Source organism: Chlamydotis macqueenii, chromosome Z (genome assembly GCF_036417535.1).
Source record: "Chlamydotis macqueenii isolate bChlMac1 chromosome Z, bChlMac1.mat, whole genome shotgun sequence".
Classification (NCBI taxonomy): Eukaryota; Metazoa; Chordata; class Aves; order Otidiformes; family Otididae; genus Chlamydotis; species Chlamydotis macqueenii.
In genome coordinates, this window is record NC_141593.1 from 71,058,180 (window position 1) to 71,130,268 (window position 72,089).

Below are 72,089 nucleotides of genomic sequence, written 5' to 3' on the forward strand. Positions count from 1 at the left end.
ACCAAAGGAAAAAAAAAAAAAGAAAAAATAATAATGCCATAATCCTTTCCTTAATTTTTTTTTGAAGCTTGGATTATAATGAAAAAAATCTAAAGAAATAATCCACAGAAAATCAATCCTTTTTTTATAGTATGTAGCAGATGACTGGATTTTATTAATACTTACATGTGTGCAATTTTTAAGGCATATCTAGAATGTATTTTAAAGCTATGCAGTCATAACGGGTGTTTTAGAGAAATATGATCCATAAAGGGAAATTCTCTGCTACTTCTATCTGAATTGTGGGGTACTCCATTTTTCCTGTTACATAGTGGTTATAGGTAGTACTCCTATATGTGCTCAAAGATTCAAATTTTTCTAAAGAAATTATTTTTTTATATTACTTTAAAATATACTCAATATTGTTATATTATCCCAGAGCAGTATTAATATCTTTCACTGACCTTAGCTACTAGTTTAAACAAAATACAGTATTATAAGCAACGTTTCTACATACTTAATCATTCCAGTTTTGGTTGCTGAAACATGGTTGACAGACTTTATATATGCAACTCAGCAGGTAGCAGACTGCAGTGTCTTGATGTTTATTTTCTTATTTTTCTTAATTATTTTTTTAATTATTGTTATGATCCACAGGCTAGAAAACATACTGTTTGTTTTCAAAATCCATTTCAATCGGAAAAGTTTGAAGAATACATGAAAATAGTTTTAGCTGTGTGTACCAGTCTTGAAAACACTCATAAAAACAAGAAACACACAACAACAACAAAAAGGAACTTTTCTTAAATGCAATCAGTTGTGCAGTTCTGCTGGTACAGTCCGGTGTGTGATATCTGACACACTAGGAGTACATTTGGATTGAAGAGCTTATTTTCCATTCCCATGTATAATTAATAGTGTGCTTTTATTGCTACAGCTTTATGTTGCTGAGCACAGTAGCTCATAAAAATATAATTGTTCAGTAATCAGAGTTAATGCATATAAAAAGTCAATATTTTCTTGTCACTGTGTACTACGGTTTTTCTTTCATTGCCAATATTTCTCAATTAATTATCCTTTCCAAATATTCTGGAGGAAAACATCTTAAGGCAGTTTTAAAGCATATGAGTGTACAGATAAAATGCATTTTGCACATGTTGATGAAGAAATTGTGTTGAAATTATGTTTACTTGTAAGCAGGTGGAACTAGCAGTTTTAAACGGAGGATATTTCCACGCTAAGCTGAGGCACAGCTACGCACAGGTTTTATTGTTCCATGTTGGCCTAAGACCCATGCCTTTTTGAATATGGCCAACATGGTACACATGATGCAGCCAGAATGTTGAAAATGTTTCACTGCTGATCTGTAATTTATTATGTCTATCACGTGAGTCAAAGTAAATAAGGCAAAAGCATTACATGGATAAAATAGTCGAGACACTTAATCATAAATCAAAAGCCACAGATCTGTACAAAACCAGAAAGTGGCACTCTGGTAGTGGTAAGTACAATGGAGGAATGGCTACTATTATGTTAGTCCACTGTGACCTAAAGAACAAGCAAAAGGTTTGCTACAGAAAATTTTTATAAACAGGAACTACAGGCGCAATGGATTATTACTTGAATTTCAATATGGTAATGTTCTTATTAGCAAGCAATGAATTAGTGTGATGTACATAATATTAGGGAAGATATTTACTCTCCAGAAGTTGCAAACAAATATTTTTTAAAGAAGCAAATTCAGAAAACTGAAGTTTACCTTGTGTTTAGAAGTACTTGAAAGGCTGTGACTGGGGGAAAAAAAAAATAAAATAGAAACAACCAAAAAAACCCAACAAACAAACAAGAGAATGATCTGGGGCAGAAATACCAAAACAGACATTCCACAGTTTTTCCTTAAGAAACAGAGAAATTCTGTTGCCAATTCAGAGATGTGGAATTGCAAGATGATGTAGATTGTATGGGTTGTCATTCACTATAAATAAAATCTATAGCTTCGTGGGAAAGGCTTCCCTCTCTCGTTGTATAGCATAAATCTCTATCACCTTTACTTTGTCTCCAGTGTCCTAAAACTGTTGGAAGATGAAAAAATTGGACTTGTGTGGGAACACATGCAAGATCATTAAAAAGTTTACCATGGGAAACTTAACACATCAAGTTTTCTCTGGGCTATTGTGCTAGTTATATCATAAAATTTATCCCTCTCATAAGAAATAGCTTTTCAACTGATCTGAGTTATAAACAAAGGACTATACTAGAACTTCATCTTAAACTTCATTTCAATTACGTAACCACATCATTCTATAGAGATAATTCCTTCTTTTATCAAGAAAGAAAGAAGCTGAATAATTAATCTACACTTAATTACTAGTAAACTTGTCACGGCTAGTTCTTAGGACAGCACTTTCAGAGCCATCATAAACACATCATTTTGTTAATAATTATAGTTATGTAACCTTAAGATTTCCACAATTAATCTATGGAAGTAGGCTTATGTGGTCACATTATCCACATATTTCATAAAATTTAAAGTGTTTCTCCCTTTAACATTCCAGCAGTTTAAAAACTATGGCAGGTGAAGGGACTCCTTCTTCTGAACTTCCCTGTCTTCCAAAATTTGCAAGTTTATGTAGCTTTTTTTTTTTCTTGTTTTTTTTTGTGGAAACATACAGGTGTTAAATGGCAACATTTATGCCTCTGCATTCTATACTGAGCCTCAGTGTGGGAGTGTTTTGCTCAAGGTTCTCTGGAGACGAAGATTCTCCATCTCTACAGTCCCCCCTCCCCAAAAAAATTTGGTCCTTTCAGAATAAGCCATATTAAAAGTTACGTTACTCAATATAGGAGTAAGATTTAAAAAAATGTGAATAGTTTTCTACTGATGGTTACTTTATGTTAAGAAGTTGAGATGCGGTAAGAAGACTTTAGACTCTAGATTTTCTCAGATAATTATTCTGAACAATTTTCTTTTAGAAAGCAATTTTATTTTGCAAAGGAATCAAGATTTCACTCACATGTTGTATCAAGTGACTATCTTCTTGAGTAAGTATCTCACATCAGAACAGTAATTACAAGAGTTACTCTGGAATTGCTTGGTGAAATAACTAGCCAAATTACACAAAAACTGAATTATTCCAAATATTTTGTTGGAGTACAGCAGAATAAATATTTGTGAATAATTTTAAGCAGGTATGGCTGCTATTTCATGCTTGTCTCATGATTCCTCTGATAGCTGTAAACAGTCTTATGAAGAAAAAACTCAAGCAGCACATAGCTGTATAAAATTAATCAGTTCAAGATTAACATGTAAATTCTGAATTATTAATTTGCCTGCTTATTCTTTCCACATGTAGTCTAATTGTCAATAACTGATATCTATTAAATACTTTTTAAACAGACAATGTAGAAACTTTGAGATAGATGTTGAGTATATGTAATTAAGAATAACTCCACTGAATTACCCCTCACTGAGTCACACTTTCTTAGAAAAAAACTGAATTTAATCAAGTAATTTAAGATTTCATAGTTTTGAGCTCAATGTGTCATCTTAGTTATTCATGCACTAGCCTGTACCTATTCAAAACTCATATTAAGTGTTCTCAAAACGTTTTTGAACCCTCTATGAATCTCATTTTTTAAGTACCATCCACATAATTTTGAATAGAATAAGCAGTAAGATAAGCAGAAGACAGTTCACTAAACCATGATTAATTTTAAGAGGAAATTTTGAAAGTTATTTAAGGTAAGTTTGAATTTAAAAAATGTTCTGTTATTCTCCTATCAATTTTAATCTAAATGTAGTGGTTAAACTTTATTGTCATATGTTCCACATGGATTTCTGTTCTTTTTCTTGCAGAGGGCTGCTCTCATTATGTACTTCTTATTAGCAAAATCACACTTAGTTAAGTTTCTGGTCAAACTGGCATACTTAAATAGTTGATTATGCATTTCTTAAGATGTAAACCAGCTCTTTTATATGCAGAAAGTGCAGTGTGAGTAACAAACGTCCAGTAAATTAATTTAAAGATAATATGAAACCAGAAGTATTGTCTAGTTTAAATTGGGTACTTTCAAAGGCAGGAAACAGACTCTCTGAAGTTGTCCGTACAAATAAAAACACTACATCTTTTTTATACAACAGATTTGGAACAGATATTAAATTATTTTAAAAAAAATTTTTTTTTTTTTTTTACTTTTGCATTGGGAATCTTCTGGGAGTGGAAGCAGACATGACAACTATTGCATCACCTGTGTCTCAGCTAGGATGTAGATGAAACCAGCTAGGCAACAAAGACCCTTGGACTTCAGTAGCCTCCTAGCTAGGAAGGCATGAAATCTTTACCTCAAAGATATGATGCTGAAGAGAATAATTTGAGTCTCTGTACTCGACATGATTGTTCATCAGTTTTAGAAGATGGCTTTTTTTCCCCTCCAATCTGATTGGAGTGTGCCTTTTTAAATTTCAGGAGGGAATTCAGAGAAGGCCCACAAAGATGATCAGAGGGCTGGAGCACCTCTCCTATGAGGACAGGCTGAGAGAGTTGGAGCTGTTCAGTTTGGACAAGAGAAGGCTATGCGGAGACCTTATAGCGGCCTTCCAGCGGCACCCCTCTAAAGGGGGATTATAGGAAAGATGGGGAGAAACTCTTTAGGAAGGCCTGTTGTGATAGGACGAGGGGTAATAATTTTAAAACAGAGGGACGTAGATTCAGACTTGATATAAGGAAAAACAATTTACAGTAAGGGTGGTGAAGCACTGGAGAAGTGTTGGATGCCCCATCCCTGGAATTCTTCAAGGTCAGGGTAGAAGAGGGTCTGAGCAACCTGATCTAGCTGAAGATGTCCCTGCTCCTTGCAAGGGTGTTGGACTACATGACCTTTAAAGGTCCCTTCCAACCCAAACTATTCTATGATTCTATGATTGTATGATCTTAGGGCTTAGTAAAAACCTCCTGTTTAAACAGTTACAAGACTTCTTCCTCCTCAAAGACAACATTTTCAGTCACCACAGCTGCAGCCAAAAGAATTTATTTACTTATATATTTATTTTAGAGCTACTGGAACAGAAGATATGATTTCCAGTAGACACAGTTTCCTTGATGGCTTTATACCATATGACACACTCTGGTCAGCCTGGCTTTGGGTTTGGCACCACTTGTTCCTTAGTGCTGCTACTAAGGCTATGTGCCAGTCAATCCTCATATGCAGCAGCAATAAATAACTTTTCCGTGGAAATGTGCCAGCTCATGGACCACACACCTGTCTGCGGACACTCATGACCATGTGGAAAGAGGACATTGTCATGAAAATTACCAACTCATCCTGTCACAGCTCCACAAACAGCATAGAATTGGCCCCTTTCAATGATTAGCTCTCATCTGTTGAGTTAGAGACACTCCCAGCAGATGAAGGGAGAAGTTTAGAATCTCCGACCTCATACTTGCAACCTTGTACAAATGCTCCCCTTGGAGATGTAACATAGCCACATCTTTTAATTGGTATCGAATCAAGGACCAGTGCTAGTAATTAAATATGGGTTCAAGCCATAGAATTTGAATACAGTTTTGGAATATGCTAAATGCCAGAGTTGTTTTAATTGGAAACCTCAGTTTAGATGCATTTGGACTTTTATACATTTCCTCAAGCATGGGCAATGCTAAATCTACTAGCCTGTAGGGTAAAGTATAAACCAAATTTCCTTTCTTCTCTTTTTGCATATATGTAGGCCAACACAGAGGGGAAAAAAAAAAAACCAAAATCAAACCAAACCAAACCAAACCACACCAAAAAAAACCCAACACTTTTCCTTCTTCTAATAATAGTTATAAAAAATGAACATCATGCCTGAACTCGAATGCACTGAAAGTAGGCTTATATTGCTTTGATTATAAAATAAATAATAAATTGAGAGAACAAAATCTTCAATAGCTGTGTTCTACCTCACAATATAAAATACAAAATACAGTGCAAGTATATTGCATTTTGGTCAACACAGGAGCTTTTGCTGTCTACACTCTATCAAGCAAAACTCTGACACCGGTGGGAGCAGTGGGACTAGAAACCAAACCCCGTCACAATAGAAAAGGAAAAGATCCCTCCAAGGCCAGAAAGATCAATGTTCATTACAGTCAGCAGCAGTGTGTAAGCCTTTCTCATGAAACTGATCTAAACCCACAATAGAAACTGATAAATTTCTTGGCTCAGTGATGTCTTATCCTGTGCTAGAAAAATCTGAATTAAAATTTTCCATTATTTTTAAATGAATGTTACTTTAATTTCCATCTTACATTGCTTTCCTACATCCTATCTTCTTGTGTAAAATGTCTTCCAGCCAAAACTTTTCTTCAACATCCATAGTGATAAGCCTTATTTTTGGTCATAGCCAGGGACAGCTTGGTATCAGGTAAATTTAACTTACATTTTAGAAAAAAAAAATAAACAAAACTACATTTGAAAGTCAAAAAGGCTTTAATACTCCATTATTGGCACCATTTGAGCATCCGTTGGATTACCATGTCTACCAACATCTTTACAGAGAGAAAAAAAAATAGTATTGTATTCCACACTATTTGTTGTTTCTCTCAATTGCACACAAACATTCATAGATATTGCTGTATTTTATGGAGATGTGAATCTCAGATTAAAAGATTTATCCAATAAGTGGAGTGACTCAAGGCTCCGGTAAGCTCAATGCTGCTTTACTGTGGCTTTTACTTTTAGTATCCCTTCACGCAACATTTCACAAGCAAGCTCAAAGTTCTCCCAGTTTTGAAGTACTTTCACCTGCAGCTACTCTTGTCATCCACAGATGTCAGGGCAGAGGGAACTTGCTAGTTTTAAAATTGCTCTGTAGCTGAAGCATCTGGAAAGGGATCTGCTTTGCCTTGGGGATTAAGTGTAACTGGAAAAACGCAAAGCAACTTAACTTAGAAGGTGTGGTATGTTACAGTGCAGCACGGTCTATGGAAATCAGAAAGGGTGGTGTGTACTGCCAATTTACTTAAATTCACATCAATTAACACATTTCTATGTGGTGTTTAGAACAAGATTATGTTACACTAGGTTCTAAATAGCTCCTAAAAGTACTTCAACTAAGATACAGTAGCTAACATTTTTTCATAACATTCTAATGTAACATCTTAAGACAGAGCTCAATAAATTAATTCTGTCTTGTCAGCTGTTGAATCTCACACATTTTCTGGTCTATCTATAGAAGCAAAACTTCGTGAACTTTCTTGGTAAAGCTGAGAAAATATAAACGTCCATAAATTGCATGTATCTCTAAGTGGCTTTTAAGTAAAGCAATTCTTTTAACAGAAATACTGTGGATTATAGCTTTATTCCCACATGATAATGCATGAACTGCATATTGTGTTAGCATAACTACAGTGATAAAAACTGTAGCCCCAAACCAAGAGATGAACAAACTACAAAAATCCTTGGATCATGAAAAAACACATGCATAGCTCTGAAAATATTGTCATAGGTTTCTTCATATGATTTCTACTGCTGCTGTGCACAATCCCAAGCACTCATGTACTAAGATTAATGCACAGAAGGTATTTGGGATCATCTGTAGATGATGTGGATGTATTTCTAACTGCTAGTAGGTTCTACCTTGACACTGGCTGATGTTATGATCTATGAAACTCATCATAGTGGCCTCCAAAATTGTATCTCTGATAATATGAATCATAAGATCTTATCAAATATATGCAATACCAAAAGTAATAAAACACTTCCTGAAAAGAAATGCTATGTTTCTTTCCTCAAGGTCAGAATAGTTCATCCTTCGAGTTCTAGTGTATCTTGGCTTTAGAGAATTTAAAGACTCAGAACTTTCTCTCAAAGTGTCTGCTTATTCCTAACTTAGAACACACCTAAACCACATAATGTTTACCTTCAATCTTTTGCACCAGTATACTCAGAGATACACTGCTGTATTTCCGAATTGGGACAGAATTTGTTTAAAAAGTATATTTCCTCTCCAAATTCCACTTTTCCAGATTTTAAAAGGTGAGTCATACAAGGATCCATAGACTAAATTGTCTTTCTTTAGGTTGAATATGATGTAGATTCTGCTTACATTTATTAAAAGGAAGAAAACATCTATATTCTTTATGGGTGATGCAGACAGAAGGAAAGTGTTAAAGTTGCAGCAAAGATAGTCAAATATGTTAATGCTGTTAAAAAATTAAAAGGATGAAAATTATTGAAAACAAATGAGAAAAAAAAAAGCAGTGTGTAAGAAAAGGGCTTTCTTTTTCAGTTATAGTAATTATTTTCAGATTTGGACACTGAAGAAATTTTTTTAACAACCTCCCTTTTATTCTACTGGCCAAAAGGTCAAGCTTTCTCTAGATACTGAAATTATTATGTTAAAAAACCTCCCTCCACCTCATACTACATAGGGATGATTACTTTTGCTTTTAACAATGGAGAATCCTAACAGACATTTGGGTTTCTTTGGGCTGGTACTGCACTGAAAAAAGAAAATTGTACACTGCCTCTATCCAGCAAATTTCCATTTCCATATATGTCAAGCCAAAGGATGAAAAACAAGTTAACAGAAACGACAAGTGTGATTAAACTCGTTCATGGTCAACAGCAATGGTAGTCACAGATAGTTAATACCTTAGCTAATGGCAAAGACGACCATGTTTTTAACTGGTGTATTTATGCAGACCCTGGTGGTATTTCTAAGTAGTAATGGCCTTCTAATTTCTATCAGGACTTACGATTTCCCATTAAAAGTTTTTGCAGTGTCCTGTAGAAGCCAAACACTTTGTGACAAGCAGACCTGTAAATACTTGCTAGTAATTTGATATACTGGAATTTATAACATTCACTTTATCAAAGCAATCTCTATAGGGGAAATTATATCTGGGGAAAAAAAAAAAAAAACAACTTATTGCAGTAATTTACAGTGCCACCATTCATATTTTCCACTTGTGCTTGCATGGGAAGAGAAGCCACTCCCCAGTTCACAGAATGTTTGAGGTTGGAAGGGACCTCTAGAGGTCGTCTTGTCCAACTCTCCTGCTCAAGCAGGACTGTGTCCAGATGGCTTTTGGATATGTCCAAGGGGGGAGACTCCACAACCTCTCCGGGCAATGTGTTGATAGGATAAGGTTGTGACAACAGATTAAACTTTTACTTTCTATACAAATTCTGAAAAGAAAATCAAAGAAAATAGAAATCTTTTATGCAAGAAGAACTGCACTGATGCAGATCTCCATTAAAATGTTGCAGTCCCACCCATATTAACTGATGCACTGATTATAAATCTTCAGTTGTTTGGGGATTTTTTTTTTTTTTCTGATATGGACACAAAATTATACTCAAAGTATTTATTTCTCTTATTTTAAATATCTCTATCTTTTTTTTTTATCCTTTCCTGAACCACTTGCGATTGGAGATTGAAAAGTATGAACAACTTGCAGAGTACCTTTGCAGTATGCCTTCAGGAGCAACCAAACTGAGAGCTGCTACTGATTTATGCTGTAAACTCTATTTGCAGTTTGAGCAGAAGACACAATGCTATAGGTTGAAATTAAAGGGGACCCACATATTGAAAATTTTCTAATTTAGAAATGCATAATAGAGGAGAGTTCTAAAACCATTCAGAAAGTTATTAATAGGTTGCCTAAGGTCTACAGAGGCCGGATCATATCTGCATACATTCTATACCATAGCTACTCAGAGGAAAATATTAACTACTAGCAAAATGAAGAGAGCTAACACTGATTTATATATGCGTAGAGTTTCTAACACAAGGAGCAGCATATAATCTGAATATATGTCATATAAGATTTAACTGTGTTAAAATACCTTTTGTAATTTCTTGGTTAAAATTTCTGTTTAAAGAAAAATAATATAAAATTACATTATAGCCTCCAGAAAAAGGAGATGCATAAAGAGTTATAACACTTATAAGCTTTATACTTTTGTATGGTTACAGTGAAGCCATTCTATGAGTTGGGCTTTTTCTTCAAAACTGGGTTTTGCACTGATGTCGTAGTTTAATGGAAATTCACTGTTGTTTATGAACAAATAAGTAAAGGCTCAGTGAAAACTGTGTGTTGGAACTCAAGTTCTGAAAAGAAGGATCAACAGAAGGCAAGGAGGAGGCTTTGATTGTCCTTCCTCCTCTGAAAGACACATAATACTGCCTTAAGTGACAGCACAGCTTGCTGTATTTTCTCAGAGTATGAATATAACAACCTCTTCATGGATTCATTTAGAAAAATTAATCTGTTAGATTTAATGAGGGTCATACATCATGTTACTTCATGTATTTCCCACAGTTCCACTTAGTCTTTTGGCCCCTAATTAGCCTTTTCCCTGTCTGTACAATGTGAGGATATGTTCACAATCTAATAAGCTCTCTCTGTGTCTTATCATCCTTGTAAATCTTAACTGTTACCTTTTCCTTACTCCTAGGGCTTTCAAAAGTAAATTAATCTGAAAAAACCCAACCCTAGACTGATCTAGATTTTTAAGTAGCTGCTACTGATGTTTTGATATGGACTCATATTTAAACAAGAATGATGACAGAAACTACCTAAAGTAGTAAAAAATAGTAAAAATAATTTTCTTTTTCTTTTCCAGAGAAACTTGAGAAGTATGCTGTCCAGATAAGTCTTTTCCCTTTCATTGCCACTTACATTACAAAAATAGGATTAGAAGTAGGAATTTAATTGATCTGAAATTCTGTTTCAGGTGAGCAAAAACATAAATCCCAAGCAACTTAAACTGTTAATTATGATGTCATTATGAGCCACATATCCACAGAGCAAGTGTTTCAGCAACCCTCATGGCACAGATTTAAAAGGTATAATAGTATAAAATGAACAGTTATCAAACTGTCACAGTGTGCCTGAGACTGGAAGACACGTCCTAAGATTATCTAGTCCAACCCTCCCTGCCTAGAGCAAGGTCAACCACAGTAAGCTTCCCAGGACAGAGTCTGATTGGGTTTTGGATATCTCTGGGGATGGAGACCCCATAGCCTCTCCCAGCAACTTGTGACAGGGTTTGATCACTCAGTAAAAAAATGTATTCTATTTCAGCTTGTGGCTGTTGCCTCTGGTCCTGTCACTGGACATCACTGAGAAAGGTCCTGTTCCATCTTTACTGCCCCCACCCCCCCCACTTCTGATCTCCAGGCTGAACAACTTCAGCTCTCTTGGCCTCTCCTGATTAGTCTAAATGTTCCCTGACCTTTAAATATTCTTCCACCAAGGTTTTCCTTGCTCCGGATTTCCCCTCCAGTCTCAGGGGCCTGGGACTGTTAAAGGCTGCTCTTATGGCCAGCCCTATCAGCAAAGAAGGCATTAAATTTATTCTGCTCCAGAAATCTCTGTTTTGAAGTAAATTTGTGTTTCCTTTGGTGAAGAAATCTGTTTTCGATATGCTGCTTCCTCTCTCGTTCCCCATCTATTCATATGTCCCAGGAATAATTTACAATATTATAAAATTAAAGAGAACATGCATTTAGCTACGTAATGTTAAAGGAAATTGTGTATTTTTGTCAGTTCAGTATTCATTATGGGTAGTAAAGATAAACAAGGAATACAAATATAAAATCAAAGAGGCTTCTTGCTGTTTGAATTAGATACCCTCAATTTATAGAGATTTCTTTTGACTGGGCAAATTATACTTGTCGAACCACAGAAAACAGAGGTTGAGTATCCAAATCATACCTATGATTTGAGGAAGATCATCATCAGGCTGCCCATGCAGTTCATGCTTACGTGAGTGCTGGTAAAGGCACTGTTCTCCACCTGTACTGATTTGTGTGGCCGGCTATGTGTGTGTTTTATACATGTGGGTCTGTCTGGGGACAGGAATCTGCAGCAGTTCCATCTATGTCAGGACAGGACAGTAGGAATCTACCTGGATAGCCCAACACATGCAGCTACAATATGGCTTCCTTATTTTCACAATTCAAATGAAACATTAATGAGTTCAAAAGCTTTTAGGATCCGCCCTCAATACATTCTGTAGGGTAAGAAGAGCAAAGTAACCCTGATGATTTTAATGTGTTTTTTTTTTAAAAAAAAAAAACAGAACTTGATGTTAAAAGCAAGGAAGAATCTATGTGCTATGCCTTCAGCTTTCCTATATGGTGAATCATGAGAGGAGACTGAGGATGCTAGTTTGGTTGTAAAAAACTTTGTTTCTGTTTACTGAGGCTCCTATTTCCTTCCCATTCAAATCACATACAGATGTGATGCCTAGGATGTATTTGCTTTTTCAACCAGAATGCACAGGTGTGCATCTCAGGCTGTACTTCTATCCTCTCTGAGCCTGGCTGGCTGCTCCATCCTCCTCAGTGCACTGTCTCCAGCCCTCTGCATACTTTGATCTCATGCTGGAACTTTTCCCCCATCAGATCCCATGATCTCTGGAAGATTTTCTCCCACCTGTGCATCCATGGCTCCCCTAGGATAGGAGCAATCTTTCTGTTACTTTGAGGAGATCCATCTGACATAACCCTCTGAAAGCAGTTTACCAACTGCAAACAGACCACACTGGAGGCCCTGCTAAAATCAAGGTGTAAACATACACTGTTGCCCCTATATCCATACAGTCATCTCATCACAAGGAACAATCCGGTTGGTCAGGCAAGATTCACCCTTGGCAAAACCAGGTTGGCTGTTCCTAGTAGTGTCCTCATTGTCGCGGATGAAATATTTCACAAGGTTATGGTTTGGCAGCAATTTAAAATTTATTAATAGTGTGAGATAAGTCAAAGTTTGAATTTAACAGTGCTTAATCATTAACTGATTTAAAGATAAGAAAGTGATTCAATGAAGCATTTTATGATTAAAACAGTGACTTAATTACAGATTTGAAAATAAGATTCACACTAACTTACTACAGGGTATCCTAAATCAATACATATGTATATATGTTTAAACACAAAACACACAAACACAGACAGATATATTTGGATCTAATGAAATATCTATGTAGAGGAGACTAGCCTATAGTTAAAAGTTCCATTCCTTCTCAAGTTTATAGTAAATACAATGCATCTACATTCCTCAATGTGTGATAATTGAGCCTCAAGAAGTGGAACTTTGCCCTGGCCTTTCATCGACTTTGCCGGCAGATGATCCTTAAACCTCTTTGGTCTAAGGAGGCTGTGCCTGAGAGGTTTCCCAACTCAGGGGAGATGCTTTTTCCAGTAAACAGGAAACTTTCCCAATTGCCACTAAATTTCAAAGGCACCCTCAAAGTGACACCAGACACCTCGCTCAGCACTCTCAGATGCATCCTGTGTGGTCTCATGGACTTGCATGTGTCCCAGTGGGTGAAGTGCTCTCTATTTCTATCCCCCTTTCCTGTGGGTACTGCTGCACTCCCACAGACTCTGCTAGGAGGCTCAGAGACCTGGGTGGCCTGAGAGTAGCTCTTACAAGTGAAAAAGGCACTGAGTACTTTGGCCTCCTCCATGTCCCTTGTCAGCAGGGTCCCTGTACCGGTGAGTAACAGGCCTGCATTTTCCTCAGCTTTAGTTTTGCTACTTACAAAAACCAGCCTTGTTGATCTCCCTTGCTACTTTCAGCTTCAACTGAGATTTGGATTTTTGTCACTGGGAGATGCACAAGACATTGCTTTCTTAGGCAGTTCCAATCTCCACTTCCACCTCTGTATTCTGTTTCTTGTCTGAGCTCATGGCCTTCCAAGTTTTAGTGATTTTTCTGCCAACTGGAATGAATTATCCTTTGCTGTGATGGTTGACCTCCTCTGCCTGCCATGACAGTTTCAACAGGATCCTGTCAAAGAGATCTCTAAACAAGATGAAGCCCTCTGTCCTTTCCCAAATATCTCTCTTCCTTCCCCAAACTTCTTGCTGGTTGGTGGAATTCCTACTGCAGAGGCAAGAGGTTTCAGGGCTGTTAGTAGAGGAATTCTGCAAGGTGAATTAATAATAACACCTCTGACAGTGAGACACCATCACATTTTTACTTTAAGCCATAAAACTTCAAAACTCTAAAACCACCTGCATTTTCTGCTTCTAGCTTTAAAATAATGTAGTTGTAGAAAATGTAACCAGATAAAAAAGCCTATGGTTAGTGAAAATTACTCCTGATGCAGCTGACAAAAGCAAGAGCTTACTGCTGGAGATAACACTACAGTATTTTCTAAAAATGTAAATTATGTGGATGTTTCACTTCAGATTTTAGATTAAAAAAAAAAGATATCATAGGCATGATTTTCAAACATTAGCTGTTCAAAAGGGCAGTTACAGCTCCAAGGCCAATCTCATTAACTAGAAACCAAATGAACAATAAGATGAAGGTTCATCCCTACAATTTTAATAAGAGGTCAATGGAGGGCCAACTTAATTTCCTACAGCCTCTGCTCAATGGCATTAGTTAGTGAAATCAGCCCTTGTTTAAGCTTGAGTTCAGTTATTTCAAGCATTAATGTTTTTCTGATATCAGTGAGCAAATCCATCAGAGCCAAGTATTTTAATTTCACTAAGATAATTTTATAATTCAGAGACCTACGAAGTTCCCAAGTTACATGGCTCCAAATTTGCAGTCTCTGAATTGATACTGAAATATTAGCTTTGCTGTTTTCAACCTTAAGCAGTGCAAGAGAATAAATTTTTCTGATAATTTTCATGGTTCCCTGTACATGATAAATAATATGTGACAGGTCTTTAAAAAGATTTAAGTGACCAAAAGTGGAATCTAGCTCTGGGAATTAAGACATATCAATCTCAGTCATGTAGTCGTGATTTCTAGACTGAAAGCCAAACCCAATAATCTACTTCATTGCATTGTCAGTAACATGGCATTTATTCCCTGAATGTTCCTCAAGCCAGATGTTTTATTGTCTGTGTGCCCTGACAGTCAAATTCTGGTAGATACTACTTTGCTTGAAGAAGTCATCAAAACTGGTAGTGAGCTTCCCACTGTAGCCTTCTAACTTGCCTAATCAAAGGCATCAAGACACCAAAACCAAAAGCGCTGAAGGAAACTTTCAACTTATTGCCTCTCTACTAACACACTGCCTTAAACTATTAATCTTTCTCAGGAGAAGGAGGTCTTTGAAGCTGCCCTACACCATAGATCTGAAAGCACCAAAACTATATTTTGGTCCCTGAAGCATTAATAATCCTATTTATGAACTATTTTATACTGCATTCTCATACTTAAAGAAATACATGCATACAATTTCTTTCTACCTCAAAAAGTGACAGGAAATCTGGCATTAAAATAAGTGGTTTTCAAATCTTGTCAGAGAAATTGAAAGAATTAAAAGGGAGATCTGTCTCTACATTCACCTGATCGAGTTTTTCAAAGCAGTCTTTTCACACTGTCACCATTTTGTGACAAATTGCGTGGCAAGTAGCCAGACAGCAAGAAATCTGTATAGAAGGATAAGAGAACAGATAGAAATGGAAAAGAAGGGATATTTTAAGAAAATACATCAGCTGCACAGATAGAAGGAAAAGAAAGAATTCAGCTAAGAAGACAAAAACGGTAAAAGGAACAAGAAATAGAAGCAAGAGGTAAAAAAAAAAGAGAAATGAGGAAAGAGAGAGACAGATAAACATTACTTGTTATTACCTGGCATTAAACACAAAAAACATTGTCTCTGTAACAGAAGAAGAGCAAAATAAGGATATGGTAGTAAGGACATAAGCCAGAGAGACTATGCTAATAAAGAGAATGACTAAATGCGAGTAAAGTAGAATAAGCCACCCTAACCTCATTTCTAGTTAAAGTCAACATAATAACAAGTTCATTTTTCATAAAACATTCATAACGTAATTCTCCTTCATTATCTTCATAGCAGGCAAAATTTCTGGCCCACCAAAATGTCAACTAGAAGAAGAAAATGTATCTGCAGTTAAACAGCTAAAGGCCTTTCACACACTAATGAAACCTCAATGCTTGAACCACAGAGGGATTATGATACCACAAAGGGTTTCATAGCTTTCTCTGCATATCAATATTTCCATTGGCACTGATTTTACAGCTACTAGAGTAGCTAGGGTGTCAAAAAACAGAGAAGGAAACACAGGTGACTGAAGGAAACATAGACAGAAAATAGTTCACTTCTCTTTACCCTGTCTGCCCAGGAGCACTGCTGGAACAGAGGAAAAAGGCCGTGTTTTGCTAGAGCTAACACTAGAAACTGACACCAGTGAATGATGGTTGGTGCTAGCTCTTGGAAGAAAACCTTTGAGATACACCTTTTTAATGATACATTTCAAACACTGCTGTCCTCAGGGTTCAAAATAAAGCAGTATTTCCTTTGGTACTTTCATATTAAAGTTGTTAGGATAGAATTCTAGAAGCCTGAATTTGGTTGCTGTGGTCCTTAAACTTAAATCTGTCCTTAGACTTAAACTTTCTGATCCTCAATTCCTAATCTGTAAAATGATACTTTTCTTTCTTTCTTTTTTTTCCCTCTTTCTTCCTTCCTTCCTTCCTTCCATTCTTCCTTCCTTTCTTGCTTTGTTCCTTCCTTTCCTTTCTTTCCCATCTCCCCCTCATTCTTTCTTAGCCTTTGTTTATTAGCTTCCTTTGGTGTTTGCTTATGTGAATCTAAGATTTCTGTTGTTCTGTGGCTTTATCACTCCAGCAGAGTCCTCAACTGTGTAACTGGACAAATTATGATAATTACATGGGGCTATTTCCCTCGCAATCTGAAAGTAAATGGTGGTAGGTGCATCTACCTGCTTTAAAGTGTGTCTTTTCTGAGCTGCAAGGGTCAAAGTTTTATCAGCTTGGAGCCATCAGCCCATTATAACTGATTAATGAAGCACTCACCAGAACAAGGACGTTGCCAATGCTATGTTGCAGAGTTGTTATATTAACTGTTATATTAACTGAAAAGCCAGTACCTAAAAGAAAGAAGAACGGAAAAATACACTACCTTATTATACCTTTTAGAGCATACCAATTTCACAGTGCCTGAAGCCTGGCAAGCAGCTAAGGTAGATGGTCAAAATCATAACGGAAAGCAAGAGGGAAGATGCTTGCAATGCCTTTCCTAAACCCACTTATTTTAAATCAAGGCACAAGGAGTATTTAAAGGAAACTGAGGAAAAGACAGAACAAGACGAAGAACAACAATGTGGTGAGAGATATATTCCTCTTTTGCTATTCAGAGGTAGCATCTCCCTTCATACAGACCGTGAAAAACAGTTGTTTTTTGTTGCCTCTAGGGTAGACTATCATTTTAGTCTCAGCTCTGAAGGGAAAAGTAAACAAAGGCTTGCACTCCAAGAGAAACTGTAAGACAGGCCACAGGACTATGCGCTGTTCTAGTGATAGCCAAGTGCAGTTAGGAGACTACTGTCCCTTGACCAGCATCCTCCTATCATCGCATGGCCAACACAGCTACCACCACAATCCTTTTCACTGGTGCACTTCTGCCCGACGGATTGAGGCTGCCTGAATTTGGGAAGAGATGCACATGTGACTGCACCAGCAGGTCTGAGAAGGCAGCAATCTTGATTGTCATCTGCATTAAACTCTTTCCGGGCTCAGTATTACTGGCCCTGCTGTCGGGTGCAAATTCCTGATTCACAGGTCCTCTTCTGTTTCCTCTTTGTTCTAGGAAAGGCAAATGTAAGTTTACAATTTTGACAGTCGCAAAAAGGACACTCACCTACTACACTCAATTCAGTTAGCTAGCAAGCAGGGATATGATGAGGCAAAGCCTCTCTCCCTGTATTACTTTGTCTAAAGCTTAAAGGCTGAGAACACATTTGCTCTGGATTTGAACTCTAAGTATCCTATATGTCAAAAGAGAAGGCAGATTTTATTTTTTTAAATTCCCAAGCTGACACAATATAAAGCTATAATAGATTCCTAGCCCTTAAATTGGTATCAGTTTTATTTATCTTACTTGCATTCTGCTTCAGGAAGTTTCTTTGGCACTGTTCTCTGAAAAACAAATGAGAGTATGTTCTTCGTGTCCCTAATCTGTTACAGTACCAAGTGATCTTAATATTCTGCGCTCTGCCTAGTCTTATCAACATGTTAAATAAAGTCTACATATGCCTGTTTTAGAACCTCTTGGTATTTTCCCTCAAGTAGAACTCTTTAGACCAAATAAAACAGTAAATACAAAATATTTTTTTTTTTTTTAAAAAAAAGGACACAGGAAAAAAAAAGAGAGATCCTCCATGCTTTCATTTACTCCTGACAATTCTCACTGATAGTTCACATCAGCTGTCTGGGATCTGAGTCTGTGAAATCAGTTCAAAAACCATAGCAAACTACATATGAGTGTAAACTTCCCGATATCCCAAAGCAGATAAGGAACTAGTGCTGACCTTGTCTACACCTTTGCAGATCTACAACGATAGGTGAGAAATTGGCGATACACAGTTTTGCAGAGCTGCGCAAAACAGGGAACTGCTATTAAGCGCATGCAATAACACACTGGGAAGAACATTGTCTGAGCTCGGAGGTTCCAACCTGAACTTATCTTGATTTAATGACTAAATGAATGGTACATGAGCAGAATCAGGATTTTCCTATTATCATCCTTCCTTGTTGATTTTCAAGTTGATAGTGTTATGTTCCCTATTCAAATAAAAAAAAAAAAAATTGTAGATCTATGTAGTGAATCTGAATATAATTGAAAAAAATATCCTGCAGTCACACATAGGTCAGACAGGGAAACACAGGTAGGTCTATTCTGTTCTTTATGGTATGCATGTGGCTTTTTTATCTTTTAGGAGAATTCATTAAAAATTGATTACTGCCTTTTCCCATTCATTACTCACTAATGACAGAGAACTACGTGGCTCTGTATTTTGGCACTGTGCATTTTTTCCCTTGTTCATTTAATTTTGCAAGCAGTTATGATTTTCAGGAAGTTGTTAAAAACCAGGAAAATAATTTCAATGTTGGCTTTTGCTTATTTGGTTCTTTTTTTTTTCCTAATTCAGAGATAGAAAAGAAAAAAGGTCGGCTTGACCAGCCAGCTGACTTGATGTCATCTTTAATTACATAAACTGTGATGGTCAATCATTGCACAGTAGTCATTTCTGTACATACATTGTATTTGCCCTTAAGGTCATCCCATCACAGAAGGAGTCTAACTCACTCATTTATCAAAAGAATACAAAATGGACTAGTCATACTGATTCTTTTTCTTACAATACACACTTAATGGTTATCCCTGAGGTGACTCCAAGGTGTCTTACAACTTGTCTGTCATAGACTGCCTGAAACACCCTTGCACCTACAGAGCAACAAGAAGCATTTTTAATAAAACTCATGAGCTCTTAATCTCAGCTCATGAAAAATAGACTGAGGCTCAGATAAGATACGAGAGATGAACAAACCTATCAAAGTTCCAGAAAGAACAGAGAATGGTATGATAAAAAGACAATGTTTTGACCATCTGTATCTCTTAGTAGCTTTCTACTTCTGCTGAAACCGCTCAAAAAGTCAAAAGAAAGTTTGCTTAACATAGGATGTAAGGAGAAGAAAATTTGGCTCAGTTATCCCTATTGTCTCTTAATAAAAAGAGGAAACACTAGGAAAAAGTTGTGGAAAGGGAGAATAGCTATGTGGGATGGGAAGTCATCAATGGATAACAAACTCCAGTTGTTCCTTTAAAAATGTTATATGACTTGGCATTTTGAAACTTTCTCTATCAATGCAAAATGCTAAAAAGAACTTGTGAAACAAACTCTGTAGCAAATTTCTCTCTAAAATTAGTTCATTTCTACCACTTCCCTCAGAAGTCTAACCATTGAGATTAACTGTAATACATATTCCTTGCTTTTTAGTGTGAAAGCTACTGGTCAGCTGTTGGGGGAGACGAATATCAGAAGCCCTGGGATTGAAAGATAAGGGACTTCCTAAGAGAAGCAAAATCGAGGACACCTGGTGCTGGGAAAAAGATAAGGGACACCTGGTGGTGGTTAGAGGAACTATGGGTATAAAAGAATGGAGAAGGTAACAGTAGTTGATTCTGTGCCTAGCTTGCTGTAGGGTCTGAGACAATGCCCTAACAATTGGACAATGCCCTAAACAACTGTGCACTGATAGTCAACAAAAAGCAAACCTAGAGAATTAAATACAACCTTTTAAGAACTGGTCAGGGCAAAGAGGAGAGTGGAAAAATCTTGTTAACCTCTTGGTAAACAAAGGATGATTGTCTTACTATGTGAAAAAAAAAAGATCTTGTGGAACACATTCCTGTAGGATGTTATGAATGTAAGAAAAAAAAAATTCTTTTTGTAGTCAATGCAACCCTACACTAACAACTGCTTAGATGAAAGTATGTTATAGTGGCATGATCTGGTTTTGATGGTCAAGTGGTAAGTAGGAAATCTGATCTTTGACATAGTAGATTTTATTTCAAGACACTTTCTTCTCTATTAAGAAAAGGTCTTCTCCTTTCTATGCGACAGAGGGTAAAAAATTGCTTTCAGGATTAATTATTGAAGTTCTGATTTTTGTATATATTTCAGAGAAAATAATATTTTTCTTATCACAGCATGGGCTGTTGTTACCTATGTTCATCTAGAATTTCTATTCTTGTCCTTTGCACTAGCTTCTCCAGTTTCTTGTTCACTGTTTTTCCTTTCATTTATCACTATCTTTAAATAGGTCAGTGGTAACACATTTTTTTTTTTACTGTTTACCTGTAATTTCTTTGTACTTGAGGCTTCTTTGAACCAATGTACTAGAATACATTATTTTGCTTTCTGAGAGTATTTTGTGTTCCGTTTGTATATTTTGAACTTCGCGTGCCATTCAATCTCTTAATTTGCCTTTTGTCCTGTGAGCAAGTGAAAGATATCTCTCTGAAAGGGTTCAGAAGTTTGCCAGATTATGTCTTAGCTTCTTGGAAAACAACTTAACACAAAAACAATTAAGAAATTTTTGCATACTTATATACCAAAATACTTATGTACATATACATTCATGTAACATTTCAGTACTTTAAATATTCTCAAATTCTGTTGTTCTGTTTACATGTAAATTCCATATCTATTTTTAAAAATGCATTGAATGAGCACATTAGACTACAACCTTGGTCCTCACTTAGTTTCACCTAGCAACCACATGCTCAAAGTAGCTGCAGATGTTTTATCTCATGTGCATTTTGTGTTACAATGGCATTTGCTCACTGTACCATTACCAAATTTGCTGCTTTCTGAATAAATAAATAATATGTTTTCCAAGCTATATCTAAGTGATTTAGAACCAGGTAGAGATAAATAACTTGTAATGAGTAATTTATCCTTACAAATGTCACCTCTCTTTCAAAATTTTTGCTTTGAATGTCAACTACTTCTCTCAAATGTTCATTACACAAAATTCTTCACTAAATAATTTCTAATAACTCCAAATCTGCAATTTTTCAGAGAGATATTCATTGAAAACCTGTAAAATACTAAGTGTGTTGCCCAGTTCTGACTGGACAAACAGGTATGCAGAATTATATGTATTACTTGAAACCTAGGTAAGTTTTACATATAGAACTTATGTACAGAACTTTTCGTATAGATTCTAACTTGGCACGTTTGCACTGAAAGCTTTCAGCTAGTTATCTAAAAATTATCTAGACTGTGGCACATCAGGTTGGTGAGTTGCACAATTCTTTACTTAACATAGATCAGAAAATGAATTTTCTTGAGGGTTGCATACAGTTCAGATGGGGAAAGGTGGTTTGTTTAACAAGACCTGGGTGAAAACAACTGGCTGTCAGTTGCTCCATCTGTAAAAACAATATTGTTCCTGTCATTGCTCCAAAATTACTTCAATAAGAGTAGAGAGGAAGGAATAGATTGCATAGCTGCTAGAAATAAGCAAGCAAACAAAAGCTGTAATTCTTTCCATGGAGTCAGGGAGGACATAGGGAACAAGGTAAGTCTAGTCTCACAATGGATGGAGGGCTAATGGTTGAAGAGAGGGCAAAACACTCAAACTAGAACACATATGCGTACCCTGGAAATAAGGATAGCTGTTAAATCAGTCGAGTTTCAGAAGCAAAGCTACACCCAGGATACAGGACAAAGAGCAAACATCCAGACAAGAAGTGCAATTTGACACAGAAGCTGTTTACCACAGTCAATAACTATTCAAAGAGCACCTGCAAGTCAAGTTAGAGTTGTTGCTGCTGATTCCAATTGACAGATACCCTGATCACTAGCACACCTGGTTACTGCAGTTTAGGGGAAGTGTTGGCTAAAAGTAACTCCTTACAAGACTTAGCTGAAGGGCACTTAAGGACAATCCCAGAAGTTTTGACTAGTTCAAATTCAAGCCATTTCAGTCTAGTGGCATGGGTCTGAGGGAGGCAGAGCTGTTTATTGGACATGTAGACTCAGTTGATCACAAATAATCAGGGAAGTATCAGGAAAGCTGTCAGATAGAAGCTGAGCTGAAATACTAAGCTAAAGTACTGAATGATATTGGCTCATACAAACCACAGGTTTGCAGTTTTAACTGCAAAAGCATATGAACTGAAGTAATTCCAGGCAAGCACAAATGTGTATACTGATGTAAAATGAAACAAGCTTTGTAGTAATTACATCCTGAATGTCAAAAAGCAGTGACTTAGGATCTTTGGAAACCAGTTGCCAAGCTAGTATCTTACTGTATTTCCTAACCTGATGAATGATATCAGTATGATCTTGTTTTACAGAACTGCTTGAACAATAATGCCATTTATAATAGGTAGCTGGGCAGAAAAAAAAACCCTATTTAGGAAGTTACAGAATCTCTATTTACAATATCATTAGCAAAAAATCAGCTGTTGACAAAAAAAAAGTGGACTAGTCGCATCGTTGATAACTTTCTTGAAGTCTATGCTTCTGCAAAATAGAGAGTGGAGAGGATGCGGACAAAAAATAAGTTAAAAAGTTGGTGCATTATTTTCCTTCAAAGGAGGTGAAAATAAGCTTAGAATCTGGATTTTTCCTATTCCAGTCTTATTTACTGTTCTGTAGGCAGGAAGGAAGACCTTCAATAAAACAAAGTCCCTGGTAGTGACAAGGCAAGAGCGATATATCACCTGTCATTTTAGAAAATAATATGAGTGAAACATAAAACATACAGCAACAAAGTACATTTTAAGAAGGAGGGGGAAAGTGAAGCTCTCATTAACTTGACAATAATGACATCTAAATAATTTTAGAGATTTAGCAGAACAAAATTAAAGGAGTAGTAGCCAAATAGTTCCTATAAAAATAAACAAATCACTGCAGGCAAAAAATGTTTATGAAAACAAACAAACAAAAAGAAAAATAAAGAAAGCATACTAAACATTAGCAGAAATTATTAATGTTCTCTCACTCAGTTCAACAGTTATTTCAAAGTAAACACATCTAACCATTATATTATGTAGTCAAAACTTAATGACAGTAAAATATAAGCAACAGATTTTAAGATGACTCCTGAGGAGTCAATAAGGGGACAGAAAATACAGGTGAAAACAGTTGTCACAATACCTTGTGTATAAGTGCGACAATGTTTGTCTTTTTCATTTTAAGTAAAAGTAATGGAAGCTCTAAACACATACTCATTTCCTAAAAAGGACATGTCACGAGTTTGGTTTTAGTATACAATTTTTTTTTCCTCTCTAATTCTTTTATCATCCCTCAAGGCAGCTCAAGTAGTAATTAATCTTTAGCTTTACAAAAAGCAAGGAAGTTCGGGGAAAAGGAATGAAACTGCTTACACATATTGTAATTTGATATGTAACTACCCAGAGGGGCTTTTATTACAATGCATGCAATAGATAAAATTAATCCTTACAAGTATACCATGTTATTTGTTCAAGTTAGGAAAATTGAGCTCAGTCCTCCAGAGGGCAACCAGAATTAGTGTAGTGAAATCTCATTCTGCAAGGCAGATGTCCTGACAATACTCTTCTCCCTTTCTGTTACTTGTGTCTCTTGTTACAGGGTTCTTATTCAGTCTTTGCTGCTTTCCCACAAGCTCTGGTTGTAACTGCATTGCAAACTGCTCACGTGCCTCCTCACATTGCGTCTCTCTCTTCCCCTGGTGGGATGAGAAGCCTTCAGTGGCTTGCAAACGGTGTCTGTACACAGCTCCCTGTCAATTTTTCTCAGTGATCTTATTCTCAGCTCCTTCATAACTACTTTGTATCTTCCTCTTCCACAGCAGTACAGGAGCTCTCTTCTGTGCATCTATAGGGGAGGACACACGGAGCTGAGGAAAATAAGGATTCACTATAATTCACCACGCTTGTTCTCTGAAACTTTTAAATCTCAGCACATGAACAGTTCTGACAAAGCCTACATTGCTTATGGTGTGTTTATAGGAAAATTTCCCAGATCTGAGATTACATAAAAGCTGGCTAATATTTTTGTATGGTTCTCTGAACTAAGGTCTTGCACTGAAAACATAGAATCATAGAATGGTTAGGGTTGGAAAGGACCTTCAAAGGGCATGTAGTCCAACCCCTGCAAGGAGAAGGGACATCTTCGACTAGATCAGGTTGCTCAGAGCCTCATCCAACCTGGTCTTGAATGTTTCCAGGGATGGGGCATCCACCACCTTTCTGGGCAACCTGTTCCAGTGTTCTACAAACCTCATTATAAAAACTTTTTTCCTAATATCTAATCTAAATCTACCTCCCTCTATTTTAAAACCATTACCCCTAGTCCTGTCACAACAGGCCCTACTAAACAGCCTTTCCCCATCTTTCTTGTAGGCCCCCTTCAGGTACTGGAAGTCCTCTATAAGGTCTCCCTGGAGCCTTCTCTTCTCCAGGCTGAACAGCCCCAACTCTCTCAGCCTGGCCTCATAGGAGAGGTGCTCCAGCCCTTTTATCATCTTTGTGGCCCTCCTCTGGACCCTCTCCAACTGGTCCATGTCCTTCTTGTGTTGGGGGCTCCACAACTGGACACAGTACTCCAGGTGGGGTCTCACCAGGGCAGAGTAGAGGGGGATAATCACCTCCCTTGACCTGCTGGCCACACTTCTCTTGATGCAGCCCAGGATGCGGTTGGCCTTCTGGGCCGCAAGGGCGCATTGCCTGCTCATGTTGAGCTTCTCGTCTACCATAAAAACACGTTTCTTAAAAAGGACATGTATTCTGTGTATGTATACGTGTATATATTCTACTCTACATAAACTACTTATGGAAGTAAAGATAAAATCTAGTTTCCTGGTATCATTTTGCAAGACTGATTCTACTCCTGTGTGAAAACTGTGTCCAAACATAGTCTTTGAGAAACTTAAATAAAAATTAAAACTCGCCCTAAGAGTTAAAGGGCAGCCACCTAAAAAGTAAGACTTCTGGGGCAGGTTCCATCAAATATACCACACAGTAGGGTCAAAGCAGGCATCTGGATTTTTACCATACCTTGAGATGCTAGTGTCCAAAGCACAATATTAACTTTGCTACTGCTCTTTTGCAATTAACTTCGTCTATTAGCTGTAACAGGATTACAATTAACTATTGTCACCCTCTACTGCATGAGCCAGCTTCCCTCAAGCAGCTTGTGCTTCCTTTGACCACAAATCCAAGCCTAAAAATAGATGAGCTTTTAAAATAGTTAATTATTAATAAAACTTTGTGTCACAGAAGAACTAATATCCCATGTCTTCATTTTTAACATGCACCATTTGTGTCAGTCACTGACATTAACTGTTAAGGGTCTCATATTCCCCTCTGTATTTATGGAACTGTGCCTTTCCTACTCAACATTTCCTCTACCTTTGAAGGAGGCTTCATGTAATTTGTCTGTAATTTAGAGAAGGGAAGAAGGGACCTGAAAGCTATTGACTACCAGTCTTCCCTCCTTGCTGCATTCAAGCTTTCCTCCTTGCTGTATTCAAGAAAGGGTAGAACAGCAGCTTCACATGTTAACATAATTTAAAACAATATCATGGCAAGAATTCAATGCAGCCTCAGAATGCAGGACAACAAAATGCTAAGGAAAAAAATAGAAAACAGCAATTCGATTTCATTCCTATGTCACTTTTCTCCATCTAAGCTCTAAAAGGCATTTCTATCAATCCAAATGAGTGAGACCTGCATGCCTCTCTCTTGCAGAGAAAGTACTGCTGTAAGGGAGGGTAGGTCCCCAGATTACAGAAAGATAGCCTGGAAATTACACTGAAGGATGCAGAAATTATTTTGGATCATTAGCATCCTTCTTTTATAGTGTTCCATTAACTCCAAATTGTTTCATTATCTCTGTGTCATGTTTTAAATCTCAGAACATTATGGTATTGCTTAAGTTAGTTTCCCAGCAATCAGCTGAAATCTCAGTTTCTTGGTTTTTATATTTTTTGGTCTATGTGTACTGTAAAGCTCTACCTTAAATGTTATCTGGCCCCAGTGTTATGCATTCCAGGTCTGCAAATAAAGGACCAAGAGCTCACCAGTCTTCTATGCACATACTGAAATAAATGAGTGAGACCTCCTTGGAGAGATCTTGCCAATTACATGCTTATCAATAACATATATGTGCCTAATCCACCTTATTAGAGCACATAGAAGTCAAATATTTATCATTAAAAATATCAACGCATGATGTTAATTTAATTTTAGAGTAAATCTATGATTTATGAAAATCAATCCTGCATTTGTCTCTTATCAGCAGCATCGTACAAAAAAGAAGCATATAAAAACTAGAGGTTAATAAGATTTCTAAATCTTTTAATATATTCCTTTGTAAATACAGGACTACCAAGGTTTTTCAGAAGTGGTGCAGTAATTTAGGAGGCATGTCATACTGAATATTTCATAGAAACATACTATTAAATAAGGCAGGTATTTTTAAATATTTCTTATAGTTATCCATCTTTAAAAGCTTATTTTTTGTGTGGGTCACGTAACACCAGCGCTCCAAGGATGAACCAAGTATGAATGACACATAAATAGAGTATCATCTGTTGTCATGGATTCCTTCAGCTAAACACAGATAAAGTAGCTTCTTTAAATCTTTCTTGCTATTTTCCATGTAGAGATACATTCATCATAGACCCATTTGACCATCAGTGCACACAGAAATGTGCATATTACTCTCCATATTGAAATGTGTTTTACTCTTTTTGAAGTATTCAAAAGGTCTTATAACAAGGATGTTTCTTCAATTAATGCACTAACCAAATGCATGTAATAATGAAGCAGCTATAAAAATAAAGGTGTAAAGAAAGGAATGTTTTCTGTTAATGAACACTGTTTTATATGTAATCTCTTCTAAAAGACACTGATAAGAGAAATCTTTACTGATCTGATCACATTTGAAAGTACTTCATACTGCTCAGTTATGTGTCTAATTGATTTAAGTACAGTAGCCCTTATATCTGTGCTTTAAAGTTTATATAACTAGACAGCATTATGTCAGCCTCTCGCATTGCCTCTCGCATATGTGCCTCTCGCATTGCAAGCTTGGTACACACTTCAAGATGTCATAAATGACTTCAGAATGTTTTAAAAATATTTAAAAATTCATAATTAATTTTAAAAATATTTGTCGCAAGGATGAATCAAATACCTAACATTTACTATACTTCACCATTGTACATTACCTGTGATAATTCAGTCACTTGCAATCACGTAAAAATACTGGTGGCTATGGAAATGCTATTGGATAAACCCAATACAAGTATTTGAAAAAATGAAAACTGAGGAATGAACCAATTCCTCTCTATAAGCAGAACAGATAGCAATGACTCTGTATCTTCTCTAAAATACCGTACATATAAAAAAAAAACATCCCAGAAAGTCTCTCTATTTCCCACTAAGAAGTTCTTTGTGTCGGTAATCTACATTATGCGGAGCAAAATCCAAATGGAATATATTGTGAAGGGCATAGAAATGATAATTTTTATACCTGTAGTCACCCTTGCAGCAGACTTCAATATAGGCTCTTAATTAAGTACCAGACTTTGAATAATGAATAATGCAGCAGCTAGATTACGTCTGATACACACCGACAGTTGGTCTTTCATAAACTATAAAATAATAAGGAAAAACATTCTAAAGAAACCAAAGGTTCACACAAAGGGTTTAGCTTTCCCTTAAACATTGAAAAACTCCTAGGAGAAAAGCAATAGCTATCGGCAGACTTTGTACTTTTTGTTAATATTTGATATATTAGACACAAATGGTAGACAGTGAACTGAACAGAATAATACAGAGAAGAATTTCATTTGAGAACTATGTTTATATACATATATATATTTATCAGGTCTTCAGGAACTATATATTTTAAAACGAAAATACATTTAAAACAATATAAATCTACTCCATGCTGCTTTTTTATGCTTTTCTCTTTATATTGCTTTGCAGCCCTGAAATGTCATAAATTAAAGTTATTAATTTACTTCATAGATAAATATTTACAGGCCTAATTTGAACTTCATTTGTTTCCTTAAATATAATTTTCTTTATACTTTTGGGTTTTGAGTACAAAATAACGTTGTATTTTGTGTTTCTGAGCTACAAACACTAAAAAATAGACAAAGCAACTGAAGTAGTTGTCATATTGATCAAGTAGCATCGATAAAGGAAGTAAAATTTTAAACTTCCATATTTTCATCTTCTACAGAACTCCAAGCTACTTAAAAAATAAATAAATACAAGAGAGCATCCTTATTCTGTTTCCACAAGAGCTCTTATCTTTCCTAGGTCACAAGTCAATTGCATTTTCACTTTCACTCGATCAAAAGTTGTTTTGGCTATGACACCTCAAATACAGATATAGTTCTACTACCACTGATGAAATTCACACTTCAATTAGCATTCATTCTAAATGGAAAGTTAAAAATGTGGTTAAGTATTTGCAGGGTTGCAGTCTTTTTTTTTTTTTTTTTTTTGTATACAGCGAAAAAGATGCACATTTCCAAGTGTAAACTTTCTGCTTTCTAGTATCAATTTGTCTCTGGTAGTTCGGTTCACGGTATACACTTTTCTTCTGCAATAGTTTCTCTGAGGTAGGTTGGAAGTAGCAAGGACATAGTAACTTTGTTTCTAAGTTAGCTTTCCATTCGTCATGTGTCACAATGAGCTATAAATGACAGACGTCACGTGTGAAAGAAATGAAAGCCTTTTGTTTGTGGACTTGACATTAATTCTTGTAAATAACAGGTCTGTCATCTCCAGTTGTCAGCAGTGGATTAACTGTGCTGTAAATTCACATTTAGCACAGGTTCAGCCAGATTTATTAGCAGAAATGCACCTGAACCACTTCAGGGTCATTTTATGCCAGCTGTTTCCGTGTAGTACAGTGCTCAAGGGAATTATGGGCTTGATGCCTGTGGAGATGTAGCTGCCAGTGTGTGCTGTGTGCCGTCCCCTACAAGGAGTGACTGCCTTCTGGAGTCAGCTCCAGTTTGGCATGGTCACAGGTCTGGGACAGGACAACCTGCTTCACCTGACCTGTCTTATGCAGGTCCCTAGGGGCATGTTGGCACAGTGTTCACCAAAAGTCTGGGTGCAGATTCAGCTGCAAACCAAACCTGATTCTTGGTACATAGAGTCGGAAAGGCAAATGAGCTCTCCCAGAAGGAGAATATCACATTAATATTCCCATCTGTCTTCTTACATCTATACTGATATTATTGTACTTTGGTTTTTAGCACCCAGAGTGGTTGGAATACTTCTCCACCTCATAGAAAGGAAACAATAGTATCAATTTGCTTTAAAAGATTCTTGTTTATATCCTACATTATATTCTGTGTTCCATTTTAGATACATTTAAAATATGAAATTTTACATATATATATATATATACGCACACAAATTGACCAGATGTTTAAAATTTCATTTGACATATCCTGTTGGAACTTGACCATAAAGAAACAGTTGATGGATTTCAAAATGTCTAAAAACACCAGGGTAAAAAAAAAGAAAGATTAAAATAACATAACAAAACTGTAAGCAGCTAAAGGCATGCTGGTTTAATACAAATGGCGTGTTTCAGACTTGATGAGAAAATGCTTCTTTAAGCTATACTGCCTCATACTTCCTAAATGATACTTCCTAAATGATGCCAATGTGAGGACAACTTTCTGTATGTGAAGGTTAAACAAAGATAAGATGTGATCACAGTTGCCCTTGCATGTACTTCAGTGGGCCTCAGTTTGGTCTCTTTGAGGGTATGGAAGATAAGATGTAGAAATTTTTTGGTCACATTAGAAAAGTCACTGAGTCAGATATTTGAACAGGAAATAGGAAGAGTCAGTAAAAAATAAACAGAGGGAAGAAATCCATCTAGTATGGGCAAGAAAGGGTTATATTGATATTATAAAGTGTTGAAATTGAAATCTAGTCTCGTTGCCTTAAAGCTTTTAAAATTATTCTGTATGTCAGTAAATCTATTATTAAACTTTTTCAGTAAAATTTTTCTGTTTCTCAGCTTGTTTGGGGAAAATAAAAATGTACCTTATTGAATTAATTACATTACATTTTAGTTCTCTTCCAACAAGAAGATATAACATTTAGATTAAGGAAATATATCCTTTTTCTACACAGCTACATATATATCTACTTGTGTCCTCCCCCTTCCTTAGCTTCTCATCCTTCACTTGCAGGGGGAGAACAGAACAAGGGCTTCCCAGTTTCCACATTTGACTTTTAAACATGGTTAACATTTTCTGACACATAATTTTTTCCTCCCTTGTTTGATTGCTTCCTGAATTACAGCATGACAGCATAAATCTCCAGGCTCACACTGAAGCAAACGACAAAGTTGACAACATCATCATGTCTGAGCACATTTAGAAATAATAATATAGTAACAGCAGGGCAGGCTCTACTTCCAATAACAGGTTAGTAGCAGAGTGTTGGATTGAAGTGCCCCCCTAGAGTGCAAAGGGTTTACTGTATTTTAAATAATTTTATGTTGCTACAGAAATTATTTCACATGTGTTTTCTTCACAGCAGTCCTAGTTTACGGAGGCAATCCTCTCCCTGGCAGTCAAGATGCCCAGTTCCCTACTTGTGTGTGAATCAGATGATGGACTTAGTCTGAGTTTTAACTAGCAAAGATAATAACACTATCAAAACACCCTCTAGGGATGTTTCTACTCGATCTCTCTAGATTTGAGCACTGTTTCAGAATGCAGAGATTCACTTCCTTACCCCTTGCAGTGTCTAAAGACTTTCTTTTTCCCCTTATGGCAGAGGTTTCTGTATGTTTTTTTCTCTATTTCAATAAATATTTTATGAATCACAGCACACCAGGACTGAGCTAGATTGTGACATGACTATATAAGTCATGTGAAGGTTATACAAATGTGCCAGATATGTTCCTGCAGTTTTTGTGGTGTCTGCTGAGGAGGTATGTTTGTGGTGCCTCTTTCAGTGTCTCCTCTGCCAGATCGCAAGCCCTTCTTGGATGTGAAATAGAAGACATTTTGGCAGCATTCATATTAAGTGAAGTTCCTTATACTGAACCTGTATTTTCATCCCTAGCCAGTCTAATTCAGCCAAATCCATCTCTACCCTCTCATTACAGCTCCTTTTTGAAAACGTTTTCTTCTTGTCAACCCTATTCATCATGATCCCTTCTGATTTGTATGGAAATGTTTCATGAAGGAAACGATAATAGATTCGCACCATGTACTGACAGTATATTCTTATTTCTTTCTAGTTTCAGATGATGCTTAGGAAATATTGCCGTTTCTTCAATATCCTCAAAAGACTAGAGTGAAGAATAGAAACAACACAGAAGTGCCTTGATGAATGTCTGTTAGCGACCATGAATGCAACGGAGAAAATTTAGATGGTGTATCTTCTTAATCCTTAAGCCAGAGTTGCTGACAATTTGTCCTTTTAATGTTGAACAAGGCTAGAATTCATGTTTCATAGACCAAGTACTCAAACACAGTCTGTATAATGAAGTCTTCATTCATCAACATCCTTCTGAAAACAGTTGTTTTCCCAAGATTCAGCTGTATTTGAAATGAACCAGAAAACCAGGAGGTCTTCTGGTTCATACATAGACACATACCTGACTGTGTGGATTTTGGAGCAGCAGGGAAAGTGAAGCATACACTTCCTTAATCTTAATCTGTATGTTTGCCCTTTAAAAAGTCAATTTGAAAGTAAGCATTCCATCCCACCCCTACACAAATAAAACAAACAAAATAATGTATTCTTCTTTGAAAACTGTTCTCAAAAGGTCAGTGTCCTGTCAAATCTGGTTTAGCTCTCGCTGAAATAACTGATTTTTTTTTTGTTTTCTTCATTTTATCACAAAAGTATGTACAGAGTTTACTATAAAAGTTGAGGTAAGCAAGCTATTACTGTCAGTTTCTGTGATCCAATGTATTAACTATAAGATTTGGAAAATCAGTTGCAATTGAATTGTCATAAAAGTTATTATTTTTAGTTTCTACCGCAAACTGCCCTTCTGATACAGGTACATTCAACACAGGAAATTGTATACTGAAATAAAAGTTTTCATGTCAAAATGGATCAAATTGGTGTGACCCAAAGCACGTATTACTAACATAGAATCACAGATCCTCTGAGCTTCACAGACTGTGTTCTGAGAACAAGAAAGAAACAGTAAAATATTAGCTTTTTGCACAGACAAAATAGGCTTTATAAAGACTATTCCTTTAAAAAAAATATTTTCAGCTTTCATTTCAAAATCGATTTTGGAAAACTAATGAAGTAATCTAACTCAATTTTGTTTTTTTTTTTTCTCTTGCATACTGTATCATCTAGCAAGCTTTCCACTAAGATTGTCCTGAAGATGAAAATTAGCTAGACAAATATATATAAACTTTGCTTGCAATTTTTATTCAGGTTGTTATATTACCTTCTTTATTTGGAGGAAGGTTTTCTAATACAAAAACTTCTCTTTAGCTGTTTGGGGTTTTTTTTGCCTTTTGTCCCTATTTAGATTATTACTTAGAGGCAATAATACTATATAGTGCTATCTGCCTCTGATAATACCCTGAACATCTATAGTAACAATCTTTTATTTCCCAAAATCAATTTTAGAGCAATATTTAAGAAGTTTTCATCTAATTCAATGACATACTAGAGCAAATTTAATAGAGCCGTTCTTGTAAGTGTTTCAATGGGTAGATGGGAAACAAAAAAGGCATCCAGGAATGCTATTGGAAAAGTTATCCAGACCAGAAAGTCTTTTGCAAGATGCTTTTGACTGCTAAGGAGCACATCCATAATAATTTTGTGGATGACTATAGTAAGAACAAAGCCATCAACATAAAGGAACTAGCAGGGGTAAAAAGAGATATAAAAGTGGTTTTTTTCTCACTTGATATATTTTCCAATACTACTTGACACTTAACTCGGTGCATTAAATTTCAGCAATCTTTACTCCACTGTTTATACAAGGGGAGCTTCCAAGAATTTACCACAAGCAACTCTCTTTTTAGTACCTTTTCTTGCCAGGCTGTTCATGTATAATTGACCCTTAACATCTCCTGCTTCTCCCTTAACCTTGTCTTTGTCATCTTCAGGCATGACATAAATAGTGGCTGGATTGTCAATAATCAGTGAAATAAACCAGTTTGTTCTGCACCTGTTTTCATGTGACTAGCTTGTTTTAGTCATTCACGTAGCCCACTGAGTACTTCAAGACATTATTTTGCCATATGCGAACACACCTTAAATTAGAAAGCACCATTTGTAGCATAATTCTGGGTGCATCTATATTACAATGCCTGTAGTCTGTGCAAAGAATATACAAGTCAGCTAGTTACTCCTTACCTCAGGATACTGGTAGCATAGCAGCAAGGTGATCCACACAGATAACACCCAGGTTCAGACAGATTTTGCAATGCATGCTGAGCCCTGTATTATCACAGCTATAGTACTATTCTCTGAGCCTGCTTCTTCAAAGGTAGTTTCATCATGTCTTGACAAGAAATAGTCAATGACTGCAATGTAAGCTTCACCATTAATAATGAAGACACCACAACTGGGGATTTGTGTTGAGGTGCATGTAGTTTTAGGCGTATCAGAGAGAATAACTGATGTCAGAGAGAACAGCTGCTCCTACAGGCCAAGAGAGCTGCAGAGTGGAATTTTTTAAAATGCCGCTGTGAAATAAACACAGGAAAAATAGTAATAAAAATGTGTCTTTTCATTCCTTTGACATCAGGGTCACATTCTCAGAGTCTGAATGGCTTTAACAGGCAAATGACAAACCAGAAGACTGAATAGTTAAGTACAGTAGATGCCACTTCATATGGTTAACTTATTTTGGGAGTTGATGCTATATTCTTTTCAGTTCAACTTCTGCTCTCAGCTTTTTAGGACTTCCAAGAGAGAGAAGTAGAAAGAAGAGAACAGAGAAGTGGCTTTATGGTCTCTTAAGGTATTTTTTCCCATTGCATTGTCTAGGGAAGGGAAAAAAAAAGAGGCAAGGATGAAAAGCTCTGATGCTTCTGATGAAAACCTGAGCACAGATACAATATTATATTTGAAAACAAACTGGAAAATATGCTTCTGACTCCTCTCCCCTCATTTTAGCCCTATAAGTAGGTTAATATCCTGGAAATTTAGTGACATTTCATACAAAATCATGTAACATTCCTCATGCAGAACTTAAATGTGAGAAAATGCAATTCATGCTCGAGTTTTTGCATGCTACAGTACAGCAATCAAAGTATTTATTAAACCACTCAGGTACAAACTATTCTAACCTATTATTTCCTGCACTGCTCTTCTTTTATTGGTTTGGCACGAATCTTTAGATGCCCATTGAAACTTTAAGCAATTATCAGCAAAATATTTACCTGTTCCAGATCTCATTCTCCCTGATACTTGTAAAATTCAGTTCTCAAAAACATAGTAAGTCCTGAAAATCTGGGGCAATCCCTAGTGTTTATCCCTGCAAGTGTTCTCAGAAATCAAAGAGGAATTTTTTTTTCTCTTTTCTTTCTTACCTGCCTCCATAACAAGATTGTTCCTCTCTGAGAAAAAAAAAAAAGTCAGCTTTTGATGAAATACTGCAAGCAATTGTAGCACTTTACCAGAAGTGCCAAGGATTTCTGTGATTCCTGTGCCTTTCATTTCTGAGTCTTCTAGAGTGCCATTTTGTCCCCTTTCCAAATTTTCACAAATTTGAATATGTCTAGAATTATTTCTCTAAACTTGTGTCCTAGGGTTAACATGCTGATGAGACCACATTTCTTGTGAGAGGTTGTACATATTAAATCTTTTTGTACTCAGTAAATATTTTATTAAATCATTCTTATTTCACTGACAGGAATGCGAAAAAAAAGTGGTTTATAGATATGTCATCAGATTTGGAAAGAGATGAGAGAGAGAGAGATAGTCTTTTTGGGTATAGCCTTTCGGGTAACTACAGGCCGGTCAGCCTCATCTCTGTGCCTTGGCAAGATCATGGAGCAGATTCTCCTGGAAACCATGCTAAGGCACATGGAGAGCAAGGAGGTGGTTGGTGACAGCCAACATGGCTTCACCAAGGGCAGATCGTGCTTTACCGATTTGGTGGCCTTCTGTGATGGGGTGACAGTCTCAGTGGACAAGGGATGAGCAACGGATATCATCTACCTGGACTTGTGCAAAGCTTTTGATACTGTCCCGCACGACATCCTTCTCTCTAAACTAGAGAGACATGGGTTTGATGGACGGACCACTCGGTGGATAAGGAGTTGGCTGGATGGCCGCACTCAGAGAGTGGTGGTCAATGGCTCAATGTCCATGTGGAGACCGGTCACGAGTGGCGTTCCTCAGGGCTCCATGCTGGGCCCGGCCCTGTTCCACATCTTTGTTGGCCACATGGACAGTGGGATAGAGTGCACCCTCAGCAAGTTTGCCGACGACGCCAAGCTGTGTGGTGCCGTCGACACGCTGGAAGGAAGGGATGCCGTCCAGGGACCTTGACAGGCTGGAGAGGTGGGCCCGTGCCAACCTCATGAAGTTCAACCAGGCCAAGTGCAAAGTCCTGCACCTGGGTCATGGCAATCCCAGGCACAGATACAGGCTAGGCGGGGAATGGATTGAGAGCAGCCCTGAAGAGAAGGACTTGGGTGTGATGGTGGACGAGAAGCTCAACATGAGCAGGCAATGCTCCCTCGCAGCCCAGAAGGCCAACTGCATCCTGGGCTGCATCAAGAGAAGTGTGGCCAGCAGGTCAAGGGAGGTGATTCTCCCCCTCTACTCTGCCCTGGTGAGACCCCACCTGGAGAACTGTGTCCAGTTGTGGAGCCCCCAACACCAGAAGGACATGGACCAGTTGGAGAAGGTCCAGAGCAGGGCCACAAAGATGATCAGAGGGCTGGAACACCTCTCCTATGAGGCCAGGCTGAGAGAGTTGGGGCTGTTCAGCCTGGAGAAGAGAAGGCTCCGGGGAGACCTGATAGCGGTCTTCCAGTACCTCAAGGGGGCCTACAAGAAAGATGGGGATAGGCTGTTTAGTAGGGCCTGTTGCAATAGGACAAGGAGTAATGTTTTTAAAATAGAGGGGGGTAGATTTAGATTAGAAATTAGGAAAAAAAATTTTACAATGAGGTTTGTAGAACACTGGAACAGGTTGTCCAGAGAGGTGGTGGAAGCCCTATCCCTGGAAATGTTCAATGCCAGGTTGGATGAGGCTCTGAGCAACCTGATCTAGTCAGGGATGTCCCTGCTCCTTGCAGGGGGGTTGGACTGGATGACCTTTGAAGGTCCCTTCCAACCCTAACCATTCTATGATTCTATGTTTCTGTCAAACATTTCAATAAATTAAGCCCATTCTTCATGGCCTTGAAAACAGACACTTCAGTAACTTAAGCATAAGGTATTAGTTTCCTCCCCTTCTTCTCATTCCTCACAAAAAGCTGTTTTTCTTGATGACTGGAGGTCCCAGCTCATCACAAAACCAATGTAATTTCTCCATCCTTGGATTTCCCGATTTCTGAAATTCACTGTACAGTTTTTACATTGAATTAAAATTAGAAGGAAAAAATATCTGGAGAGGTGGGATCACACTCCTGCAGAAGGCAGTCAGGGCTCCACAATAGTCATGTGGGACACGACCTCTGTCAGCACAGCTACAAGCCCAGCACACTGCCCAAGAGAGGGAAAGGCGTTAGTGAATGTTTCTGGACATAAAGTTGCAGTGTCTATGAGAACCTCATTACCTCCCCATCTGAGTGGCTTACAGATTTTAATGGATTTATCTTCACAGGGTGGTGCTGGGGTATGATCTAACTGCTCTTTCTCTTTTACAAATAAGAAACATAAATGCCAAGGACATAGCTACATTATTTAACAGCAAGTCACAACAGTATCAAAGCTGTGCAGGAAACAAGATGATGTTGATGAACTGTCATCTACTTTGTATGAGTTTAGGGTGAAGTGATTCATTTCAGAACAGTCTAATCTCATCTTGTGTGCTGAATATCACAGTATTGGCTGGTGCACAGCATGCACTTCTACCACGTGTTTTAATTTCATCAAGAGTAGGTCTAGTTTGTGTGCTCCAACACCAGTCTGTTACAGAAATCAAATCTCACTGAGTGGGGAAGATCAGAACGTTTACTTCCAAACTGTCCTCCTCATCCAAACTTAAAAGCTATCTTAGTTACTTCTCTTTCTTTACTGGGGATGGTCCATTAAAATATCTTTCATCATTATAGCTCTTATTCCACTGTGTAGAAATAACAGTTACACTGATTTAAATAGAATAAAAACATATTGAATTACACCTGCATTTGCAAAACTCTATAATATTCAGACTGCTATCTTATAAAAGTTTATTGAAAAACTTTAAGAATATTTCTAGAGAGAATTTTAGCTCCATCTCAAGAACTGCAGTCATTAGGAAAGCTCCCTGTCAGTTTAACAAATGCTAAAGTACAATAAGAGATGCTAACTTCTGGCTAAACAATTAATTGAACTTCAGCCATTTCTCTTACTTAAAAAGAAGAGCAACTTTTCCAAGTTTAGTCATTACTGCTAAAATTACATTACATTATAATTATAGATCCCTGGTTTTAAATGCAAAAGAAAGCACTAAATGGAACCTTTAAATCTAACTTTAATCAGTGTAAATTATTTTAAGCACAACCTCATTAAAATTACTTTATGTATTCTTTATAATTCCACTTAGTATAATATCGAATCAAATAGCCTTGTAAATAGATTTGAGATGTGCAGCAAATGATGATGGTAACATTGCAATTATGTGGTGAAATTGTATTGTTTGGAACCCAGCATTACCTACAGTGCACACAGAGGGACTTTCAGTCTGGAACATGTTTCTTTTGCTAAATAATCCTATGCAAAAGATTTTTTACCACTGAAGGAGACTTTAATTTCTGCACAGATTGCTGTAGACCTACTAGTGAACTTTGTTAACTTTGACCTTGAGCCATTTAAGAGTCTAAGGAGAAATGAAATATTTTCCAATACCTAAGAAAATGTATTCTTCTTCCTACAAAGTAAGAAGAATGAAGGAAGACTACACATCTCTGCTATAACTGCAGAAAACATCATTCAGACAGAGGCTTCAATATGCATCTAGCATTAAGCCCTTTTTTCTTTGTCTCATCACAGAGTTGGGGAAAATGTTGGGGATAAGAAGAAAGAAACACAGCAGCTTGAATTCTTCATGACTTCTTTCTTTTCCTCACTGGAGATGCATACCATATGCTTCTTCTGGGGCACTGCAGAGGACGAATGAGGCAGGAATCCTTTGCCATCATTCATGACATCTGGTGATGGCCAACAGTCTATTCTGCAGGAGGATGGATGTTATTTACTTAAAGGAGAAAACTTCTGAATTACAAAATCAAGGCTGGTAATCAGGCTGCTGTATTCAGGACAAAGCACTGAAGACCAGATGCACAGACACATCCATAACAAGATCTGGAATTCAGTTTTAATGGATTGAACTACCTTTCAAGCACCTCCACTGAATTAAGCTTAGCAAAACATTGCAACAAAAGAACCAAATCCACAAAAGATATAGTTAAGGCCTGTGGGAATGAAAGAAAACGCATTTGTTTTGCAAGTAGTGAGAGAGTACAGAAAATTCTGTACTGTAACTGACTCAGCAAAGCAAAGCTCAAAAGCCCCTTTGAAATCTAATTGTTACCTACAGTACAAAGGAGAGATACTGGGCAAATGAGAAGTATTGCAATTAAGAGTTTTGATACTCTACTGTGTGCAGATTCAGGCCTAGTAGACCCATTGTAACACAGCCATGAGAAGATTGTCTATTAGATATAGTGAATTATTTATATGTGGTCTTGATGAACAATTTTGCATATATGAAGACAAAGTAGACTTATATAAAATATATGGGAAGTTTAATGAGAATTTTCTCTTAACTATTGAGTTAAAAAGCTAAATAATATATGTCAGTCTATGTATGTCTCCATAAGTCCAAAGTATTTCAAACACCATCAGTGTATAGCTTTTCAGTGGGAGGAAGTTGTAGTTTGGTTTGAGTTTATTTTAAGTGGTGCAGCAGGTTCTGATCCAGAGAAAGTGATCTTCAATGGCTTTTTGCTCAGGTAGAGAATTCACATCCATTGTACAGAAGGTAAGCACCTGTTGTGGTTTTGTTAGTAAGGGGAGGCCTAAGGTGACAGCTTCTGTAGGAAACTGCTAGAAGTCGCTCCCCTTTGTTCAGTGGACTCGGCCGGGCCTAGGGCTGACCCGCTGCTGGCCAAGGCTGAGCCAATTGGTAGCAGAATGTTCCGTGATAACGCCTCTGCGATAACGTATTTAAGAAGGGGAAAACAGGAAAAAAAAAAAGGAGAAGATGTGAAGCAGCTGAGTGGGGGGCAGAGATGGGGAGGCGCGAGCCTCGTGGGCCTTGTACGCCTCACCCTTTGGCCTCTCGCCAGGCAGCCGACTGGGCCCAACTCGGCCTGGCCTGGCTGCAAGAAGTGGAGAGGAGATGACAAGTGAACAAGATGTAAAAAGGATCCTGAGAGGCATCTGCCAGCCTGTTGTGAGGAACGGCTGCAGACGCCAAGGTCAGTGAAGAAGTAGGGGAGGAGTAATGCGGCTCCTGGCCAAGATTCCCCTGCAACTCATGGTGAAGACCATGGTGGAGCAGGTTGACCCCCTGCAGCCCATGGAGGTCCACGGAGGGGCAGAGATTCACCTGCAGCCCATGGAGGACCCCATGCTGGAGCAGGTGGAGGCCTGAAGGAGGCTGTGGCCCGTGGAGGGCCCACTGCGACAGCTGTTCTAGAGGGACTGCACCCTGTGGAAGAGATGACCCACACCGGAGCAGTTCCACGAAGGACTGTGGCCCGTGGGAGGGACCCCATGATGGAGCAGGGGAGGAATGCGAGGAGTTCTTTCCCCGACGATGACACAGTGGCATAAAACAATGCGTGATGAACTGACCGCGACCCCCATTCCCTTTCCCCCCCGTGCCGCTCGGGAGGGGAAGGTAGTAGAGATAATGTTAAGCCCGGGAAGAGGGAGGGGTGGGGGGAGGTTATCTTGTTCCCTGTCTCATTCTCCTGCTAATTTTAGAAATAAATTAGTATTTTTCCCCAAGTCGAGTCTGTTTTGCCCGTGACGGTAACTTTAAGGATTTCTCCCTGTCCTTATCTCAAACCTTGAGCCGTTTTTTCTTATATCATCTCCCCCTATTCTCTCGGAGGGTGGGGGGAGCAAGAGAGAGACTGCGTAGTCTGATCCTGATCGGGGCTGAACTACGACAGCACCACATTATAAAGCAAACTGTTGCTATAGTAGGAATAGTAGCATAAGTAATTTACAACCAACAAATACCAAAGAAATCTTCTGCAACACTACCTGGAAGCTGTCAATGACGTGAAAAAAATGTGAATGATCCGAATTTCTTTCTCAATGTTCTGTAGATCTTGACTCATCTCTCCCCAGTTAGTCACTTCCCTCATTTAGAAGGAGACAAGGTGCCATGTCCAGAGGTTGCACTCTCTATCTATTCTCACTTTAGAGAATCACTAAATCCACTTTCAACTTTTGCGATTTGGAGTAAGAAAATGACCTGAGGTTACCTCAAGAGTTAACGCTGACCACCCAGCAATCATGACAGAAGCAGACATTGTTGCCAAATTGAAAGTAGTCAGAGTGAAAAGTTCCAAGTATAATTCTCGTTCTCCTAATGTAAGCAGTTCATTACCGACATATTTATAATTCCAGCACTGGCTTTGAATATCACTTTCACTCTATACAAAACTTTAGTCTGCTTTTTCACATAGGAACTTAAGAAAAAATTTATTGACACAATTTTCTTAAGTACTTTAAGATCTGACTTGCTTCAGCCAACTGAATCACTCACAATCCTTCTTTGCTACTGTGTGGATCCAGGAGAACTCAAGATCACAAACCAATGAAAAAGACTGTTTATGACCTTTTTATTAAGTCTTGGTCTTCTAGTACACACACTTATGTAGGGGTAAAGTTTATCTAGCTTCTGGGTAAAGGAATCTATATCACAGTGTGAAAAGAATAAGATGTATTTACAGTACCTACACAGACCCTATCTGATGCTGCCTGTGACATGGTCTCTTTGTTAACTGCTGAGACAAGGTAACAGGATCTGGCGAGACAAAAGCAAGAAATGTATGAAGCATTGCTTTTTCCACTTACACTCAATATCTCTGCTAATTCAAACAGGGAATTACTTGAGAAATTTGATGAAGACCATGAGAAGTAAGATTTCTTGGAAGTAAAGCCTGGAGGAAGATAAGATCAGGAAAGTGTTTGAGTCCCAGAGCAAAAGATGTTACAGTATGTCAGGAGTCTTGTCTGAAGGAAGACAAAATTTCAGGCAGAAAAAAAAACCAAACCAAACCAAAACAAAACAAAAAAACAAAATGGAAGAGAAAAATGATAGTAGTATTCTTATGGAAAAAAGGTAATAAAGTTTAAGAGAAAACTAGTTCTGACAAGAGAGCAAAAGAAATGATGAGTGAATATTAGACATTTCGAGAAAGGTGGTAAAACACAGGGAATGAGGAAAGCCAGTTATTAAAGAGTGATAATTGATGGCTCAGACCTGAAAGTTAATATCTGACAGTGTTATACAGTGCTTCTTCAAATAAAATATATGGAGAAAAAGGATATTAAAATTCAGACTTACCCAGAAACAAACAAACAAAAAAAAACAGAAAGAAGGTGAGTGGGTGTAATGATCAAGGAGGGGTAGATAGCAGCAAGGCAAACAACAATAAATTCCAAGCATATTCATAAGAAATATTTTTAAATTTGTAAAAGAAATTACCACAAAAAGTAAATGAGAAGTATGAAGTTGTAAAGAAGACAAAAGTTCACTGAAATACAAAAGATAGCTTGGACTAAATTAAAGGGAAAAGTGGATCCCCCAGGATAAGAACTCCACAGTTTGAGGTTTTTTTATATGTCTTTGGGTTTGTTGTCATTTTTTTTCAAGGGGAAAGAAACATCTGTATGATGCTTTTATTGTCAAGAAAGAATAAAAAATAAATGAACATCTAAAGCTTCTAAATCAAAGGTTCTAAACGGAAATATACCTCCAACTGAAAAATACAACTAAAGAAATCGAGCTGATACTTAACTTTCCTGAGAATATGCAGTCCTTTATGTTTCCTAGAGAACTAATTCATTGGAATGTGTGTGTTAATAAAATTTTTACCACTGAGGTACAAACAAAAACATTGCCCAAAACATCCCTATATGGAAAAATTGAAGTGTGAACAGTTGTCCTAGTAGGGGAGTATATAATTAAGTAACTACTGATGGCAGTATTGGGATGGAAAAACAAATGGAGATTTAATACTTTATTTCTGTACTTGTGATTTTGAAGTGAGTACGTAAGCCGATTAATTTTGCAAGAACAGAGTGAAGCCGAAGGCTCCTGTCATGAGCTGAACAGTGTAACTGGTCCCTGTCTAATTTCCTTCTTCTACCCATGTTTATTGCTAGCCTGTTTTAATGTGTAGTCACTCCCAACGGGCCCACAGGCCACTGGTGGTGTGTAACGCATGATTTGGTAACAAGTTATGTAAGCAAGTGGCCTGTATGTTGTTATTTTATATCTAACAGAAGAACAGCATGCAGTTTCAGAGGGCTTTCATCATTCTGCTAGGAGGCAAGGAACAGCAACAAATACAAGAGGTAACTTTTGACTCTTCCTTTCCCATCTCCCAACACTATCTTTCACAGGGACCAGCACATCATATGTGAACATTCTTCTAACAAAAAATCACTTATTGTACACTTTAACATTTCTATGTCACTCAGGCAGACTGTTTAGGGAATGATTCAGCATCTAAAATATCTTGTGCACTTCTCACATGACTGAATTTTATTAGGACAAAGATGACTTTTATAGAACACAAAAAAAAAAAAAAAATTGCACAGGCCAACTAAGGAGTTTACAGCATCCTAAATTTGTGTGTTGCATTAAGTTACTGTTCACCGTACACTTCCAACCTCTTCTGCTGTATTGACTTCATATGTTTCAACTGTTACGAAGACAATGCTGAGGACATGATTATCATAATCCATCTGTGCACAGCGATGTATCTGTCTGCAGTCACTTTTAAACAGCAGCTCTGGGAAATATGAACTGTCTCAGCCATCTCAGTAGCTATGACTGAATGTAGAATATGACTGTTTTAACTACCAGCATTGTTAACTGTTCCAGTGCTGACTACGACAAATGCTTTCTCCAGTCTCTTCCTCAAGTGAAAAAAGTACCACTGCCTTTACCAAAGTGTGAAATCCTTTGAGTTGTATTAATACAAAGGCAGATGTGTGTTCAAACTTTGCTTTCTGCAAATGTTTACTGTAAAGAGGTTATCCTTTCAAAAACAAATAGAAACTATAAAAAGAAATTCTGGATCAGAGTAATTGAATAACTCAAGAAGACATTGACCTACTTTCAGACTTCTAGTGAAGTAAAAGGACAAAATTAATTAACTATAGTATACAAATTTATATTATTTTTACTGTCACCAACTTAAATAATATTGGAGTCTGATTTTTCTATTTGTTCACACATACAAAAGCTAAAGCAACAAATCTCCAAAGAGCTTTGCTCTACTAGAAACACAAATGGCATCAGAAAGTGACATTTTCTACTCTGTCAGGGTCTGATTTTGAAAAAGGAAATTAGGTTATTGCTAAATATGATTTTTGTGAATGGAAGATAAAAGGGATGTGGGAGAGAATTAAATACCTTTTGCTGCTGTGAGATAAAGCACATTTGATTGGTTTGGTTCTGCTGTGTTAACAAGACCGGTAGACTACCAGGCTTTTTATGAAGAAATCATAAATGTTCCTAAAAGAGTTAAAACCCACTCCCCATGGCAGGAAAAAAAAAAAAAGTCAAAAAGTCTCTTCCATATTGGGACACTTCTGTTTCTCCTTTGCATTGCAGCACACAAAGTAGCCAGTGATCACTGAACCTCCCAACTAGATTCACTTGTAGTAACCATTCAGTGTAACAAGTAGCTTTAGCTACAGATATGAGTTTTGTTCTTTTTTCTTTCTTTCAAAAATATTATCAGTCTTTTTCATATGACATTAATTTATTGCCCAAAAACGAACATTAAATCAGATGTCTACCAGATAATATATGTTTCCTTGCCAGTCAAATAGTTTCAAAAGTTTTCTTAAAAAATTGAAAATGTATGTAAATATAAATACAAAAGTAATTTAAGGAAAAATACAACCCCCCCCCTTCTATTAATCTTACTTGCCAAAGTATTGATGAGTTTCAAAATTATGTATGTATAAGTTTAATTTATTCACTGAAAGTACTAATGACAAAGGAATGAAATGGAATTGTCAAAAGAACAATCTACACTGAGGCACTTTGTTATCTGGCCCAGTTTTTTCCAGAGGCTGTATGTACTGTTTCAATATTCTAATCTTCTCTCAATGTCATGTATGCCTACTCCTTTTTTTTTTTTTTTTGCATGCTCAATTCCATTTCTCAGTCCTTTCTGTAAAAAGCATGTAACAATCAAGAACCAATTTTGACTAAATGTCACTGCCAGAAGAATCACAACATTTCAATATTCAAGCCTGTCATAGCAATTAAGTTACATTTCTTTAAGCAGGTCCCTTTTCTTTACCTCTTTTATGGTTTTCACTCCTTCTTCATTATTCAATCTTATAGTTCTTTCAACATTTCATTTTTCTTATCTCTTCTTCCCTTATTCAGTTTTTAAACATTGGTCTATTTGCTAAAATCTGTCATCCATGTTTAAATTTCATTTTTTTATTTCTCTTCTAACTTGCCATGGTTTTTTAATCTGTTTGCAGCAATGGAAAAGTCATTAAAGTGTTTCATGTACAAGTAAAATCTGAAGTTACTCCTAAGCTCTTCATTACTCTTGGTCAGATCCAGACACATACTAGACACAGTAGATCAAAGAAAATAACAATTAGAACATCACCCCATAGTTCCACCATGCTGTCAGATCCCTTTTTGCAGATACTCTACTTGTATACAATAATTTGTGCTGCCATCATCGTCATATTTCATATTCACTTACAGCCCAAAAAGTCACTTGCAGCCCAGAAAACCGCATCCTGGGCTGCATCAAAAGAAGCGTGGCCAGCAGGTTGAGGGAGGTGATTCTGTCCTTCTGCTCTGCTCTTGTGGGACCCAACCTGGAGCACTGCATCTAGCTCTGGAGCCCCCAGTGTAAGGATGTGGACCAGTTGGAGTGTGTCCAGAGGAGGGCCACAAAGATGATCAAAGGGCTGGAACACCTTTCCTCCAAGGACAGACTGAGAAAGTTGGGGCTGCTCAGCCTGGAGAAGAGAAGGCTCCAGGGAGACCTTATTGCGGCCTTCCAGTACCTCAAGGGGGTTTAAGGGAAAGATGGGGAGAAACTCTTTAGCAGGGCCTATTGTGACAGGATGAGAAGTAATGGTTTTAAACTAGAAGGAGGCAGATTTATATTAGATATAAGGAAGAAAATTTCTACTGTGAGGGTGGTGAAACACTGGAACAGGTTTCCCAGAGAGGTGGTGGATGCCTCATCCCTGGAAACATTCAAGGCCAGGTTGGATGAGGCTCTGAGCAACCTGATCTAGTCGAAGATGTCCCTACTCCTTGCAGGGGGGTTGGACTAGATGACCTTTGAAGGTCCCTTCCAACCCTAACCATCCTATGATTCTATGATTCGATACTCACAGTTTCTGACTTAATGTTTAAAGTCTTAGTGATATAATGATCATCTTTAGAAAGAAATTATTTAACATTTACCACTGCATAGCATAAAACACACTGTTCTTGGAACCTATTCTGTCATTGCTTGGGAAATAAGACTGAAAATTTCCAAAAGACTATTTTATTATCATGATTTGACAGATACATATGTCATACAGATTGCCATTTTGTTTGATTCCTCTGCCCTTGTCTACAGAGGCAAAAACTTTTCACAGATCTAACCAGCTTCTTAGAACACTCACTGTGTCATGAATACAGGAATATTCTCATTGCTTCAGGACTTCAAACCTGAACATCAGTGTTAAGTCTGTGCATTGATGTTCCACTCTTTTTCATTTTATACCACCGTTTTTTAATTTATACTTCCCTTCAATGTCTGGCACGACAATTTTTCTTTTGTGTAGCCCAGGCTTATAATGACATATTAGAAGTTATTTTAAATGGGCTTTCTTCAGATTTGCACCTGAATACAGAAATTAACTGCAGAATGATGACAATGTTTTTTTTTTACAGAAAAAGTATGAATTTTTTTTTTTTTTTGTAAACTAGGTAGACCATATAGACCTTCTGTGTTGTCCACCTTATTTGTTAGGTGCTGTCATACTACTCAGAATACAGAGCTTTCAGAGAGGGAAGTATTTTTCCAAGTTTTAAGCACCAGATACCTCTCCTGTTGGACGTTTTGTCCCTGCTCTTTACAGGGGAGTTGGGCTAGATGACCTTTAAAGGTCCCTTCCAACTCAAACTATTCTATGATTCCAAGTTGTATTAAAAAAAAAAAAAATCCACATGGTCAAGTTCCTGGTACATCTATCTGAGGAAATGCAACTTTATGATTTCCTTCTTCTGACACATGTATTTTGCATACAACTTTCTATCAGTTTAGCAGCACAATATCTCTAAGCAAAAAGTGGTTGTCAATGTAGTAACTGAGATTTTCCTAAAGATTTCACCAGTTTGCAGAAATGTTAGATAACTATAAAGTACTCTCCGAAAACAAGAAAACTTCTGTATGGGACATATGAATGAATTATACAATTCACTAGACAAACAGGATTTCACACATGGAGATGTCAATTAAATGCAGAATGACGAATTGTTATTACTATTATTAAAAAGAACAAGGGAGCAAGAAGAAATTGTCTCTGCTCCTTTGATTTTGCACTAGAACTGTCTGAAGTGCTATTTTTACAACCCTTCCACTTGTGCTTACAGAAGTATTTATAGAAAACAACTAATTAGATGACTGCACTTTAGCAGGTTTGAGGGTGAGACTATTAAAGAGATACAATGTAAGTTACTAAAAATCAGCTATCTAAATTTCAGTGAAACTGGTGCTGGATTTGCTTAGGCAATTTTGAAAGCCACACCTTAGTTTACAACCATGCACCAGCCTTGCTTCTTAGCTTTGTTTATATAAGCTTTTCATCATCAGTTATTCAGTCCTTGTAATTCACATGGTATTACTGCCATTCTCTAACAGGATAAATGATGTGATGTAGGGAGGAAAGAGGATGTAACAAAGCAAATGAGGCCACATAAACAATAAAAAGGATGTGATGAAGTCTTATGAAGAAGGAATAGTTACATGAAGTATACATTCCCCACTCCACAGATATTCTTCCTTCCTGAAAAAAAAAATAAAAAACAAAACAAAAATAAACAACAACAAAAAAATCCCCAAATTCTGAGCAAAATTAGTCAAGTCAATTTTAGGTAGATTTTACTGCTGCAGTAACTATTACTACTAGAATGCTGAAGTGCACCATCGCTATTTAATTACGTTTCTTTAATCTTCCATATTATTTGGTGCATAGTAATCTCTATGACATGATAAATAACACAGAAAAAAATATGGAACTGATAGTGATAAATGCATGCACAGGACCATGAAGTATGTCCTTAAGCTTTCTTGTAAAAGAGATTGCATAAGATTTCCTTTGCTTCGTCAGCTCATAAAAAGAATCAATTAAACTGTAATATCTATAATTCCAATTCCCTCTGCAACAGTATGAAAATATATTTATAATACTTCAAATTTGGTAAAACAGTAGGAAATATGTGTTTATTGAGTTGTCATTAAATAATAACTTTTGCATCCCTTGGATCCAAAAGGGTATATTGGGCATGGTAGGACTAAAAGAAGCATTTTGGAAGTTGTAGGATTTCAGAGCATCTTTTTTTGATGACTTCTCCTGATGGAGGGTTGTGCTTGACTACACATCATGAAGATACACCAACAGTAAGAAGACAACTTAGGAGATATTTTGGTCTTACATTCATCTTTACTTTGTTTTTCAGTAAGTCGAAATCACATTAGTTCATTAAAAAAAAACCCACCAACAAAAACAATAAAAAAAACCAAACTAAAATCATTAATCCATACTGTAGCAATAAAATACAATCCAGCAAGCTCTTCAGGTTTTAAAAACAGATCTAACATACAGACTTTTCTGTGAGGCCTGCCACACAGACTATGTTTTTCTTCAAAAACAGCACTCTGTTATTACCTCCATTATGAGAGGAAAGAACTGAAGGACAGAGAGCTCCCTAGACAGACCTATTCTTACTTCTCAAATAAGGCTATTAAAAAGTGAAGATGCTAAAGTACAAAACTGAAGAATGCAGGAGATGATGTGTAAATGAAGCAAGCACTTAACTTAGGTCTGCTACACAGAGGTGGTTACATCAGCTGTGAGATTTTGAGGGCATAAAGAATTTAGGAAAATTTTAAAAACCCAGAAACTGTAATCCCTTGAAAAATTACTGGTGTCTTTTCATCACCGTTAAATTGCTTACTCTGCAACCTTGTGTTTTACAACGTTATCTCAGTCATTATCCACAAAAGAAATTATGTTTTCTATTTACAGTATTTTCTATCTTTTTTTCTTCCTTTGGAAAGACTAACATTGCAACATTTTCATAAAATGAGGACGTATTAAACTTTCTGTGTTCTCTCCTTGTGATTGAGATGAGCATCTATTCCTTTGAAGTCCACTCCTAAATTTTAACTTCAAGACAACTACTAGATCTCTCATGCACATACATTTACACATTAAAGCTGGCAAAATAGTTCAACTTCTTTTCAGACAATTAGAACACCTTACAAAGCAATATAGCACACAAATTTTTAGGTCTGCCTGATAACACTAGGGCTACTGAAGAAGGAATTTCAGAATCACCCTGCCACTAACAGTATTGTCCAAATATGCCTTGTATTCGTGGTCATGCCATGATTCAAGATGATGATTCTGGGTCTCATGGCTTGATCAGCTGTTCTAGGAACCGGGTATGAGTTTGTTATTTGTATTGATTTACTGACTTCACAGTAAAAACCTATGCAACTGTTTCAGGTGGTTTCAGAAAATCATTGATGAATTCAGAGCATTTAACTACTGACTTAGGCATCGCATCTGTCATGAATTTCTGTATTCAGGTGGTTCAATTCTATTAAAATCATGATCTAATAAATTTATGAGCCAAGTAATCTTAGTGCATGCATCTGAATGCACACGAGCTATTGGAAGTGGAACTTAGGATCACAGTGAAAAAAATTCACTCTGTTGCAACAAGCATGAGGGAAGTAACTCTAGTATTTAGCTTCATAAGATGGAAACAATTTCACAATCTGTTTAATCTTTAAAAAATTGAGAAAAATTGCTATTATATTATTCATCTATAATCCTATTAAATTCTGTAAGAGTATTACAAAAGTTGTAGGTCAAAAGGCAAAAAGAAGCAAGGTCACCAGTATAAAAAGCAAAGACATATCCTTTCCTTTTCTGAAGGAACTCAGGAAGAACTGAGTAGCTTATTTCAAGCCTGGCTATATTATTTCTTGATAATAGCATGATCTGCTACATGCTGTGGAGATCAAAGATCCCTATTTTTGTCGCAGATGAACTATAATGCCCTTAGGACATAAAATGTGCAGCCAACATCCACCACAAAACAGCAGAAACTACAAAGCCACAGAGACCTTAAAACACATTAGAAAACACTTGACCAACAATTAATTCATATCTACTTGAGTTTTTTGAAATATGGTTTTGGTCTGAAAGCAAAACAAAATTCGTATTTCATTCAGGCATTCAAGATCTTTTCTGAAACAAATCTGTAGGAATAATTTAATCAATGTGCACAGTATTTCTTTTTGTGTTCTCCACCCAGAGCTAATAACGAGAGATATTACATGAACCTTGCATTTCACAAAAGCAAATGTGCAGGATGACTTCTATTTCTAAGTGTCAACAGAAATCTAGCTGCACCAATCTTTTATCTGAGCAGATATGAGGAGTAGAGAATAGAATACCAGTAAGTGATTACAAAAATTTCCCCACATGATAAGGTAGGTGAATTTTCATTAGGAACAGAAAGATTCAATATAAGAAAACCAAAATGAGTTCATTCTTTTTATGTTAGCATGAGCATCATACTGATTATTTTCTTTATTAGCATAATTGCATTCCATAAAGAAATCTTGCATCCTTGAAATACAGTCTGTAATCAGATTTGAATATACATTGAAATAATTACATGCTTGATATACCATAAATAATTATGAGTCCTGACCTTAACAATGCTACAAATTAAGGATTCCGCTTGATGTTGCTACTAGTAACCATTGAAATGCATCTATGCCATAGCAAATTAACATTTGCAACATGCTGGGACCCTGATTAGATATAGTTTCTCTTAGTCTGTCTTGATGGAGTTCTTCTACCTTGTAGAGATAATTAAAACATTCATTAGAGCAAGAAATGAACCTTGGACACACAGACATTAGGTGATGTCTGTCTGCTAGCCCCTAAGACAGTCCCCAGTTTTTTTCTTGGATCTAATAAATAAACAGCTGTCTTTCTGTTTGAAACCAAACAGAAATTTACCCCCAAACAAACTGTAATCTTGTTATTTTGGCTCTTAGTTATCTAAGCTAGATACATTGGATGAAGGGACTGGAATATAGGATTTCAATAGCTAAAGTTAAGTTTTCTGCTGTTAAGAGAATCTGCTCAGCGATATTTAACTTTTTCCAGTATGTTGACCAGAATTCCATTACAATACCAGAAATGTTTTGCTGATGAAAGCTATATCAAAATTGTCAGAAACAGTGAGGTGAAAAATGATCTTAAGACATACAAATTTATCAGGATTTTTTTTTTCTGTCTGCTGCCTCATTTACTGTTGAACAACAAAAAAAAAAGTTAAAGAATACAACTGAAAAGGTGCAGAAGGTAAGTCTTGCAGAATCAATATGAGAGAAGAACAATCCTCATTTGTGAAAATGTGTTTTTGCATTAGTATCACAAATTGAGATTCAGCCAAACTGCATATTAACTAAGCAAACACTGAAGAGTTCTTGGTACCTTGCAAAGTGCCTTTTAGAGATATTGGAGCATCTACTACTTATGAAGAATGTCGGCATGAAAAAAAAGAAAAAAGTTGACTTAGAAATTGGACCCCAACCTGCATAAATTCATTTTCATTAAAGTAATCCATGTTTTGGATCACTGATTTAAGCTAGCGTCATGAGTAAGGGCACATTACAGGAGCAAATTTTTGCAGACTAAAGCTCCATAGCATCTGCATCACTGCAATATATTTGGCAACATTCAAAAAACCCCTGAGCATTTCCACAGGTCCCAAATTTCTACTAGCTAATGCAGACTCTTTGTGCCTCAAATGCTGGAATTATATGCTTTTGAAGCACAAGATACATCCTTCTTAAATCAAGAATGTGCATAACACAGTAAATACTGTATGATTATGATTTTCAAAGGGTTTGTTTTTTTTTTGTGAGGAAGGGCAATTTGGTGGAGACATTGAGTATACTTTTGTTAAAAGCACACAGAAAGAAACATAAGGATTTTTGTGAAAGACAAGACAGGATCTCTGACTAAACAAAGATCTCTGTTTTCCAACAGATTGTTGTTGTTTATTACATGATACATAGCATCTTGAAAGCTACACAGATATGTTGCATATTTTTTAATTTATATGACACTCATTTGTTTAGAACAATTAGTTCTGTATATTCTGAACACTAGATACTAGCAGAGCAAGACATTTATTTCATTTTTAAAGACAAAATCTGTTTATGTAGTTCTAATAGACTCACGAGCTCTAATTCCATCCTTTTTTAATACTAAGTCACACTATAAAAAGAGAAAGTCACACTATAAAAAGAGAAAAAAAACCTCTCAGTTGTGCAGAGTCTTTTGCTTCCAGGTTTCTACTGAAAAATTCTTTACTGTTTATATTTCTTAAATGCTTTGTCTTCTCAAGGAGATAGATAAAACAATTTAGATATCATAACTCAAGTGTTTAATGGCATTTGAAAATTGAAAGATCAAACTGAAGACGAGCCTATCCACTTCAAGATAGATTCCCCTGAAGATACATGCCTTAAAGTAAATGAAAGAAAACATTTAGTACATCCTCAAAATAACCTAGAATTTCTCAAATGGCATAATTTTGAACAGTCGGCTTCCTTCTATACAAAATAGGACATATATACATAACCTTGATATTAAAGGGATCATACTCAGATGAAATCAACAAATTTGTTTTTCCAACTGTTAATTCACTTTCACAGCCCTGCCTAGTTCAGCTGTCAAACTAAAGACATCTAAAACCATTAGTGAGTTGAGGAAATGCAGGTGTGTAAAATATTCAGTGAATAGCCTTCATTTCTGACAGCCTTATTTGGAAAAAGGTTAGCAGTAAAAGCTGAATATCTGAGCATGCCAATACTTAAGAAGTTAATAAAAAAAAATCTGCTTGACTCTATTATTTTTAGTTTTCACACATTTTGTTTCTTTATCTATATTTAAAGCACTGAGCTACTTAAGGAAGACACTTCATTCCTCTTTTCTTCTCTCTAGTTCTTTCAGTAGTTTTAAGAAAATCTCAGAAAAAAGAGTTCTCTTTTCTCCCTCCTCTTCTTGTTAAAATCTGATTTTTGTTGAAGGTACATCTACAGACAATCAGTATGGAAGTATTTGGGGATTTTTTTTTTTGTAATTTTTTTAAAGTCATTCACATTAGTACTCATAGAATCATAGAAGAGTTAGGGTTGAAAGGGACCTTCAAAGATCATCTAGTCCAACCCTTCTGCTAGGAGCAGGGACATTGCCAGCCAGATCAGGTTGCTGAGAGCCTCATCCAACCTAGCTTTGAATGTTTCCAGGGATGGGACATCCACTACCTGTCTGAGCAACCTCTTCCAGTGTTCCACCAACCCCACTGTAAAAATTTTTTTCCTTTTATGAAGTCTGAATCTTCTTTATCTCATTGCTTGGAGCCTCCTAAGGACAAATATATTAAAAGATGTTCTCATAAATCAAATATAAGTGCACTACAGAGGTAATAGTGATAGCAAAAATGTCATGCTCTGGCAGTGGATTAGCGGAGAGTGACCTGTTTCCATATTAAAGTGATAAAATCTATATAACAAAACACACACAAAAAAAAAGTAACATTTTTTGCTGTTGAGCATCCAAGGAGATTTATGCCAAACTTGTATCACCAATTCATTCTGAATAATTTGCAAAAGCACTTTATTCTTGCAGAAACAGGTAAAAGGCAAATATGTTTACTTCTTCTCCTTTGAGACCTAGATACTAAATTCAAATGAGACTGAAAGAATTCTGATATAATACAAGCAATAAGACATACACTAAAGAGACTTCTTTTTATTCTTCCTCTTCTATTATTTTTCTTTCTTGTTCTGCCATGGAAAAGAACCCAGAGATAAAGATTACCATTCAAAACAAGTAGTCTTAAAAGTCTACAGAAAATTAATCCTACCAGTAATGGTTAGTTGCCCTCAGCTCCAGTAGAAGGCATTTCCCAGTTAATTTAGATGAGATACTTAAAATTTTAAGTTGTCATGATACATGAGAGTGGAAATAAAATCACAACTTTAAAACAGTCTCAAAGATTAACTTCTTTATAATGCACCGTAGTGTTCATCACTATCCAATTATACAGATCTTTTAGCTACCAAAATGACAGCAGTTACACTGTCGACCACATGAGGTTTTGGAAACTAGCAATACTTTTGAGAGGAGATAATTCAAGGGCACACTAACATTCATTTTTCAAATCCATAGTAAATTACAAAATACACATACAAAGACAAGAAAATATGTCTCGAATAGCTCTCAGACATCTAAGTGGTGACAAATGGTGGCTTATAGCTAATAGAGTGAAAACTGTAACTAAAGCATGAAACCATACAATTGCACTGTATCAGTGGTCCGAATTCTTTCTCTAATACTTCTCTTCACAGATACTTGTTATATCATGTAAGTTTTATTCTTTTCAAATGAACATTTTTTGACAGTTTCTGAAACAAATAACTGGAACATCATTCATTTCAATCCATGTCCATCTACGTAAATAAAATTTTAAGCCTAATTTATGCATCTTCTACAATTATCTGTGAATTTTTGGTTCGTTTTTTTACTTGTTAAATCATTAAATAGGTGATATTAGGCAGTGAATATGTATGTATATATATGTGATACAGGTATACATTTTTATGCATACGGATATGTATCTACATATATTTACAAACTGCATTTTATCTGTATGTCTGTGTACCCAAAAGTGTTGACACTTTTGTATTCTTAAGTTTTGCAGCTGGAGTATTCTTTTAAGGCTTCTAGAGGGTAACTGCTAATAAATAAAGATATAAACATTTATGAAAGAGGCATTGTGCAATATTGCCCATTTACAGAATTGAGCTTGTAGAGCACTATGGCTATAGACACACACTAGACAGTGACAGATTTTGAAACAATTTTTCAAGAAAATAATAAGACAGAAAGATTTTCTTCATTCTAAGAAATCTGCAGGTCACTGATGAAAATTTCACTTAAAAAAGCATATAAAAAAAATGGGTTCTATGCTTTCTATGTTTTACCTACTGTACTGCCTGGTTCTGCTTCACACTGATTTCACACTTCTGCTTACAAGGTAAATATGCGTAACATATTTTTTGATAGAGTGTTCATAATGTCCTCTATAACGGATAAACAAAACTGAACAAATAGTACTTTAGCTCTTTTTTTTTTAATTAATAAAAACCTTCAAAGTTGCTGTGAGCGCATAAGAAATTACATTATAGGAAAGAGGCATATGAACATAGATTTTGTTAATATCAAAAAAATTTAAGGTCTCTATTCCTACTTGTTTTTGTGAAAAGTAATCTCACAATTGATTCAAACATCAACAAGACTACATCACAGGAAAAACTAGTGCTATACTCTTATACAGTGTGTTTGATCAAAGCTTTTTCTCCTGTTGTTAATAGTAAACATTCCTTCTCTCATGTCTCAACAGCAGAGCTTCTGCAGTTTATCACAGAGCTGAATCTGTCTCACACTATTTGCTGTTAAGATGTCAAAGGAATGGATGCATCAAAATATGACTGAAAATACAGTGACCTTGATTCAAAACAACCCATTGGGTTGTGATATCTTTATTTTTGCCAACCAACAGGCAGGACTTTAATTTTCAAAATACCACAAAGAACTTCAAGTCAAAATCAGAAGGATTTTGTGTCTGTGGAGTGCAAACAATAAAACTTCAAGACAATCATCGCTGAAATAAATAGCTTTCTTTTCGGTGAGATGTGAATAACAAAGGTACAAAATCTTGTTCTGATTGCACAGGAGAGTGCTTCACCACCACTTTAAAATTCTGATCTTTTTTGTAAAGCATAGGCTAGCACCAGAATTACCAGCCCTGGATTTCTCAGCTATGACACTGAACATAGGCTTTTCAAGCCACTTTTGAAACTTTCAGTTAATCAGGATACTTCTTCAGATTTTTTTATGGTGCCAGTGAAATGTTCAAAAAGTACTTATGAATAATAAGTGAATGTATGTATTAAAATGCATGCAGAAAATTTAAATAAGAATTATTTGGATCAGTTTCTTAGTAATCATAAAAATAAATGGTTTTGTCACTTAAAATTGTTTATGTATAGAAAGAAGATTGTATCATTAATTTCTACCATTTCATGGTGATATAGGAACTTTCTGAATGAGAGTGGTACCTTTCATCATATGGGAGAAACAAATTGGTGTAGATGAGGGTAAGTACTTGCAGCCTAAATGGGTAGAGAAGTTGTGCTTCACTGACCCCACATGTAGGAGGCAAGAGATGGAAAGTCATCCTGAACAGAACTAACACAACAATAAACTTAAGACTCTCCCTGGTTGACCATCCAGGGTGACATGTTGCTTATATAAAGGCAGTATATTCCTATGAGGCAAGAAGTAGAGCTAGAGACAGAAAAACATAAGTACTGCAATGGAAATGGTAAAATAATACAAGGAGGACTGTGTGACTGAAGCAAAAGCTAAAATATTTCATGAATAAAGCTAAGAAGCATCAAAGCATTTTGTAGCAAATTTACCAATATTTCTTTGGTATATTTGTTCACTGTTCCCTTGCTTCATTTTCTAAATCTCAAGATATTCTATTAAATACACATCTGGCAAGGAAACACCTTGTATATCTTGTTCAGACTGCCTGTCTCTCTGTCCCCTGCTGCCATTGGATCTAATAAACTCTGAGGTATGAGAATTGCTTTGTTCACCTGCCCTCCTCCAAAAAATCACTTAATTAAAGACTGTGAGAAAAGCTAAAGGTCCTCAGACCAAACCAGGAGGGAATGATTTCATTAAGACAAGAAAAATGAAAGTTTCAGATCTGCATAGAAAATTCTCTATATTTATCTTTCTACTAAAACGTTATGTAATTACTGCTACAAAGTCATCTAATTGAGACAGCAAAGACTGCATTTGCAGTTTTTTGAAAGATGGGTTAGCTTCTTCTTCAGATTTTAAAGTGCAAAACATCAGGTTCACTAGTGATGTTTGGCTGTCCTAATGAAAGGTCACCAATAGAAAAGCACTAAACATAAAATATCCATTTATTTAACTCCAAAGTTGAATTATGCTGCAAGAACTATGTGCCTTGCTATGCATACAGTAGTATTCTTGAAAATCACTGGTAGTGTAGCTCTTTGTATTAACAGCACAAGAAATCAGAATACATTAGTCTGATTTGGGTTTTGTTATTAACCTGAATAAGGCTAACAGTGGGCCTTTGGAAGAAAAACACACACTCACTCTGATAGTATTTTAAGATAGCAATGTAAATTCTACCTGATTGTATCTATTTGCATTATCTTCTAGAATACTACTGTGTTCCTTTGCACATTTTTTTTTCTTGTCACATATTACAAAAACTCAAGGAAATTGTACATCATGCAAAAGAAGTGTAATTTCTTGATATATTAAAATGTTGATTGCATTTAATCCATTAAGTTCATAAATAGTTTCTTAATTAATTTTATGTTTAAATACAGTAATATTTATATTGTTTTACTGACAACTTGTCCTTGCCACCCACATCTACTAATACAGGCTGAATGCAATGAAGTACAGCAAAAAACATGTGGTAGCTCAGTGTGGAGACATGCATTTGCAAAAAAATCCACCTGTTTATTCTTCATTGACTGAAAACACCATTCCAGAAAGCACTACAAAATTATTTGGTCTTTCCATAGAATCACAGAATCGTAGAATGGTTAGAGTTGGAAGGGACCTTCAAAGGTCATCTAGTCCAACCCCCCTGCAAGAAGCAGGGACATCCCCGACTAGATCAGGTTGCTCAGAGCCTCATCCAGCTTGGCCTTGAACGTTTCCAGGGATGGGGCTTCCACCACCTCTCCGGGAAACCTGTTCCAGTGTTCTACAACTTGCATTGTAAAGAATTTTTTCCTAATATCCAATCTAAATCTACCTCCCTCTATTTTAAAACCATTACTCCTCATCCTATCACAACAGGCCCTACTGAACAGCCTCTCCCCATCTTTCTTGTAGGCCCCCTTGAGGTACTGGAAGACCGCTATCAGGTCTCCCTGGAGCCTCCTCTTCTCCAGGCTGAACAGCCCCAATTCTCTCAGCCTGTCCTCCTAGGAGAGGTGCTCCAGCCCTCTGATCATCTTTATGGCCCTGCTCTGGACCTTCTCCAACTGGTCCATGTCCTTCTTGTGTTGGGGGCTCCACAACTGGACACAGTACTCCAGGTGGGGTCTCACCAGGGCAGAGTAGAGGGGGAGAATCACCTCCCTCGACCTGCTGGCCACGCTTCTCTTGATGCAGCCCAGGATGCAGTTGGCCTTCTGGGCCGCAAGAGCACATTGCCAGCTCATGTTGAGCTTCTTGTCCACAAGCACTCCCAAGTCCTTCTCCTCAGGGCGGCTCTTGATCCATTCTCCACCCAAGGCTTTACAAGAATATATCAGCCTAATGGGTACTTTAGGTTGTGGGGAGATAGGTGAATAAAAGCACTGCACAGTAACACAGAACCAATATTTGAGTGAGGATAGCCAAGAAGTAAAATACTGAAGTAAATAGATCAAAGTATTTCACATGAGAACACAAACATGAGAAATATTCTTGCCCAAATTTTTTTGAGGAAGCGAGGAGAGAGAAATATCCTGCCCAAGTAAGACAATCTGAAGACAAGAAGAAGAATACTTTTCAGATCTATGTATTTATGCATTCATAAAACTCCCACAAAAGCATGCTGGATTCATTTTCAATATGCCAGCTTCCAGTCAAAAGGCTCACTTTTTTTTCCCCCAATAACCCTTCCATCCTGCTATTTAAAGTGGGATTAATTTCAAGGATATTTCTTTCTCCATAAGGAATGCTACTTGATAACATTATATTTTCACAGCTAAGAGAAATCTCTCCTAACGTGGCTTCCACTAACTCCAAAAATATGTGTTGATTTGTATTTGGATTAGTTTGGAGTAAAGATCTCACAGCTTAGCATCTGTTGCCAATAAAGTTCTGGATCTAACTAAAAGGGCAGTGAAATGCAACATTTTGGTTTGCCTCCAAAAACATGGCAGGCTATGAGATAGCTCTTCATCAGGTTCCTGATAACCTGAGGCTCTAGATCTGTGACTCTGAGGTGACACAAGGCAGGACAAAGATCCAAAAGAGTTGCCACAGCATTCATGTCCATACTTCGCTCTTTGTCAGTTCAAGCTATTGAATTGATCCAAATAGATTTTCTTCTGGTCTACAAGGCTGTAACCAACTGTCAAAGTCTGGCATGAAGGTGGCAAAAATCACAATCACAAATGTCAAATACAAGAATTTTAAAAAAAGAGTTCTCCTTACTAGGCCAAGAATGTTAAAAAAAAAGTCTAGATCGCTTTGGAACTCATCTGGATACTTCATTAAACAGAAATTGTATGGGAAGACTGAAAAAACCACAAGACTTTAACTTTTTTTTTTCTCCAATGGAAGGGGTGAACACTGCTGCTGGTCTCTCAAAGAACCATCAGTGTTCCTACAGCAACCAATAATCTTACCCTCTTCATTCACAGGAATGTACTAAAAGAAATTTCAAAGAAGTCAATGGAGTTGTTAAAGTGTACAACTACTGACAGAGACAGGGAAAACAATGCCTCATATTCTGAAAGAAATTCTACATTTCCACATTTCAGTATGCTGCTACACTTTTAAACCTAAAGTAGCTACATAGTGACTTAGGCTTGTAATGCAATGGAATAGCTTGGAATGATGTTAAGCAGAGTAGTTAAAGGGTTTACGGCGAACAGCATTAGACACATTCAAGATTCAAGTTGTGTTCTACAACCAGAATGCAAAAACCAATCTCGGCTTTTTTTGAAGTCCCAGAATCAGTGTAAGTACCACTATGCCATAGTTTATACTTAATGAAAAGAGATGATCAAAATATAAGACCAATTCTAAGTACGCAAATATACCCTCGCAAGACCTTAATTTATGACACTTTTCATTGTTTTTTTTAATAACATTGCTGAAGTACTGCTTATATCAGGTGAAGCAGCAATGCTGTGGATGCTTGCTTCTTGTTCTGGTTTTATTTAGAGAGGGGGTGCTATGGTGGCAGCTTCTGTAGGAAAGATGGGAAGTAGTTCCCCCTTTGTTCAGTGGACTCAGCCGCACATAAGGCCTAGGGCAGACCCACTGCTGGCCAAGGCTGAGCCAACAGGTAGCAGAATGTTCTCTGATAACGCCTCTGCAATAACCTACTTAAGAAGGGGAAAAACAGAAAAAAAAAAAGGGAGAAAGATGTGAAGACACTGAGGAGGGGCAGAGAGGGGGAGATGTGAGTCTTGTGGGCCTTGCAGGCGTCACTCTCTGACCTGCCACCTGGAGGCCTTCTGTGCCTGACTCGGCCTGGCCTGGCTGCAAGAAGTGAAGAGGAGATGTGAAGGGAACCTGAGAGGCGTCTGCCTGAGCTGGTTGTGAAGGATTTCTTGCAAGAGGAACGGCTGCAGACGTCAAGGTCAGTGAAGAAGGAGGGGGAGCAGTGATGCTGCTTCCAGCAGAGATTCCCCTGCAGCCCGTGGTGCAGCCCATGGTGAGGCCGGCTGTGCCCCTGCAGCCCATGGAGGCCCACGCAGGAGCAGAGATCCCCCTGCAGCCCGCAGAGGACCCCACGCTGGGGCAGGCGGACGCCTGAAGGAGGCTGTGACCCATGGAGGGACCACACTGGGGTAGCCATTCCAGAGGGAATGCACCTCGTAGAAAAATAACCCATGTCGGAGCAGTTCACAAAGGACTGTAACCTGTGGGAGGGACCCTACGGTGGAGCAGGGTAGGAATGTGAGGAGTTCTTCCCCTGAGGAGGAAGGAGTGGTGGAAAGTGACATGTGATGAACTGACCACGACCCCCATTCTCTACTCGCCCCTGTGCCACTTGTAGGGGGGGGAAGGTAGTAGAGATTAATGTTAAGCTCAGGAAGAGGGAGGGGTGGAGGGAAGTTGCCTTGTTCTCTTCCTGATTATCCAGCTTTGGTTTTAGTAATAAATGAATAGTTTTCCCCAAGTCGCGTCTGTTTTGCCCATAATGGTAACTTTAACCTCGGGCCTTTTTTTCTTCTATTACCTCTCTCTGTTCTCTCGGAGGTAGTGAGAGAGAGACTGCGTAGTCTGGCCCTGATTGGGGCTAAACTACGACACATTTACAGAGGTTTATTAAGCAAAGCAGAAGATTATTTGGGTTTGATCACTTTTCATCTACCAAGTAAGTTGTTTTTTTTTTTCTCAGTGGAGATAGTTGCTTCCTTTTTCAAGTAATGAAGAATTTTCAGGTCCTGTTCAGAAAAATATCTGAACATGGATGTTCACTGTATACTGGGTACACTGATTTATTGTAAGAAATCAAATTTTCTCCTTCAAATTGCCTGTGGAAGATGAACATATTTCTATTCACTTATATATCAAAAGTCCCCAAATTATGAATTTTGATGGTTCTAAAAATGCTGTTACATGGCATTTGAATTGGTTTTGTGAAGTAGTGTTATCTTTGTAAATAATTTGCAAAAATCTTCCTTATTCTACAATTTAAAAAAAAAATATCAAAATGATGTAGCAATTGTAGAAGCAACAAATTGTTTCAGATACTCATACTGTAAAAAATGTAATGGCTTGCTTAGCCAAGTGTTGTCTATTTAAGTCTCTGACACAACATTTTATAGTACCAAAACTAGTGAATATATATATACTTTTTAATAAAATGGAAACTTTGAGATATGGAGACAAAATAAAACTACTGATAAGTAAAACAAAAGATTTTTGCATTCTTTTGATTGTAGGTCTTAATGTCATCTTAACTAGGGTGCTTATGCAGATGCTTTTTTTTTCATATGACAATGTCATTTGCAAAGTGTAGAATTACATAGAAAAGATAAAACTCCAATCCTTACTAATCCCCACTTTCGCACTTCTACTTTCTTTTATATGTATTTAATAGCAGTTGAACAGTTGTACAGTATAAATTGATGCAAATGTTTGGATTTCTATTTTATCCTTTTGTTGACTCTTCCTTTTTAGCTAAACCTTCCCTTTCCCTTCATTACGCTATTTAACAAGTGACTCAGGAAGAAAAAAATTCCTTCCCTTGCCTAATATTTACATACTTCAGCTATATAGAGACTTTTTTACTTTTCAGTCTTCTTGCCAAAGTATGCACCTTGAAATCCTGATTTTCTCCAGCACCCCTGTACCGCACCCCCCACCTCCTAAGTCCCTCCAGTCAATAGTTTTCTGACAATAAGACATCCAGGAATTAACTGTAAAGCCAGAAATTAAGTAATACAGTATTACACCTGTTTCCAGATTTATATCGTGCTTTTTGTGCTGTCACCAGCTAACATTTGTGTGTTTAGGGAAGTTTCATCTCACTGTAAACTGATGACTAAGCTGCTATTTTCCTTCATTTTGTGTCATTCGACAATGTTTAATTTCTGCTGCATGAATGTATATTTCAGATAGTTTCATTCTTTGTCTTAAGAATATATTAAGTAATGCTTTCCCCAATATAATCCCATTTTCCCCCTATCATTTTTGTTCTAACAGGAAGACTCATGCTAAATCTATGGGATTTTGTAGAAGTGCTCCTTTTGACATTAATCTACCTTTCCATATGTTACTTCTTTTTCTCCTTTGATGTTTTACAATTGAAAGGAGTTGAGAATGTTCCCCACTAGCACTGAATATTGCAGTATTAAAGATATATGGGTTTTGCAAGATAGAGAACTGTGGGGAAAAAAAGGAGTCAGGAGGATTCAAAGACTTCTGCACCTAGAGAGTAGGTGTAAGCCACAGGCCATTTCTAGGCTTCATTCCCTTTTATCTCTACAGTTTCCTAAACTTTTACTCTTCTGAGAGATATAAATTGAAGAAATTCCACAATCTCCTTATCTTTCTGAGGGCTAGTTTTGGTTTCTCCCCCCGCCCTTTTCACATAGTGCTATGCCCCTTAATAAATTATTTTTTATCAATTTTATAGTCATGGGAACTGTCTTATACAGAATTAAAAGAAGGATGTGACATTGATGTGTTTATTTGTAAAACTGTGTCTCTTCTAGAAGCAACTCAGGCAAGGCAAAAGAAAATACTTCATTCTTGCCAGTAAAAAATGTCCCTTTTGTAACAAATTCATCGCAGATCTTTCCCAGTACTTTCCTTATTTGCCTTTCTTTTTCAGATGATCCATACTGTCATTTTCCAGGTCAACAAATAGGAAGATATGGACCTACTGTAGATCTGGTGACAGTAGATGTTACTTCTTCCTCAGCCAAATAGTCCTACACAGAGGACTGCATACAAATGATTATGCATACTCCTCACACTATTTCAACTCATTTTCTCTCCTGTGACATGTTATATTGCTGGTAGTTCTTGAATTTTGGGGAGTAATGTTGTCAAAAGAGCTTTTGTCCTCAGGAGAAAAGACAAGGTATTTTGACATATGGAAGAAGGAATTGATGTGATAAAACTAAAAAAAAAAAAATGGACAATTCATAGTGTTTGGGATATTTTTTGGTATGTTGTGTTCATTAATGTGTTTTTGTCTAAAAGCATTGCACGTAGTCTCTGCAGAAAGGTGCTATTGTAGAATTTGTGAGCTTTACAAAATATAAGCAGCTCATTATCCTGTATAGTAACTGACATTGGCAAAAAAGTAAGTTCTACTGAGTTTGCAGATTCTGAGTAACCTAGGTTGAGCTGGGACATTTAGCCAGCAGCTGGACAATGGGTAGGATCTATAATGTTTAAGGATGGAGCTTCAGAACTGGCTTAATGTGATTTAACACTAAAGCTATGTGTATCTTATTCCTCTTTTGAACTATATCTAATGACCAAGAAAATATAATTCAGTCATACGACTATAGGAATTTCAGAAGAGCTTCTCCTAATCTGTTCTTTCTAGAGAAAGTAAGGCAAAAAATGAGAAAAAAAAAAAGAGATAGGTTGATGACAAGTTTAATTCAGGGGTCACATTTGAAATTGTTTACTTGTTAACTTTTTCTATCTAAAAGCTTGACCAGGCTACTTTCCTTTGCTGATAAGCTTCTGTAGTGTTGGAAGCAAGGTAAGTCTGGATGACACTGATGAGTTTAGGGTTATTTGTCTTCATAAAGGCACCAAATTTGAATAGATAGGCAAAAGTCCTTGTAGAAAATCTGACTTGGATAAGTATAGGCCACTTAAGCTGCTGTGTATTATTCACCAAGCTACAGGAAATTAGCCATGCATTTGGTGTGGTAAAATGTTAAGTTAAGTCCCTTCGACAGAAACATGTCCTTTTTTTTTTCCAACAAATAGCAAATATCTGAGATGCATCTAATTTCCCTTCCCACATAACTCTGAGCAAACTTTACAATTTCACACATGAACCTTCTTAAATAGGACTACTGCTGTTTTAGGGCCCATATAGTTAGACTACTGTCATAACTAATTTTACTGTAATTCTAAATATAGTGTGTGTACATACACATAACCAAGACTCCTCAATGACTTAAATATCATCTTTGTGCATGAATCGTCACTTTAACATCACATTACTAATTCTGGAGTAGAATGCAGTATAATGTAAAAGTATTTGGCTCTTGAAGGTTGCATGGCATGAATCTGTATTAAACATCTGCAGAGCAGAACAAATGAGAAGAGCAAAATATTAGCTATTACCTACAATGGACATCTTTGATATTTCCTTATTCAAAATATGATGAGTGCTGAACTTTTGAAAAGAGAAAGAGTAAAATACAAATCAGTTATGAGTGCTGCTTGATCAATAAAATTCTTGGTCAGAAGGATACTATTAAAACACTATGTCCATGAAAATGCACATTTCAGTTCTTCACTGTTGTAACTTCAGTAAATTCAGTGAAATTATTGAAATGAGACTTTGATCTCTGGCATTTTTTCTATCTTCTAACCCACATATCTCTGTCCTCCATGATTAAATTCAGAGAGTTTTTGAAACAAACACTAATGTTTTCTGCATAGCAGGAAATGACATTTGGATGTATAATCACAACAAGGAAGAGAGCAGGCAGAGTGCTTTCCTTCTTTAAAAAGAAATACATAAATGTATTAGGATTTTTTTTTTTTCAAAGGAGAATACCTTCCATATCACAGTTGTCCCATTTAAAAAGCTAAAAGAGTGAAGAACTTTAGCTTGCACCTGAATCATCTCATTAAAAGTTTTTGTAGTTAATGCAAGTAGTTTCAGTAAAATTTGAAACTGTTTCTTTCAGAATTTCCCACAAGTCCATATAGAATGCTGAGGCTTACAATGGGTACAAAGTACAGATTTAAATACAGGCCAGGCACAGCTTGGGCAAAATTAAAATGTTTTCTGGGGAATGTTTTGCATGATCACTATAAAACAAATTACAGCAACAGAAGGTACCACTTTCACACCTACATTCATGCTATACCTCCAAAATGTAGCTGAATTGTTACATAAATCGAGGAACATAGATTTACTCTTTCTTTCCTGCATTTATCTGCATCTCTGATCCTTTTATGTGAATTACATATCTTCAACTTTGGTCTTTCACAATGTTCTAGAATATCGTGATGCATCTGGCTCATTGTTAAATCAATCTCCAACATCTTTTTTTCAAAATTTAAATCAAGTCTGCACTTACCTAACACCTGAATCGATCAGTGAAGCACAGCAAATGATGGGCGTCAGGCACCACTTTTTTACTTTACCACATTCACTACCACAGCTTTATTATATTGTTAAAAACCACATTAGCTATCACAGATTTGTTATATTGTAAAAAAAAAATAAAGTTATTTTAAATTCAGTGTTCATGTTGTTCTAATACAAGGTGAAGGAGCAACTTAAACTTACCCAGTTGTTATATTTTGTGCAACAGGACAAGAAAGACTAACAACTAAAAGTAAATTTTAAAAAGAAATAATTCTATTTAAAAAAATATAAAATTGGCAAAATTAGATTAAATCCATTAGCCAGAAGAACCAGAACTGGTATTTGTGAAATCTTCTAGAAGCATTTACTGATAGAAAGTTCCAAACCTTCTACTGTGTTAGGTCAGTGGGATCTCTAATGCAACACTGGTCTCTCAGGAACAGGAGATGCTATCTATATAGGGAGAGCCTACTGGAACATCAGTTCCACTCATACCCACAAGAATAGTACAGGTAAACTGGTATATCGCTGGCCATTCCCCATTTGCAAACTCATTGGGTAAGAATTTGCCTAATTCTTTTATGAACATGCTGATAGTTCTTCCTCAACATCCTCTTCTGCCGTTTCAAGAAGTTCTTTTTCATTGTATAAAAAAAAGAAGTATTTTCTTTTATCTGTTTTATACACATATTTTTCTAACTTCATCATAGTTCTAGTAATGTGAGTTTTGGTGGATAAATAGTTCTGTGTCCACCTTAATCTTCATGATCCTGTAAAGTTTGATCAAATCTCAGCCCTGCCAACCTTCTTCTCTCCAAACCGAGGATTTCTAGCCATTTCATTTGTTCATTTTAAACAGCAACAGTTCTATATCAGCTGTTATGAGATTTGTCAGACAGCTCTTAATCCACTTCACATTTGATTTCATTGGTGCTCCTTTCTAAAAATAAGAGATCATCCAACACTAAATTTAAAGCTTTGTAAAAAAAGTCAAATATGTTACAAATATACAATTATAAATCATATCCATATTTACATATGTAATAACAAAAAAATTTAATTTAATTAATCTCCTTTGACAATAACTGCCTTCCAAAAAGTATTAGTTAGCGATACTTCTCTTTTCTTTAATTCTTCACTGAGCTTATTCTCTACGCACTTTTCCATTTTCCAGGATCTCAAGATATGTAAAAGCTGTGAGTAGTTCCTGGCTGCTTGGTGTTTAAGTAAGTTCCTTAATTTTTTTTTTTAATAATTTAAATTTCTTACATACAATCAGAATGGTAGAATGAGAATTTGTGTATCTTGACAGGCAGTAGAAGAGAGTAATCTTTTTTTTATTTGTTCTTAATTTACTGTTTCTAAACTTATTGAAGCGCAGAGAACATGTTAACTTCGGAAGAACAGTAGTGGTCCTGAGATGTGTCAGTAGTGAACCTTCACCCAGAGAGAGTACAGCCAGGATACTTACTCACCCACAGGTTGTCTCTGGTTATCTCTGGTGGGAAGCCTCAAAGTGCCCCGGGGTAAGAAGCACCAGCACACTCAGGTAAACACCTGCATCCAATAAATGTGGTGTGGAACACATTGGAAAGAGTACCTGCCTTTGCGCACAAATAGAGTGGCTAACGAAACACTGATGTTAAACATACGCACACATCTCTCTAGCTACATTGATAATGGGTTGGTTAAACGCATTAATCAATGGGCATCTCAGGAATGAAGCTTCAAAACTTGTTTTCTGCCACCATTCCCAAACTTGCTAATAACCTAAATGATCCCTGAGAGTGCCTACAGGGGAACAGGGCATGTGTAGACGTGGCACTTCAGGATATGGTTTAGTATGCATGGTGGTGTTAGGTTAACAGTTGGACTCAATGATCTTGGAGGTTTTTTCCAACCTTCAAATTCTATGATTCTATGAATCAGTCAGTCAAAAGAGTGATGAATGAGAGGAATTTTTTGTCTATTTCGCTACTTCATCCATGTCTGCAGTTTGAACTACCGGAAACATTAAGCATCTCTTTGAATTTTAAGTGGCATAAACTGTATTTCTTCTCTTGCTCCACACCACAACTGAAGTCTTTGATTATAGGAAGTACAATTATTACATATGTAGTTTTTCCTCTTAGAATCATAGAATAATTAGGGTTGGTAAAGACATTTAAATGCCATATAGTCCAACTCCCCTACAAGAAGAAGGGACATCTTCAACTAGGTCAGGTTGCTCAGAGCCTCATTCAACTTGTCCTTGAATGTTTCCAGGGATGGGTCTTCTACCATCTCCCCAGGCAACATGTTCAAGAAAGAGTTCCACCCCTCCACTGTAAAAATATTTTTCCTTATTTCAAGCCTGAATCTACCTCCTTCTATTTTAAAGCCATTACCCCTCATCCTATCACAACAGGCCCTGCTAAAAAGTTTCTCCCCATCTTTCTTATAAGCCCCCTTTAGGTACTGGAAGGCAGCTATAAGGTTTCCCCGGAGCTTTCTCTTTTCGAGGCTGAACAGCCCCGACTCTCTCAGCCTGTCCTCAGCTCCAGCCCTCTGATCATTTTCCTGGCCCTCCTCTGGACTTGTTCCAACTGGTCCATGTCCTTCTTATGTTGGGGACTCCAGAGCTGGATGCAGTAGTCCAGATGGGGTCTCGTGAGAGTGGAGAAGAGGGGCAGAATCACCTCTCTCGACCTGCTGGCTGTGCTTCTTTTATGCAGCCCAGGATGCAGTTGGCTTTCTGGGCTGCAAGCGCACATTGCCAGCTCATGTTGATCTTCTCATCCACCAGCACACTCAAGTCCTTCTCCTCAGGGCTGCTATCAATTCATTCTCTGAACAGCCTGTATTTGTGCTTGGGATTGACCTGGCCCATGTGCAGGACCTTGCACTTGGCCTTTTTGAACTTCATGAGGTTCTCATGGGCCCACTGCTCCAGCCTGTCAAGGTCCCTCTGGATGGTATCCTTTCCCTCCAGTGTACTGACCGCACCACACAGCTTGGCGTCATTGGTGAACTTGCTGAGGTGGCACTCTATCCCACTGTCCATGTCACTGACAAATATGTTAAACAGTGCCAGTCCCAATACTGACCCCACATGTCACCAGTATCCACTTGGACACTGAGCCATTGACCACAACCCTTTCAGTGCAGCCATCCAATCAATTCCTTATCCACTGAGTAATCTGTCCATCTAATCCATGTCTCCTCAGTTTAGAAACAAGGATATCATGTGGGACAGTATCAAATGCTTTGCACAAGTCCAGGTAGATAACATCAGTTGGTTATCTCTTGTCCACCAATGTGTAACCTCATCATAGAAGACCACCAAATTGGTCAGGCATGATTTGTCCTTAGTGAAGCCATGTTGGCTCTCACCAGTCACCTCCTTATTTTCCATGTGCCTTAGCATGGTTTTTAGCATGATCTTCTCTACGACCTTGCCAGACACAGAGGTGAAGCTGACTGGCCTGTAGTTCCTTGAGTCTTCCTTATTCTCCTTTTAAATATGAGGGTTATGTTACCCCTTTTCCAGTCATCGGAAACCTCACCAGACTGCCACGACTTTTCAAATATGATGGAATTAAATTATCTTTAATCATTGTCTAAGATTGCAATTCAAACTAGTGTAAGGATATAGGTTTATTACAAAATTATACAAAATAGACTCAAAATACAAAAACTGGCAATGTGGACTTGGAACACAACAAAAACAAGGTCAATGATTTTCATTTTATCCTGCTGTTAAGATAGGAGCCACACAAATCTGAATTTTAAATACCTATGAAAGTGGGTAGAAAAATATTTTTCATAATTAGTATGTTATTAATGGGTATTTACATAGGTATTTAGCTTAAATACCTATGAAAGTGGGTAGAAAAATATTTTTCATAATTAATATGTTGTCTACTATTTATTGTAATTTATTTATTTATTTAAAATTCTGATTAATCATATACATTTGAAGTACTAGAGAATTGTGTGTTTGTATCCATTCAAACATATACCTCAAAAATGCTGTAATGACAGTCAGTATTAAGAAGCAGAGCTCTCGGGACTCAAACAAGAACAAGTTTATAATCACAGCACATCAAAAAAGATGGTTTGTACTCAGCTTTTATTTTCTCCACTGATAAATACTTTTAAAGAAATATATTGCTTTATATTTAATTACTGATGAAAACATTTTTCCATGGATGGTCCTTCTGCCACATCAGTAGCTTGCTGTCACACATCTGGAGTAGACTCTTCAAACGGACCTATTTAAATATAGACTTCAACATTTGTGTTTATCTTAGTCAGCTAGAGTGCTGTATCCTACCAAATACTATTCTTTACTGTTTCTACAAATAAATGGAATACACAAATGCTACTCAAAAGACAAATGCCGTATGCTGAGTTTTCCGGACCTTCTATCTATTCAGAGCTAAATGGGTCACAGACCTCAAGCAGTATAGAAGTTTCTGTGAGTAGCTACTTTTGGGAGAAGATCAAAGCAGAAAAGAAGCCTCAGAAAGTGTTTTGCATCTAATCTGGGAAGATTTTTAGACATACAATCATGTATAAGATCCCCATAAAAGACTGAAAAGCACAGTATGGTAGCTATATGAAATACAAGGACCAATAGGAAACTAAAAAGAGCCAGCTGTAACTGCAGTCTTTGAAATGCATAGATTATTGTGCATAACTAGATTTACCTTTAGCAGAGGAATGCAAAAAAAAAAAATAGACAGAAGAAAAGCATGACATTAAAATGTAAATATTGTTTTATTCTTACAGAGTGCCATCTGTCTTCATCTTCATTTCATAAATAAACTTCTAAGGGATTGTAGCTAGTGCAAGAAGAGAGTGGAACACACAGGAGGGATAAACTCCTTTTTCATAGGATGCCAAAGTCCAGTGTGCCATAGTCATGCTAGCTGCAGCTGCCATGTAAGTAAGACGAGCCTATTTAAGACAGGAGATCCTGGAAGCATCACAAATACCAAAATGTCGTGCTATGGTTCTGAATTTAGCTGTAAACACACATAGCCTATTCTGTAGAAAACAGTGCAACTAAAATTAATTCCCAATAACTCATTTTTCTCCCCGTAGCACTTATTAATGCTTCAAACAATGTGAAGAGAGGTTTAACCTGTTTAATCTGAATGGATTCCAGAAAATTACTCATGTGAACACATAGTTGGAGAATCAGCTGGCTTGGAGGAAAATAATGTTTCAGTATTTCTAAGTGATATTTAATCTATCCCGGCTTAGTCTGAAAGATATACTAAGGATTGGCCAACACTTGCAAAATTAGTGCAACTAGTGCAACTAGTCAATACATACAACGGCTCGATGTCCAAGTGGAGACTGGTCATGAGTGGCATCCCTCAGGGTCCATGTTGGGCCCAGCCCTGTTCAACATCTTTGTCAGAGACATGGACAGTGGGATAGAGTGCACCCTCAGCAAGTTCGCTGGTAACACCAAGCTGCTGTGTGGTGCCGTCGACACGCTGGAGGGAAGGGATGCCATCCAGAGGGACCTTGACAGGCTGAAGAGGTGGGCCCGTGCCAACCTCATGAAGTTCAAGCAAGCCAAATGCAAGGTCCTGCACCTGGGTCGTGGCAATCCCAGGCACAAATACAGGCTGGGCGGGGAATGGATTGAGAGCAGCCCTGAGGAGAAGGACTTGGGAGTGCTGGTGGACGAGAAGCTCAACATGAGCTGGCCCTGAGTTGGCCCAGAAGGCCAACCACATCCTGGGCTGCATCAAGAGGAGCGTGGCCAGCAGGTCGAGAGAGGTGATTATCCCCTCTACTCTGCCCTGGTGAGACCCCACCTGGAGTACTGCATCCAGCTCTGGAGCCCCCAACACAAGAAGGACATGGACCAGTTGGAGAAGGTCCAGAGGAGGGCCACGAAGATGATAAAAGGGCTGGAGCACCTCTCCTATGAGGACAGGCTGAGAGAGTTGGGGCTGTTCAGCCTGGAGAAGAGAAGGCTCCAGGGAGACCTTATGGTGGTCTTCCAGTATCTCAAGAGGGCCTACAAGAAAGATGGGGAGAGGCTGTTCAGTAGGGCCTGTTGTGATAGAACAAGGGGTAATGGTTTTAAAATAGAGGGAGGTAGATTTAGATTGGATATTAGGAAAAAAATTTTTACCATGATGGTTGTAGAACACTGGAATAGGTTGCCCAGATAAGTGGTAGATGCCCCATCCCTGGAAACGTTCAAGGCCAGGCTGGATGAGGCTCTGAGCAACCTGATCTAGTCAGGGATGTCCCTGCTCCTTGCAGGGGCGTTGGACTATATGACCTTTGAAGGTCCCTTCCAACTGTAACTATTCGATGATTCTATGATATTTTTTAAAAAGATTATGTAATGGGTTTATCTCTCTAAGCATCACATAAGTGAAGGTACTTGTGTGTATATATATTTATAGTTTGTGCTTGAATACCAATTTAGTGGAACGCATTTTGTCAT